The sequence below is a fragment of the Thalassophryne amazonica genome, chromosome 2, assembly GCF_902500255.1.
Source record: "Thalassophryne amazonica chromosome 2, fThaAma1.1, whole genome shotgun sequence".
NCBI classification, from domain to species: domain Eukaryota; kingdom Metazoa; phylum Chordata; class Actinopteri; order Batrachoidiformes; family Batrachoididae; genus Thalassophryne; species Thalassophryne amazonica.
This window is the reverse complement of record NC_047104.1, coordinates 133712820-133784743: the sequence shown is the minus strand read 5'-3', so window position 1 is coordinate 133784743 and position 71924 is coordinate 133712820. Positions and strand designations below refer to the sequence as shown.

The window sequence follows — 71924 nt, the reverse complement described above, 5'->3', positions numbered from 1 at the left end:
CACCTTTGCAAAGATAATCCATCTATCTAACAGGTATACACACATATCATAATGCCGATTAAAGGACATGGTTGTTGCACAGATGTACCCTACAGTGGTCACAGTGAAAGGCCACTTTAAAATGTATGAATCTTCTGAATGGTTTCCAACACGGAGGTGTTTTTTTTGTTGCGCTCCATGAACGGCTCCGTGCCGACGCGCGAAATCCTCCGCACGTCTTTCATTACAAAATCTCCTGTAACAGTGGAATGTGCCGCAAAAGTGCTATGTCCAGCTCTCTTGCCATTTCTGTGGTAGTCACACGATGTTCCGGATCAACACAGCGTTCAGTTTAGAAATGATCTGGTCGTTCCAGCCTGTCGATGGCCGCTCGGTGCGCCGCGCGCCCTCTGCCGCTGTGGGCCATCTTTAAAAAGGTTTTAACACTCCTTAATCCGTGTGACGCCGACAGAATCTTCACTGAAATCCATCTGAATCTTTCGAATGGTTTCCAACTGGCTGTCTCTAACAGTTTCTGAAAAAAATTTCACGGAGCAAAGCGGCAGTCTCTCAGCCATTTCACTGACAATAAAAATCCGACGAGGGGGGTGGACCAGTGCTCACTCAAAGCCTGCCCACAGGCAAATGACACAACCGACAGGCGTGAAAAAACTCACGCATGCGCATGAAGGTTCAAGCTTGGCTGATGCAATCACACGTGATTCAAATCCATATAGTTTTTGAAAAAAATAAAAAGGTCCATTACTTTTTGGACAGACCTCGTACATATCTTTATTAGGTGAAAGCTGGATGTGGTGATGCTGGTCTGGTGTGATTACATGTGGTCAAATTGCACATTTCACAGTGGCCTTTTACTGTTACCAATCCAAAGCAAATGTGGGTCATCACCTTCTCTGTCTTTATATTTTTCCATTCCTAAATAAAGTACAGCCTCTGGCAAGCTGTCACACTGCCAGATGCAACCATTTCCCATTGCAACCATCAGCTCATACGGACAAGAACTCTACAAAATTAGAAAAGATGTTTTTTGAATTTTATCATTAGCAGATATTTTAATCTGCCCAACCTGTTTTTCTTTTTTTACTTATACTGTGAAGTATACTTATGCCTTTAAATATTGTATTGACCTGGTAGTACTTATGATATGACTGCTCAGCATTAATAGTAAAAGTTTATCTGTGATTCTTACTGCTTTGCATGGAAACAGCCTGGCATTGGTGTGTGAATGGGTGAATGCGAAGCATCTTTATAAAAGCATTTGGAGCATCTGCATCAGATGGAACGCGTTATAGAATGCAATTCATTTACCAGCTATTGTTTATAGTTCTCTCTCTCTCTCTCTCTCTCTCTTAGCCTGACATATGTGATGAATAACACTCAGACCTTTGGTGTGATATTAATTAGTCGGCAATTCATTTATATTTCTTTGGAAGTGACGAGGGGATGGACACGATTAGCAGTGAAGATATCATAAGGACAGCACAGGTAGAACTGTATGGAGACAAAGGCAGATGGGTGAGACTGGTTTGGACATGTGCAGAGGAGGGAACCAGGTTATATAGGGAGAAGGATGCTGAGGATGGAGCCACCAGGCAGGAGGGGGAGAGGGGGGACAAACAGGAGGTTTATAAATGTGCTGAGGGAGAACATGCAGGTATTTGGTGTGACAGAAGAAGATGAAGAGGACAGGGTGAGATTGCGATGGATGATCCTTTGTGACAACCCCTAAGAGGAGCAGCCAAAAGAAGAAAAAGAATCGAGCAGCTGTTGCACACAGATACAAGCATTAAACTCTTTAAACTAAACAGGGAACATCTGAAAATATATGCTGCTTTGTCAGTGGATCAGGATAGGGCGGTTTAGGTGAGCTGGTATCTATTTCCAGTGTGGCTACACAGAGAGGGATACCTCAACCAATCATTGAAACTGTGGTCCTATACAGGACCAAAGTCTCCATCTTCAATCAATCATCATGATGTCTCAATCACCTGACAATCTATCATCTGTATCAAGTGAGGAGCATTATTTCCCATTGTTTATAGTTCAGAATGTTTTCCCCACTACTAATACAAAATTAAATTGTATAAATAGGCTGACAAAAGCCAAACTATCTGAGCAGCATTCTGAACACAGTGGAGATATAGTTCACTGATCCTGTTTTGCATCAAAAGCTCGCCTGCAGCATTTGATTGGGTCAACATACGAAGCTCTGTAATTGTGCTTATTCAATTGTTGTGAAAATATATGTCAGTGTCCTGACCACAGCTTTATGGAAATGGTTGTTCTCATTCTGGTATGGCTTCAGTACCTATGCCCTAATGGAAATGATGCACTGGTAGCTACCGAGTCAAACTAAAAACAAACAAAAAATTACAAATTGTACTTTTGGGAAGGAACAGTGGTACAACCCCTGGCAATAATTATGGAATCACCGGCCTCGGAGGATGTTCATTCAGTTGTTTAATTTTGTAGAAAAAAAGCAGATCACAGACATGACACAAAACTAAAGTAATTTCAAATGGCAACTTTCTGGCTTTAAGAAACACTATAAGAAATCAGGAAAAATAATTGTGGCAGTCAGTAATGGTTACTTTTTTAGACCAAGCAGAGGGAAAAAAAATATGGACTCACTCAATTCTGAGGAATAAATTATGGAATCACCCTGTAAATTTTCTTCCCCAAAACTTACACCTGCATCAAATCAGATCTGCTCGTTAGTCTGCATCTAAAAAGGAGTGATCACACCTTGGAGAGCTGTTGCACCAAGTGGACTGACATGATTCATGGCTCCAACACGAGAGATGTCAATTGAAACAAAGGAGAGGATTATCAAACTCTTAAAAGAGGGTAAATCATCACGCAATGTTGCAAAAGAGGTTGGTTGTTCACAGTCAGCTGTGTCTAAACTTTGGACCAAATACAAACAACATGGGAAGGTTGTTAAAGGCAAACATACTGGTAAACCAAGGAAGACATCAAAGCGTCAAGACAGAAAACTTAAAGCAATATGTCTCAAAAATCGAAAATGCACAACAAAACAAATGAGGAACGAATGGGAGGAAACTGCAGTCAACGTCTGCGACCGAACTGTAAGAAACCGCCTAAAGGAAATGGGATTTACATACAGAAAAGCTAAACGAAAGCCATCATTAACACCTAAACAGAAAAAAACAAGGTTACAATGGGCTAAGGAAAAGCAATCGTGGACTGTGGATGACTGGATGAAAGTCATATTCAGTGATGTTTCTGTGTAGGCTCTCAGTTGTCCAGGTGGTTTCCATAGTAGAGAAGATTGAATCTTCGACTGGACTGGGTTGCTTGACGCGAGGACGTTTCGCTTCAAATCGCAGAAACTTCCTCAGCTAAAATTCTTGCTCTGTTGGTCTGACTTCTGTCTTGACTCTTGTGGAGAAGAATAATCAAGAAGTCACAAAAGCTGGAGTTTTAAACCTAACCAGACCCCTCCTACCGAGAGGCAGACTGCTATAGGCTAGTGACTAAACAATAGCTCTAATTAGCACCTATTGTGCTCTAGTTAGCACCCTCCTAATGACAGGGCAGCTGTCCCTCTCCTGATGGCTCCCTTGACGACTCTGCTGATGACGTGAATGACTCATTACCATGAACAAAAGACTGAAACTGCTTTGACCTGAGTACCCCATTGTAAACAGGAGGATAAAGCGTGTCTCAGACCCCCTCCCCGGTTAAGGCTGGGTTTCAAACGTTTCACAAAGAATGCCTCCTTGACCACTCAATCAAACCATTTCTTCTCTCTGGCTAATATTTTAACTTCCTTGTCCTCAAACGTGTGGTTAGTGTCTTTAAGGTGGAGATGATCTGCAGACTGAGGTCCACTGGCACCCTCTCTGCAGTGCTGGTATAGCCTTGTTCATGGTAATGAGTCATTCACGTCATCAGCAGAGTCGGCAAGGGAGCCATCAGGAGAGGGACAGCTGCCCTATCATTAGGAGGGTGCTAACTAGAGCACAATAGGTGCTAATTAGAGCTATTGTTTAGTCACTAGCCTACAGCAGTCTGCCTCTCGGTAGTAGGGGTCTGGTTAGGTTTAAAACTCCAGCTTTTGTAACTTCTTGATTATTCTTCTCGACAAGAGTCAAGACAGACGTCAGACCACCAGAGCAAGAATTTTAGCTGAGGAAGCTTCTGCGATTTGAAGCGAAACATCCTTGCGTCAAGCAACCCAGTCCAGTCAAAGATTCAAGCTTCTCTACTATATTCAGTGATGAATCTCGAATCTGCATTGGGCAAGGTGATGATGCTGGAACTTTTGTTTGGTGCCGTTCCAATCAGATTTATAAAGATGACTGCCTGAAGAGAACATGTAAATTTCCACAGTCATTGATGATATGGGGCTGCATGTCAGGTAAAGGCACTGGGAGATGGCTGTCATTACATCATCAATAAATGCACACGTTTACATTGATATTTTGGACACTTGTCTTATCCCATCAATTGAAAGGATGTTTGGGGATGATGAAATCATTTTTCAAGATGATAATGCATCTTGCCATAGAGCAAAAACTGTGAAAACATTCCTTGCAAAAAGACACATAGGGTCAATGTCATGGCCTACAAATAGTCCGGATCTTAATCCAATTGAAAATCTTTGGTGGAAGTTGAAGAAAATGGTCCATGACAAGGCTCCAACCTGCAAAGCTGATCTGGCAACAGCAATCAGAGAAAGTTGGAGCCAGATTGATGAAGAGTACTGTTTGTCACTCATTAAGTCCATGCCTCAGAGACTGCAAACTGTTATAAAAGCCAGAGGTGGTACAACAAAATACTAGTGATGTGTTGGAGCGTTCTTTTGTTTTTCATGATTCCATCATTTTTTCCTCAGAATTGAGTGATTTCATATTTTTTTCCCTCTGCTTGGTCTAAAAAAGTAACCGTTACTGACTGTCACATTTTTTTTTTCCTGATTTCTTACAGTGTTTCTTAAAGCCAGAAAGTTGCCATTTGAAATGACTTTGGTTTTGTGTCATGTCTGTGATCTGCTTTTTTTCTACAAAATTAAACAACTGAATGAACATCCTCCGAGGCCGGTGATTCCATAATTTTTGCCAGGGGTTGTACTAGTGCTGGGACATATTGATATGTACAATACCTACCTAGTTGTATTGCTCACTATAAAAATGCTCATTCACTTACTCACTCACTCACATACTCCGATTAAAGGTCACGGGGTGCTGGAGCTTATCCCAGCAGTCATAGAGCTGGGGGGTCACCCTGGACAAGATGCCAATCTGTCACAGGGCCACTGCTTATTGTATTGCAAAAAAGTGATTTTAAATTAATTGATCAATGTTTGATAAGATTTTTGTTTTAAATGTATGTTGTTGATTTGAAGCCTTTACATTTCAGCAAAATAACTCTGAGCAGAAGTGAAGCACAGATTGTCTCGTCATGAAGATCCAACAAAATTGACTGCAGGAAGGCTTAAACTGAATGACGTTTAAACCATCACTGCCTGTTGTTACAGTACAGTATGTATGTTTGGTTACTGACTGTGCCTAATGTTTGCTATACTCCACGTTTTATGTGGAAACCTTACTAATAAAGTGTTTCATCTTTTTGCATGTCCTGGTGTCCTTTTGTGGCAATTTGATCCAATTCATGGAGGTTGTGGTTGTTTATTATTAAATTGCGTGGTTTTCTCACATTTTGCACAAAGAATGCAGAAACCTGACCCTAGATTTCTTTTCAGAGTTTTATCTAATGACAACGTAAAATAAATTAATTTAAAAATCCTATTTCTTTGTTTTCATTTTGGAAGTCATGGTATCCAGAATATTTCTTTCTTTATTTTTGGTAGAAAGGCTAACTATATATAGTATACAAATAATGAATGTTTACAAGTTCAGTGGTACGAATATTTCATGAGGTGAAAGCTGGAACATACCATTCAATGAGGCGAAGCAGAGTTGAATGGTACATTCCAGCTTTCACTGAACTGAAAGCTGGAATGAAAGAATTGAAAGAATGAAAAAACATTTATTTGTTTTATATAATGGCTAAAATAGATCCTTGTCATTTGATATTTTATTAAAGGACATGTCGCACCAAAATCACAACAATTTAGATTTAGGCTTTTAGTGATCATCCAATGATCCATCAGGATTACTTTGTGCACTTCCGTAACCGGTTCCAAAGAATACGGCATTCACAGCAAACAGCTACAGAGACTTCTACAAAGTACTTATGAATACTTGTGTGTTTCCGACAGATGACGTAGCTACTAGAAGCGCCCCAGCATGTCCTTCAATGGAATGTAGCTGTTAACGTTAAGAACTGAGGCACAGATTAATTCCACAGTTGACATAAGTGTGATGTTGTTTTATGATGACTCGTTTTTTAAGTGATAACTGTTCATTCTGATGCAGTCACAGTAAAAGCTGCAACTCTTAGAAGATTCACTGCACCTACAGCCATGAGTCATAAATGCAGCCTGTCAATAACAATCTCTGCTGGAGGCACAGCTTTGAGCACGATTAATTATGTGTTGCTATCAATAAAATCTAAAAAAAAAAAAAATACATCTGCCGCTGGGGAAAAACGTTGTGGAGACTTTCATATTCAAAGCAGGAGCCTCTCATCAGCTGCACAGTGTGCACGCACACACACACACTCCAGCTCCATATTCACACTCCAATTTAAAAAAAAAAGCTTGCCACAAAACACAAAAGGGGGTAAAATACTGAACATGCAAGACTCACCCAGAGGTAGATTTATTTCCAAATGTAAACTCCACATGATCAAAGCCCCCACGCATGCACGTTTGATCGCTGGCTGCAGCTCTGCCTTTAGTTTTCTCATGATTGTGGCACATTAAAGAATGTCCTTTAACTCCTGGAAATAATGTGAGCTAACTTTTTCCAAAGTAACAAATCCCTCTCCGTATCAGGAAGTCTGTTAAGAACAGCATCATTCCAAAATCCGACACTCTGAAAAAGTTAAGAGTTTGAGCTTGAGAGTTGAGTTATGTCGTTTCCTGTCTGTAAATCTGAGCCATCACTTTCAAACGGCAGCTCAGAAACTTTGTTTTCGGACAGAGCAGGTTTGTTTCCCTCTGTCTGTCAGTCATCGGGATGTTTCTGCTCATTCTAAAGTGTGTGTCACACACCGAGAATAGTCAAGTGAGACGTTTTCCGGGAATGCACCTCCTCACGCTCAGATTGAGAGGAATAAAATACATCAGCGATCACTAATTGTTAGCACATGTGTGCGGAGAGACTTACAATCATGAGTACTTTTATGGTGTCTTGCTAACTGGGATGCAAAAAAAATTACGACGATGTAGTCCGTAATGCCATGCACTGACTTTGTGTACTTCCAAAAACAAAGACTGTCATTCCTCAGCCCCCCCCCCCAAAAAAAATCAAGTCAGAAATTTGTCCAGCTTTTCATCCTAACAGCTCTTCATGCCTACAGACAATTTACAGCAGAGTAGATTTTTTTAAATTTGTGTTAGAATTGGCAGCGTCAATTAGCTCCTTCCAATCGTCTTCCGTCAGCAAAACAAACTCCGCTATGTTTAGCTAAACGCCGCCCCCGGTAGTATGAGCATGAGCATGCACGTGCGGTGATTTTGGCATGCAATAGCACATTTCATATAGCTCCAAAATTGCACACTAAAAAAACTATTGCACGGTCAGTGAAACACAACAGCAAATGATACGAATAATCCATGTCACGTGACATACAAGCCACCAATCAAGCGACAAGGATCCACCTTTATATAATATAAATTATGTTTAAATATCTCTTTAGTCAGAGCATAAATATTTGCAAAACCTGCTTTTGGTTCAGCCATTGGGCTGCTGTATCAATTGATGCTGTAGCCCAAAGGGGAACTATAATCTGTACAACCTGATAGCCTCCATGAGATGGTGTGCTCCCATGGAGATATGTGTTCCGTTTCTGTTAAGAAATACCCCTAAATCCTATAAATTGGAGCTTTAAGAAAGACGATTAACCGTTTATCAACTGTAAAAATAAAACCATATACAACTGAACAGGACACTACTTTAATTAAGAAGGTCGGTAATTCTGGAAAATGAGGGCAGACTGAGAAGACTCAAAATGAATATCCAGTGTATTTGGTTGACATACCTAATAAATTGTCACTGAGTGTGCTGCATGTCCAATGGTTAAGTACATTATGAACACAACTCTCTGCCATGATTGTGGTTTCATCTTAAGGCATGCTGAGTGCTACAGCTTCCTATCATCACCTTCCTATCATCCCTTTTATGAGTAGTTTTCACACAAAGCTAATTTCTGTTTTAAAACAGACTGCTCTGCTGTATCTGACTTATTCAAACCATCCCGTCTGGCACGAACAATCATTCCATGATCGTCATTACCTCAATCACATTTTTCTAATGTCTGATCTGAACACCAGGTGAACCTTTTGAGCACATCTGCATGGTGTGATGTACTAAGCTGCCGAGACATAATTAGCTGTCATCACTGCATTGAACATCAGAGGCTGATGAAAGCATTACAGACTTTCTGTATTTATTATGAACTGATTGGGATATGTCCTTCCAGCAGCAGTCATCAAACAAAAAACTAACTCCAGCAAATGACAGCAGCTGTGACCAAAGTCAAACACAATGCTTTAAGATGTCCATAAGTTTTCCATATGCTCTTTACCATACCCTCCTTTCACCCATGATGGTGTCCCTGTTTATGGCTACAATGCCATAATCAATTTCAAAGATGATACTGTAGTGGTGGGTCTGGTTAGAGGGAAGGCTGAGACACAGGGATGAGGTTCAGCACTTGGCTGCATGATGCAAAGACAATAACCTGGCACTCAACATCCAGAAGACCAAGGAGATCATTCTGGACTTCAGGTGAGCCTAAATACTGCAGCATGGGATTACCTTTCATTGCTATGCTGATGATGCCCAGTTGTACATACTAATAACTGCTGATAATGTTGCACACATAAAATCCTTAGAAGATTGCCTTGCATCAGTAAAAAGCTGGATGTCCAACAATTTCTTACTTTAAACTCAGAGAAGACAGAAATGATGGTTCTTAGTCAAGCAAAACATTGACATGTTTGACCAGCTAACACTTAACCCTAGGCTCATGTGTCATACATCACACTGACAAAGTGAGGAACCTTGGAGTAATTTTTGATCCTACGAGGTCTGTCAAAATTTTTTCAAAAACTATATGGATTTCATTCATATGTTTTTACGTCAGACATGCTTGAACCCTCATGCGCATGAGTGAGTTTTTCCACGCCTGTCGGTGACGTCATTCGCCTGTGAGCACGCCTTGGGAAGGAGTGGTCCCGCCCCCTCGTCGGATTTTCATTGTCTGGAAATGGTGGAATGAAAAGGACTTTTTTTCCAATCAGAATTTTTTCAGAAGCTGTTACAGACAGGCACCTGGAAACCATTCGAAAAATTTATCTGGCTTTCGGTGAAAATTTTACGGGCTTCACAGATACTACAGCTTTAAGGACCCCTTTAAGGACGCTCAGCGCACCGCGCTCCGAGCTGCGACGACGCGGCACAAGCCACCGGATCATTTCTAAACGGATGGCTCTGTGGATACGAGACCGTCGTGTGCTCTTTCTCTGGTTATCACAAGAGCTGGACATCAGCCATTTTCCGGCAGATTTCACTTTTAACAAGAGATTTTGTCATGGAAAGCCGCGCGGAGGCTTCGCGCGTAAAGACCGATTTGCTTTGGAAGCGAGACAAAGGAACACCTCCGTTTCGGTGTGTCAGAGGACAAGTTTGGACATGTCCAGCTCTCCACAATTTCTCTGATACTTACTGGACTGGTAAGCATTGAAAGCCGAGATAGGCATGTCCAAACTTGTCCTCTGGCACTCCGAAACGGAGGTGTTCCTTTGTCTCGCTTCCTCACTTCATCTAAATTCTAGCCTTTATTGTCATTGTGCATATATACATACATACCATACCAGCTTTATTTAAAAAGCACCTAAAAACAGCCAGCACTGACACAAGGTGCTATACACTACAAACATAATGCAAAATTAAAAGACAATAAAATAATAAAAAGAACCACTAAAATGCAATTAATACATACAACAAAATTTGTCCTCTGTATTTAACCCATCCTAATTAGTCAGACACAATCAAACCACTAGGAGCAGTGGGCAGCCACAGTCCGGCGCCCGGGGACCAACCCCAGATGTAGAGACGATGTCTTGGTCAGTTTCCATCTCACCCTGTCCTCTGTATCTTCCTCTGTCACACCAACCACCTGCATGTCCTCTCTCAGCACATCCATGAACCTCCTCTTTGGTCTCCCTCTTCTCCTCCTGCCTGGTGGCTCCATCCTCAGCATCCTTCTCCCTATATACCCTGGGTCCCTCCTCTGCACATGTCCAAACCATCTCAATCTCGCCTCTCTGACTTTGTCTCCAAACCGTCCCACCTTGTCTCCAAACCGTCCCACCTGAGCTGTCCCTCTGATATGTTCATTCCTAATCTTGTCCATTCTTGTCACTCCCAAAGAGAATCTCAACATCTTCAGCTCTGCCACCTCCAGCTCTGCCTCCTGTCTTTTTGTTAGTGCCACTGTCTCTAAACCATACAACATAGCTGGTCTCACTACTGTTTTATAAACTTTCCCCTTCACTCTTGCTGATATTCTTCGGTCACAAATCACTCCTGCCACCTTTCTCCACCCACTCCACCCTGCCTGCACTCTCTTCTTCACCTCTCTACCACACTCTCCATTACTTTGAACAGTTGACCCCAAATATTTAAACTCATCTACTTTCACCACTTCTACTCCTTGTAACTGCACTATTCCACTGGGCTCCCTCTCATTCACACACATGTACTCAGTCTTGCTTCTACTTTCATTCCCCTTCTCTCCAAAGCATATCTCCACTTCTCCAGACTAGACTCAACTTGCTCTCTACTCTCACTACAGATCACGATGTCATCTGCAAACATCATAGTCCATGGGGACTCCTGTCTGATCTCATCTGTCAACCTGTCCATCACCACTGCAAACAAGAAAGGACTCAGAGCTGATCCTTGGTGTAATCCCACCTCCACCTTAAATGAGCCTGTCATTCCGACTGCGCATCTCACCGCTGTCACACTATTCTTGTACATGTCCTGCACTACCCTAACGTACTTCTCTGCCACTCCAGACTTCCTCATACAATGCCACAACTCTTCTCTTGGCACCCTATCATAAGCTTTTTCTAAGTCCACAAACACACAATGTAACTCTTTCTGTCCTTCTCTGTACTTTTCGAACAGTATTCTCAGAGCAAACATTGCATCTGTAGTGCTCTTTCTCGGCATGAAACCATATTGCTGCTCACAGATCTTCACCTGTTTTCTAAGCCTAGCTTCTACTACTCTTTCCCATAACTTCATGCTGTGGCTGATCAGCTTTATGCCTCTGTAGTTACTGCAGCTCTGCACATCACCCTTGTTCTTGAAAATAGGAACCAGCACACTTCGTCTCCACTCCTCAGGCATCCTCTCACTTTCCAAGATTTTATTAAACAATCTGGTTAGAAACTCTACTGCCATCTCTCCTAGACATTTCCATGCCTCCATTGGAATGTCATCTGGACCAACTGCCTTTCCACTCTTCATCCTCTTCATAGCAGCCCTCACTTCATCCTTGCTAATCTCTTTTACTTCCTGATTTACTCTCACCACATCATCCAGCCTTTTCTCTCGCTCATTTTCTTTATTCATCAACTCTTCGAAATATTCCCTCCACCTTCTCAGCACACACTCCTCACTTGTCAGCACATTACCATGTGCATCTTTTGCCACCCTAACCTGCTGCACATCCTTTCCAGCTCTGTCCCTTTGTCTGGCCAATCGGTACAAGTCCTTTTCTCTTTCCTTACTATTCAACTTCTTGTACAGCTCGCAATATGCCTTTTCCTTTGCTTTTGCCACTTCTCTTCTCGCCTTATGCCGCATCTCCTTGTACTCCTGTCTACTTTCTTCATCTCTCTGACTATCCCTAAACGTTTTCGCCAACCTCTTTCTCCTTATGCTTTCCTGGACCTCTTCATTCCAACACCAAGTCTCCTTGTCTTCCTTCCACTGTCCAGATGTCATACCCAGTACTGCCCTAGCTGTCTCCCTCACCACATCTGCAGTACTTTTCCAGTTGTCCAAAATTGCTTCCTCTCCAACTAGTGCTTCTCTCACCTGCTCGCTAAATTTCACACAACAGTCTTCCTCCTTCAGCTTCCACCATCTGATCCTTTGTTGAGCTCTCACTCTCTTCTTCTTCTTTACCTCTAAAGTCATCCTACAAACAACCATCCTATGCTGTCTAGTGACACTCTCTCCTGCTACCACCTTACAGTCTGTGATTTCTTTTAGCTTGCATCTCCTATAAGGAATGTAGTCCACCTGTGTGCACCTTCCTCCACTCTTATATGTTACCCTGTGCTCTTCCCTTTTCTTAAAGTAGGTATTTACCACAGCCATTTCCATCCTTTTTGCAAAATCAACTACCATCTGTCCTTACCCATTCCTATCCTTGATACCATATCTACCCATTACTTCCTCATCACCTCTGTTCCCTTCACCAACTCTTTCATGCTTGGGCACACTCTCCACCACCTCATCTAACACACTCCAGAAATCTTCTTTCTCCTTCATCTCACAACCTACCTGTGGGGCATATGCACTGATGATATTCATCATCACCCCTTCAATTTCCAACTTCACACTCATCACCCTGTCAGACACTCGCTTAACCTCCAACACACTTTTAACATACTCTTCCTTTAAAATGACCCCAACACCATTTCTCTTCCTGTCCTCACCATGGTACAACAACTTGTACCCACCGCCGATGCTCCTGCTCTTACTTCCCTTCCACTTGGTCTCTTGCACACACAATATGTCTACCTTTCTCCTCTCCATCATATCAGCCAGCTCTCTCCCTTTACCAGTCATACTACCAACATTCAAAGTCCCCATTCTCATTTCCACCCTTCTAGTTTTCTTCTTCTCCCGCTGTTCATGGCAACGTTTTCCTCCTCTTCTTCGTCGTCTTCGCCCAGCAGTAGCCCAATTTCCACCGGCACCCTGTTGGGCAATAGCACCGGTGGCGGACGTTGTTAACCCGTTGTTTTACGCCGGATACCCTTCCTGACGCAACCCTCCTCATTTATCCGGGCTTGGGACCGGCACTCAGAATGTACTGGCTGCACACCCCATGTGGCTGAGTTAAAGCAGAGCCTCCCATCTGATTTATTTTTTTCCCTTTGGTGAATAAATAGTGGCATGTGTGCTGTTCCTGAAAACAACAGGGAAAAAAAAAATCTACACACTTACCCAATATACTTGAATTTTTATTTCAACTCAGAAACATAATTAAATGTTGGAATTTCATATTTCAGTTTGATTCTAATGAAAATTTACATATTTTTCTCTTTAGGATTACACAAATCATGTGATTAAACCCTGTATCTGAAGTGCTTTGGATCTTGACAGACGTATGACCTATCATGAAAGAACCATCTCTTTTATTATGAAATTTAAAACAATTAAACTTCAAGATTATTCAGTTAATTTCTAACAGAGAAACTTTTTTTTTTCTTCACAGCTGAGAGAATAACTGAATGAGCACTCTGTCCCATGAAGAACATCTTCTTCTGGTGGTTAAAACCACATTTGACTTTGAGGCAAAAGTATTACTTTATTAATCATCAGAAGTTCAAGCATCTGCAGCGGCTGTGCTGGATCCACATCACTGCTTTTTCAAGACTTGGACTGTACTAAGCGACTAGTACCAGATCTCAGGCTGTACTACATATTGTTGTACCACAGGAACCACAGAACAAATTCTGATTTATCAGTTACTATTTCAGACAGTATTCCTGGGGCAGTACTTTCTTCTGGCCAGGGTACAATACAGTGGAGCATGCAGCTTTAAGTGGCAGCGATTAATCATAAGTTACACATGAAATGAGGACTTTTTAAATTGCTGTTATGCCACAATTAGTTTTCATCAACAAATTGCAACATTAATTTAAATTACAGAAAAAGGCGCATAAACCAACCTGTTGAAGTGCCACAATGAAGTGTAGCACTACTGAGAATCTACTGTTACCTTGGGACTCTCCACCAGTGATTTGTGAAAAAACTCGAGGGCCAACCATGGGTGCAACTGAAATTTTTTTGACTGAACATTTTGTGTGAGTGACCACTCATCCGCTTCATGCTACGGTGTGTGTGGTGCCTCGGGGCCTGTACAGGATTTACATTCAGGTCTGTAAGTATTTGGACAGTGACAATTTCTTTGTAATTTTGCCTCTGTACACCACAATGGAGATACAATTAATCAAGATGTAACTGTAGTGTCCACTGCTAGATTAAATTCAAAAGATTTCAAAAACATTGTATTAAGCATTTAGGAATTACATCCCCTCTTTTTTTTATCCCCCTGATATGAAATAGCAGAGGGATAAAATATCTGGGGAATAAAGCAATCAGCATGTCTGGCCGTCTATCAGTTTTTGTTTGTTAGCATGAGATCTCAAGAACCAGTTGACCAATTACATTCATATTTAGCATAAATGTGTACTTGGGTGATCCCCTGACACCAGTCAATTACAGTGATCTTGAGGTCAATTTCATGGTCACAGCAAGATATTCAATATATTGCCATTGCCATCCTTGTTAGTGCGATATTTCAACAACCAGTTGACCAATTTCATTCATATTTAGCATAAATGTGTACTTGGGTGTTCCCAGACACCAGATGATTAGAGTGGCCTTTGGGTCAATTTCAAGGTCACAGCGTGATATTCAAGATATTGTCATTGTCACCCTCATTAGTACGATATCTCAAGAACCAGTTGACCAATTTCATTCATATTTAGTATAAGAGCGCTCTTGGGTGATCCCCCGACACTTTTTATTACTGATTTGCTGAGGCCGGGGGAAATATGTCATCTCCTGATGACTCTTGTTTATGTAGTGGCTTCATATTCAGACCCCAGAAGTAATTGGACAAACTAAACATGAGGATTGTTTTTTCCATACAAATGATCACAGGCAGTTTCCTATTAAAAAAAAAAAAAAAAAAACATAGGGTACTTGAACATTTCCAAGTTTCAGAATATGTCTTGGACTTCTTTTCCATCAATCATTTATAAATATAAAGAGTCTGGTACTGTATGGTCAATCGGTTTGAAAAAGGTAGTTGTCAATAAATGACAAGGGAATAAACAAATAAATAAATAAATTTACATGGTTAAAAAGAAAAAACACCAACCTTAAGATGGGCTTTTTAACAATTAGAAAGAAGCTGACCCCTTCTGCATATGTAACTCATGCACACAAATTGCTATATTGTGAGCATGAGATACAATGTGTGTGCACGTTTAGATTCATATGCTCTTTAATATTTCACAGACACAAGCTACAAGTCAAACCCAAGTCTTTTTGATTCATTTGTTCTAACACTTCCCATGTTTTGAAACAATAAAAAGACACCACAGTTGGTTTACATGAAATACAGAACAATGAGGTCAAGTGAGCCAACAACAGCAATAAGGTCCCTGTTAAAATAGCCACTGTGTGAAGGAGGCCAAAACTAAAATGACTTAAATTTCATTGGACAAATTGTAAATAAAAGCAGATTCTCAATTAGGAACCACTACAATTGATTTATTATTCCATTATGATGTTTATAATCATGTTTCACAATCACAATGTTTCATAAATTGTTCACTCAAGAGTCTTGATAATTCTTCGTCATTTTCAACACCGTACCATAAGCGCATGATGAAAATGGTAAATGGACTGCATTTAAATAGCGCTTTTCCATCTGCATCAGACACTCAAAGCGCTTTACAATTATGCCTCACATTCACCCCGATGTCAGGGTGCTGCCATACAAGGTACTCACTACACACCGGGAGCAATAGGGGATTAAGGACCTTGCCCAAGGGCCCTTAGTGATTTTCCAGTCAGGTGGGGATTTGAACCGAGGATCTTCTGGTCTACAAGCCCAACACCTTAACCACTAGACCATCACCTCCCCTAGTAGAGAAAAAGGCGCATAAACCAACCTGTTTATGCGCCAAAACATAAACAAAAACAAAAACATATTATTGTCTTGCGAAAAGCACAAAACAATAATAACAGCCGCCAGTTTGACAGGGACTTCACACTAACAACACACTCTGTAGTGCAGGTCTTTTTCCCCAAAGCACAAAGCTCACTGCATCTGCCCCCAGCTACAAAACCTAACAAAAATGTACCTATCCACAACTATCACCAAATAAAAGCATTTTAAGCAGGGGCAGCTGAAATCTAGAGCTCCGAAGTGATGACATCACAGGCCCTTGACAACCACTCAGCTGGTTCTCCACAAACACTTGCTAAGGGACAAATGGATGCCATCACAAAAGCCTTGTTTGCTTTCTCCTTTTCTGAGCTAAAACCACTACAAATCTGATCATGTGGAAAGCTGAAATTATTTTCCAGGTGACTATGAGGAATTGTGAGAATTAGCATGAAAGAAAGACGTTACAACACTGTGGTAAGTGTTACTGTCCTCTGTTGTGTTCTGCAGTTGCGGGCGATGTAGTCCTCCCTGATCATGTCTGATCATGTCTGCGCTGCTCTGAGTTTCATGCTAAATGCTGAGACAAGCGGTAGAAAACCTCGACTTCAGTCAGTAAAAGTCCTACCGTGTTGCTTCTATTTGTGCAACTAAAACAGGTGATACAGCTGATTAGCTCATCTATCTGCCTGAAGAGTTGAACTAATTGCGATCAACTGGTTTAGTGGGCAGATCAAAGAAATATGTAGTAGGACTTTTACTCACAGAAGCTGGTGTTTTCCACTTCTGGCTGAGATGGATACAACTAGAAACACGTGAATGTCTTTGGTCTTTGGCTGATCACATCGTATCACTTTTCACAGTGTTATTGACTTAAATATTTCTATATGTTGGCGGGTCAGCTGAAACGTTCTGCCTTGAAATGCGTTTATTTCAATAACAAGCAAGATAAAGTAAAAGTGGTATGAGAATAATCCTCTACTTATTGACTGTTGCTACACGAAACAGTTTTCATGTGCAATTTCAGGCATGTCATACCTTTGATGAATACCCTGCTATTACACAAGATATGTACATACAGAGCCTGCACTGACTGTATCCTTTAAATATGAAAATCAAAACTTTGCATTCACTCATGTTTTAATATGTTTGAACACTAGAGGGGGCAAACAAACTGGAACATTTAGAATTATTTGACACACTGAGGCCTCATTCAGCACAGCAACTTATTTTTTATACAGACTACACCAATATACTCACATAGCATACTGGATAGTAGGAAAAAGTAGTAGATCACAATCCGTAGGGTGACTCAGGAAGCATTTAGTGGTAGCTGAATGGTACCTGGTTGATCTCCTGCCTCCATTGTGTGCAAATAGACTACACTACACAATCCCATGATGTAGCTAGAGCCTGGTAATCGGAAGCAATTCCTGGGGGGAAAAAAAAGACAGCGGACATACATAAAAAAATGGTAGCAGCATCCAAGGTGCTGTGGCACTGCACAATTATATATCAGGAATAGTGAAATTTTCATGGCTTGTGTGTTGTGTAAATATCCAAGTCAAAGGACAGGTAAAATGGCGGCGGGATAGTACGCACAAATTGTGCCATTAGTACATACTAAGTATTCAAATGCAGAGATGGATGGAAGGAATGTCCGAAGGAGGTTCCGAAATATTGCAGTGTTTCTAGTTAGGTAGCTGTAACAATGAAAGGTTTAAACCAATCCCCATTTATACAGTAGTGTTCAGAATAATTATTGTTACATGGGAAACAAGGTACCAGTAGATTCAGTAGATTCTCACAAATCCAACAAGACCAAGCATTCATGATATGCACACTCTTAAGGCTATGAAATTGGGCTATTAGCAAAAAAAGTAGAAAAGGGGGTGTTCACAATAATAGTAGCATCTGCTGTTGATGCTACAAACTCAAAATTATGTTCAAACTGCTTTTTTTTAGCAATCCTGTGAATCACTAAACTAGTATTTAGTTGTATAGCCACAGTTTTTCATGATTTCTTCACATCTGCAAGGCATTAATTTTGTTGATTTGGAACCAAGATTTTGCTCGTTTACCGTTTACTAGTGTGCTTGGGGTCATTGTCTTGTTGAAACACCCATTTCAAGGGCATGTCCTCTTCAGCATAAGGCAACATGACCTCTTCAAGTATTTTGACATATCCAAACTGATCCATGATACCTGGTATGCGAGATAGGCCCAACACCATAGTAGGAGAAACATGCCCATATCATGATGCTTGCACCACCATGCTTCACTGTCTTCACTGTGAACTGTGGCTTGAATTCAGAGTTTAGGGGTCATCTCACAAACTGTCTACGGCCCTTGGACCCAAAAAGAACAATTTTACTCTCATCAGTCCACAAAATATTCCTCCATTTCTCTTTAGGCCAGTTGATGTGCTCTTTGGCAAATTGTAACCTCTTCTGCACATGTCTTTTATTTAACAGAGGGACTTTGTGGGGGATTCTTGTAAATAAATTAGCTTCACACAGGCGTCTTTCTAACTGTCACAGCATTTACAGGTAACTCCAGACTGTCTTTGATCATCCTGGAGCAGATCAATGGGTGAGCCTTTGCCATTCTGGTTATTCTTCTATCCATTTTGATGGTTGTTTTCCATTATCTTCCATGCATCTCTGGTTTTTTTGTCCATTTTAAAGCATTGGAGACCACTCTAGATGAACAGCCTATAATTTTTTGCACCTGTGTATAAGTTTTCCCCTTTCCAATCAACTTTTTAAATCAAACTACGTTGTTCTTCTGAACAATGTCTTGAACGTCCCATTTTCCTCAGGCTTTCAAAGAGAAAAGCATGTTCAACAGGTGCTGACTTCATCCTTAAATAGGGGACACCTGATTCACACCTGTTTGTTCCACAAAACTGACGAACTCACTGACTGAATGCCACACTACTATTATTGTGAACACCCCCTTTTCTATTTTTTTTTTCTAATAGCCCAATTTCATAGCTTTAAGAGTGTGCATATCATGAATGCATGGTCTTGTCGGATTTGTGAGAATCTACTGAATCTACTGGTACTGTTGTGTGGGCCGCTGAAGAGGAGGTACTGCTGGCCCACCACCACCAGAGGGCGCCCCGCCTGGAGTGCGGGCTGAAGAGGAGCAGCCCAGGTGACAGCCGTCACCCATCACCTGAAACAGCTGACAGTCATCAGCCGAGGGGTATATCAGCTGGACGGCATCTCCATCTCACTGCCGAGATATCGTTCTACCAAGAAGGTAACGCACTCAGCCAGTCATCATATTTCTGAAGACTAACCTGTTTTTGCTTGTGCTTGAGACAGTTGAAGACTGAACTTGATCCATATCGGATAAGTACCCTTCACTGCAATATTGTTTGTGACTAGAGGTGGAGGTGGTGTTTCCACCCTACGTGTTGCTGGGTGCAGCCGCACCCACATCTGACTGTTTCTGTTCCTCGCCAGCAGTACCGGATCCGACGAGCGGAGGCAGTGGCCACCTGGGAGTTCGGGACTTGGCGGCTCCAGTATTCCCGGGGTTCGGTGGCAGAGGAAATCGGGTGGTTCCGGTTCGACTCGGACGGACGTCTCCTATCGTCGAGCCTGCCCACACGTCACCAGTAGAATTGGTTTATTCTTACAATTGTGATCTGTTGTGTTTGTTGTGCGAATTCACAACAGTAAAACCTTGTTATTTGACTTCTTCATTGTCCGTTCATTTGCGCCCCCTGTTGTGGGTCCGTGTTCCTCACTTTCCCCAACAGGATATCTCGGCCAACGTCATGGATCCCGAGGGGCGTCAACCGGCTGTTGAACGGCCAATGGAAGAACAGGACGCGCAGGTGTCCGCAGGAGGGGTAATCGGTGAGTTGCAGCGGATCCTCACCGCTTTCACGACTCGGTTAGATTTGATGACCGAGCAGAACGTCCTCCTTAAGCGCAGGGTGGAGGCTCTCGCCGCGCAGGTAGAAGCGGCTCTCCCTCCCGTAGACCCTGTGCGTAACATTGACGTTCCACTGGTCGTTCAACGACCCCTCCCACCTTCCCCGGAAGCATACATAAGCCCCCCAGAGCCGTATGGAGGCTGTGTGGAGACGTGCGCGGATTTCCTCATGCAGTGTTCGCTCGTCTTCGCACAGCGTCCAGTTATGTACGCGACCGATGCTAGCAAGGTAGCTTATGTAATAAACCTGCTTCGCGGCGAGGCACGCGCTTGGGCTACAGCGCTCTGGGAGCAGAATTCACGGCTCCTTCAGACATATGATGGGTTTGTGAGGGAGTTCAGAACCGTGTTCGATCACCCTAATAGAGGAGAAACCGCTTCAGCTGTGCTACTGTCAATGAGACAGGGGCGTCGGAGCGCAGCTGCCTATTGCAGTCGACTTCCGCATCGCGGCTGCGAGGTCCGGCTGGAATAGCACTGCCCTTCGCGCCGCCTTTGTAAACGGACTGTCATTGGTTCTTAAGGAGCACCTGGTGGCTAAGGACGAACCGCGGGATTTAGATGGGCTCATCGATCTTGTCATACGACTAGACAACCGGTTAGAAGAACGTCGGCGGGAACGAGACGAAGGGCGTGGCCGGGCACGCGCCGTCCCTCTCCCTTCCGGTTCCGACCGCGCTCCGCCTTCCCCACGCTCCACGGCCCCTGCGCTCCGTGGGCCACAGCTCCCCCTGCTGACGAAGCTATGGACACGAGTAGGGCAACATTTAGGGCACCAGGTGCACAGAGGAGGCAGGCCCACGGAGCTTGTTTTGTTTGTGGCTCGATAGCGCACCACGTAAGAGACTGCCCCGAGCGGTTAAACACCAACGCCCGCCCCTAGAGACTGGGCTAGGGGTGGGCCAAGACATTCACGTGGGACACACCCACATCGCCACACGACTCCCAGTTACGATCCTTTATGAGGACTCAACCCTGAAGGCCCCAGCACTGGTGGACACAGGCTCGGAGGGGAATCTGTTGGACAGCAGATGGGCTAGGGAGGTAGGGCCCCCTCTGGTGGCGCTCACCTCGCCTGTGCAGGTGCGGGCGCTAGATGGCTCCCTACTCCCTCCAATCACGCATAAGACACCACCTGTAACTCTGGTGGTGTCAGGAAATCACCGGGAGGAAATTGAGTTTTTTGTGACTCCTGCTACCTCCCGTGTGGTTTTGGGGTTTCCTTGGATGTTAAAGCACAATCCCCGGATCGATTGGCCGTCCGGGGTAGTGGTGCAGTGGAGCGAGACCTGCCATCGGGTATGTTTAGGTTCCTCGGTTCCTCCCGGCTCCCAGGCTAAGGAGGAGGTCAGAGTCCCGCCCAATCTGGGGGCGGTGCCGATGGAGTACCATGACCTGGTTGACGTGTTCAGCAAGGATCTGGTGCTCACCCTTCCACCCCACCGTCCTTATGATTGCGCCATTGATTTGGTTCCGGGCAGTGAGTTCCCGTCCAGCAGGCTGTACAACCTCTCACGGCCTGAGCGCGAATCAATGGAGACCTACATCCGGGACTCGTTAGCCGCCGGGTTGATCCGGAATTCCATGTTGTGTGGGCCGCTGAAGAGGAGGTACTGCTGGCTCACCACCACCGGATGGCGCCCTGCTTGGAGTGCGGGCTTCAAGCACAAGAGGGCGCCAGAACCACTGGGAGTGACAGCCGTCAATCATCCTCAACACCAGCTGTCACTCATCATCTCATCATCACCATCACCATAAAGGCCGGGTGGCGACTCCACCTCCTCGCCGAGAAATCTCCTACGATACAAGGTAATCTCTCTGCTGACTTATACGTCAAATAATAACCTGATCTGTTTTGCAGCTGTTTTTTCCTGGTGGTATTTCCTTGACTGGATTTTCGGAGCTGCACGTGTGTATGATTGGAGGTGGAGGCTCTCCCTCCACAAGAATCAATAATCAAGGTTGCTGGGTGTGAGGATTCACACTCACTACCTTCTGTTTTTTCTGCCAGCAGTACCAGGGCCGACAACGGAGGACAGAGACCACCTGGGGACTCGGGGCTTGGCGGCTTCGGTGTTCTTCAGGCCGTTGGTGGTAGAAGCGGTGTGGGTCCCGGCTCTTCGTTCATCTGAGGTCTCCTATCTTCGAGCCTGCCCGCAATCCTCTTGTGTGTGATTGGCAGTACCTTTGTTTATTTTACGTTGTGTTCTTGTGCAACATTAAATTGTTACTCCTTCCCTTATCCATTGTCCGTTCATTAGCGCCCCCTGTTGTGGGTCCGTGTTACGACACCTTCCCAACATTCCACCTCCCCGATGGGCGCAGGTTTCTTTTTTGTGGGTAAGAAAGACGGCGGACTTCGCCCATGCATTGATTATAGGGGGCTGAACGAGATCACGGTTCGCAATCGATACCCGTTGCCCCTGTTGGATTCAGTGTTCACGCCCCTGCATGGAGCCCGAATATTCACGAAGCTCGATCTTAGAAATGCGTATCACCTGGTTCGGATCCGGAAGGGAGACGAGTGGAAGACGGCATTTAACACCCCGTTAGGTCACTTTGAGTACCTGGTCATGCCGTTCGGTCTCACCAACGCTCCCGCGACTTTCCAAGCGTTGGTTAATGATGTCTTGCGGGATTTCCTGCACCGGTTCGTCTTCGTATACCTAGACGATATACTCATCTTTTCTCCGGACCCTGAGACCCATGTTAGGCATGTACGTCAGGTCCTTCAGCGGTTGTTGGAGAACCGACTGTTTGTGAAGGGCGAGAAGTGCGAGTTCCACCGCACGTCTTTGTCCTTCCTGGGGTTCATCATCTCCTCCAACTCCGTCGCTCCTGATCCGGCCAAGGTTGCGGCGGTGAGAGACTGGCCCCAACCCACAAGCCGTAGGAAGCTGCAACAGTTCCTCGGTTTTGCTAATTTCTATAGGAGGTTCATCAAGGGCTACAGTCAGGTAGTTAGCCCCCTGACAGCCCTGACCTCTCCAAAAGTTCCCTTCACCTGGTCGGATCGTTGCGATGCCGCGTTCAAGGAGTTGAAACGTCGGTTCTCGTCTGCACCCGTTCTGGTGCAGCCCGATCCTAGTCGCCAGTTAGTGGTTGAAGTGGACGCCTCGGACTCAGGGATAGGAGCCGTGCTGTCCCAGAGCGGGAAGACCGATAAGGTCCTTCACCCGTGTGCCTATTTTTCCCGCAGGTTGACCCCGGCCGAACGGAACTATGACGTCGGCAATCGAGAGCTCCTTGCGGTGAAAGAGGCTCTTGAGGAGTGGAGACATCTGTTGGAGGGAACGTCCGTGCCATTCACGGTTTTCACTGACCACCGGAACCTGGAGTATATCAGGACCGCCAAGCGGCTGAATCCCAGGCAAGCCCGCTGGTCACTGTTCTTCGGCCGTTTTGACTTCCGGATCACCTACCGTCCCGGGACCAAGAACCAGAGGTCGGATGCCTTGTCCCGGGTACATGAAGAAGAGGTCAAAACGGAGCCGTCGGATCCCCCGGATCCCATCATCCCGGAGTCCACTATCGTGGCCACCCTCACCTGGGACGTGGAGAAGACCGTCCGGGAGGCCCTGGCACGAAGCCCGGACCCCGGAACCGGGCCGAAGAACAGGCTCTACGTCCCACCAGAAGCTAGGGCTGCGGTCCTGGACTTCTGTCACAGTTCGAAGCTCTCCTGTCATCCTGGGGTGCGTAGAACCGTGGCAGTCGTCCGGCAGCGCTTCTGGTGGGCATCCCTGGAGACCGACGTCCGGGACTATATCCAGGCCTGTACCACCTGCGCCAGGGGCAAAGCCGACCACCGCATGTCCTCGGGTTTGCTACAGCCGCTGCCCGTACCTCATCGCCCCTGGTCTCACATCGGCCTGGATTTTGTCACGGGCCTCCCGCCGTCCCAGGGAAACACCGTCATCCTCACGATAGTGGACCGTTTCTCCAAGGCGGCCCACTTCGTGGCCCTCCCGAAGCTCCCAACGGCCCAGGAGACAGCGGACCTCCTGGTCCACCACGTCGTCCGGCTGCATGGGATACCTTCAGACATCGTCTCCGATCGCGGTCCCCAGTTCTCCTCGCACGTCTGGAGGAGTTTCTGCCGGGAACTGGGGGCCACGGTCAGTCTCTCGTCCGGGTATCACCCCCAAACCAACGGGCAAGCAGAACAGGCCAACCAGGAGATGGAGCAGACACTACGCTGTGTGACAGCCGCGCACCCGGCGGCCTGGAGTACTCATCTGGCCTGGATCGAGTACGCCCACAACAGTCAAGTGTCGTCAGCCACCGGCCTCTCTCCTTTTGAGGTGTGTTTGGGGTATCAGCCCCCATTGTTCCCAATGGTTGAGGGAGAGGTCGGCGTGCCCTCGGTCCAGGCCCACCTACGGAAGTGCCGTCGGGTGTGGCGTGCCGCCCGTTCTGCTTTGTTGAGGGCCTGGGCGAGGGCTAAGGCCCATGCAGACCGGCGGCGGGCCCCGGCCCCTACGTATCGCCCCGGGCAGGAAGTGTGGCTATCCACCAAGGACATACCACTGCAAGCAGCCTCCCCGAAACTCAAAGACCGATACATAGGACCATATAAAATCCTCCGGATCGTCAATCCCGCCGCAGTGAGGCTTCAGCTTCCGGCCTCACTGCGGATCCATCCTGTATTCCATGTGTCCAGGATCAAGCCACATCACACTTCACCCCTCTGTACTCCCGGTCCGGCGCCACCTCCTGCCCGGATCATCGATGGCGAGCCGGCTTGGACCGTGCGCCGGCTTCTGGATGTCCGACGGATGGGCCGGGGTTTTCAATACCTGGTGGACTGGGAGGGGTACGGCCCCGAAGAACGCTCCTGGGTGAAGAGGAGCTTCATCCTGGACCCGGCCCTCCTGGCCGACTTCTACCGCCGCCACCCGGACAAGCCCGGTCGGGCGCCAGGAGGCGCCCGTTGAGGGGGAGGTCCTGTTGTGTGGGCCGCTGAAGAGGAGGTACTGCTGGCCCACCACCACCAGAGGGCGCCCCGCCTGGAGTGCGGGCTCCAGGCACCGGAGGGCGCTGCCGCTGAAGAGGAGCAGCCCAGGTGACAGCCGTCACCCATCACCTGAAACAGCTGACAGTCATCAGCCGAGGGGTATATCAGCTGGACGGCATCTCCATCTCACTGCCGAGATATCGTTCTACCAAGAAGGTAACGCACTCAGCCAGTCATCATATTTCTGAAGACTAACCTGTTTTTGCTTGTGCTTGAGACAGTTGAAGACTGAACTTGATCCATATCGGATAAGTACCCTTCACTGCAATATTGTTTGTGACTAGAGGTGGAGGTGGTGTTTCCACCCTACGTGTTGCTGGGTGCAGCCGCACCCACATCTGACTGTTTCTGTTCCTCGCCAGCAGTACCGGATCCGACGAGCGGAGGCAGTGGCCACCTGGGAGTTCGGGACTTGGCGGCTCCAGTATTCCCGGGGTTCGGTGGCAGAGGAAATCGGGTGGTTCCGGTTCGACTCGGACGGACGTCTCCTATCGTCGAGCCTGCCCACACGTCACCAGTAGAATTGGTTTATTCTTACGATTGTGATCTGTTGTGTTTGTTGTGCGAATTCACAACAGTAAAACCTTGTTATTTGACTTCTTCATTGTCCGTTCATTTGCGCCCCCTGTTGTGGGTCCGTGTTCCTCACTTTCCCCAACAGGTACCTTGTTTCCCATGTAACAATAAGAAATATACTCAAAACCTGGATTAATCGTTTTAGTCACATAGCACTACTATTATTCTGAACACTACTGTATGTTCTGTGGTTTTGATGAATTATGGTGGGCATGTTTCTCCCTGCAATTGCAACTTTGTTAGCTGGGTGGAGTAGAACATCGAGCAAACGTTATAGCCAGTGTTCAGGAGGCAAACAACATTTTGGTTTCAACCACAACTGTTTGTAATTTTTAATAACTTATCCAGCACCCACTAACCTTCAATAACTTAATGCACGCATGAAGGTGAATGAATGCATATATACAACCCCAATTCCAATGAAGTTGGGACGTTCTGTAAAATGTAAATAAAAACAGAATACAATGATTTGCAAATCCTCTTCAACCTATCTTCACTTGAATACACCACAAAGACAAGATATTTAATGTTCAAACTGATAAAATTTTTTGTTTTTGTGCAAATAGTTGCTCATTTTGAAATGGATGCCTGCAACACGTTTCAACAAAGCTGGGACAGTGGTATGTTTACCACTGTGTTACATCACCTTTCCTTCTAACAACACTCAATAAGTGTTTGGGAACTGAGGACACTAATAGTTGAAGCTTTGTAGGTGGAATTCTTTCCCATTCTTGCTCCATGTACGACTTCAGTTATTCAACAGTCTGGGGTCTCCGTTGTCATATTTTGCACTTCGTAATGCGCCACACATTTTTAATGGGCAACAGGTCTGGACTGCAGGCAGGCCAGTCTAGTACCTGCACTCTTTTACTACAAAGCCACACTGTTGTAACACGTGCAGAATGTGGCTTGGTATTGTCTTGCTGAAATAAGCAAGGACGTCCTTGAAAAAGACGTTGCTTGGATGGCAGCATGTGTTGCTCCAAAACCTGGATGTAACTTTCAGCACTGATGGCGCCATCACGGATGTGTAAGTTGCCCATGCCATGGGCACTAACACACCCTCATACCATCACAGATGCTGGCTTTTGAACTTTGCGCTGGTAACAATCTGGATGGTCTTTTTCCTCTTTTGTCTGGAGGAAAAAGATTCAAATGGAACTAGTCCATGAATTTACTTACTTTTCTCCATGTTATCAGGTTGTCCCAACAATTCTTCAGGTAGTCCAAAACATGGTCATACATATAATTGGCAGCACTTCCAAGAGATCATATTTCTCCTGTGTCAGTGTTTGTACTCCTGCTCAGTGCAAAGGATTTAAAATCCTACTTCTCACATACTGTACAGACATCTCATTTCCTTATGGTTCCAAGAGTTTCCTAAAGTACTGCAGAATCAGGGTTAATGCCTTTCAGCTGACACTACTCTCCTGTTTTATAATCTTCTGCTTTGTGTTTGAGAAGCAGAAATTCTCCATCTTTAAGAGTATAGCCATGAAACATTCCTGTTTGATGTACCTTACACTTACAGCTTGTCCAGGCTTCTTCAGCTATCTATAATTTAATGCTGCTATAGGTAGGGGATGCCCTGCTAGGGGATGCCCTGTGATGCACTGAGTGTTTCTTTCTCTCCTTCTCTCTGCTCCAAACCCCTCTCATGGCTCTCTCCCTCTTTGTGAAAATTTACCATAAAATTCATGTCACTATCTCTACTTCTTCACTCTCCTGTTGTTCCCTGATTGTCCTCCTCTCATGTGCATTTCTGCAGGTATGTCCACCTCCGAAAATCCATAATCCACTTCAGTGCTTACTATCCCCCCATAGTTACACAATCGCAAATGTTGCTATTGCGGTTGTTGTTATTGTTGTTATTATTATTGTACATATGTAAAGTGCATTGAGATGTCTTATGTCTAAAAAGTCCTTTTTGCTATTGCCGTGTACACTAGACACTCAGAACCCTGGAGTCCACAACGACAATCAAAATGCACCTAACACCGAACATTAGTGAGGTAACCTTGTGTTGATACACAAAGTGTTTTTTCAAGATATCATGTACAAAATGTTTCAGAGACCCACAGTCACATTCATAATGCACCCAATGCCAAATGGGCCTGAGGTCTTCCTGAGGTGACCTTGCGTATGAAATTTCATAATGATACGCTATTTATCAAGATATCATGTACACATTGCTCTCTCTCTCTCTTGCACACACACAAACACAAGCATCTCCTTGATCTGCTCTTTATTTTTTGTGTCACAGGTAATAAAAATGTTTAAAGGGAATATCTTTGAGAAATGAAATGTCAAAAGAGCAGACTATTCAAAAATATAACGTAATGCTAAAATACTCTCGGCCGTATGAGCATAAAAATAGGAAACAGAATGTGACCTTTTGACCTCTTAAAATAGGTCAAGATTCACCATCTTTGACCTTGTCCAAGGTCTGTGTCCCCAGAGTGTTCCCTGTGAATTTGAAGACCCTGGCAGTAATAGGACTGGAGTTATGCTGAGCACAGACAGATGTACAGACGGACGGACGGACGCAAAGTCTTCGTAATACCCGATGGCCATATTGTTTGGCCTCAGGTATAAACAAAAAATTCTGAAAACATTGGTGTATTGTGTTTTATTTTTGGTGCCGTATGCCCTGAGATATTAAGCCACAAACATGGTGAATTTAGCCTGATTTCATCTGCTGCTTGAAAAGCTCAGAATTTGTTGTCTTCTGGGAATATCGATTTCTGTCACTTCACAAGGACATTCAGAGCCAGTTTGGCCTGTGTTTTGAAGTGGACAAGAAGAAAGGATTTGTTTACATTTGTAATTGGGTGTTTTAGTGTTGTTTCATGTGGAATATGTCAAAATGGTGGACAGGTGGGTTGTGGGAGGGTGCATTCTGTGATTCACAATGAGAGGGACAGACTCTGAGCCTGAAAAGTCCACTGTTTACAGCCAGCACCGAGCAGCTAGCAGAACTAGCCTGGTTAGCTCCTTACCCGTGTATAAAAGAAAAGCAAATGGACATAAGACAGCAAATGAGTATGGGACATAGACACTGGACACATAAAAGATTATGTAATGGCAAAAAAAAAAAAAAAAAAATAGAAATGTGATCATGTAGGTAAGTTCAGTCATTTAATTTTAGCGGTACTACGGATAGCGTGTCCTCAATTGTAATTATAATCTTCACATACACTTTGCAGTGTAGTGGAACCCAGAGTTGTATACTTTCAGTTTCATACACAATAATAATAAACCTTTTATATTGAAGTGTTTCACCTGGTTTGATTTCATGTTGATTGAGACGTGTCACTATCACATCAGTGTCAAAGTCAGATCCCGACATGACATTCTGATTGTGGATTTTCAGACGCACTATGGCTCATTTAATTTTTATTAGCTATATCAAAGGCTGCACAAGTTAAAGACTTGGAAGAAATGATTCATAATCTAGTATAAAAAAAAAAAGAAAACAGTGTTGACTGAAGGAAATGCACCCTTTAAATTAGCCAACTTTCAGTCAATTTACTCATTCTAATAAAGACATTATTGTTATATAGACTGGTGCTTTTTCACCACAGCAGCCATACTTTTTTTCACACATATCTTTATTTACTTGTGTGACACGCCTTGAGGAAATGTTGTTGTGATTTGGCGTTATATAAATAAAAACAAATTGAAATTGAAATTATTGTTATTCAAAGCTTCATCATGTCACATATTACAGTCTTTTTTCCTTTTCTTTTCCATTTATAACCCCCCCAACAACTTCAGAACAAATCCCACAGCACAAGCCGTACCATTTTGTGCACACCTGATCGGGTCAGATCTCAGAAGGTAACCTAACCAGAGCAGGTCCTCTTTGGTACTTGGCTGGGAGACCATTTCTGAATATCAATTCAACAAAGTGGAATTGCATCAGGAAAAGCATCCAGCACAAAACTGGTACATAAAAACACTCCGGAGCTCTACCAGATCTGCTGTGGTGACCCTGACCAACTGGGGCGACCAAAGAAAATAATATTAATTTCACTACCTTTTGAAAAAGGGTATAAATGCCTTTTCAGCCACAGCTAACCTCTTAAAACTTAATCCATCTTTGACCAAGGGGAGAAGTCAGGTAAGATTCTGGCCTGGCATATAAAACAATTACAAATTGAAAGAACCATAAATATGCTTAAAAATGATGGGGGAGACACTGGTACAGATCCTATTGCAATAAATGGAATATCTAGGGACTACTATGAAAGATTATACAGTTCTGAACCAGACAGTGGACAATTAAATCAACTTACATCTTTTTTTGATAATCTCAATATCCCCAAAATTACAGAAGAAGAAAACCTGAAGTTAGGGGCAAAACTGACCTCAGAGGAGATATCTGAGGCTATAAAGAATATGAAATCTGGAAAAGCAGCAGCACCAGACGGACTGCGCATAGAGATTACAAAAGGTTTGAATCAAAACTTAAAATACCTGTTTCAGAAATGTTTTCGGAATCCATTCAAAACAGGATACTGCCAACTATCTTGAGAGGAGCCGTGATTACTTTGCATCCGAAACACAGACAACCAAATCATAACTGTGATAATATGCGATCAATTAGCCTGTTGAACTCTGATTTAAAGATAGTGTAAAATGTTTGCAAAAAGACTAGAACACCTGTTGCCAGCAATTATAAAGGAAGATCAAAATGGGTTTATGATTGGCCATCAGGGATTCCACAATGTAAGAATGGTTTTGAATATTCTACATGACCAGAAAGGAGCACCAGATACTGCTTTCTTGGCATTAGATGCTGAGAAGGCCTTTGACAAGGTGGAATGGTCTTATTTATTTGAACTCCTAGGTCATTTTGGTTTTGGAGAGAGCTTTTGTAATTGGGTGAAACTTCGGTACAATGACCCCTATGCAGAAATAATTACTAACATAATCTCTAAGACGATAAGCATTAGAAGAGGCTGTAGACAGGCTGTAAACAGGGAGGGACCCCTTTTATTCATAATCGCTATTGAACCACTTGATATTGCTGTAAGGGAGCATACAATGATTAAAAGGTATAAAGATGGGAGGACTTGAGCATCGTATAGCTCTTTGTGCCGATGACGTGATTCTCTTTCTTAAAAATTTGGAGGAATCAATTCCGACCCTTCTGGACCAAATCCAAAATTTGGCTGTATATCTGGCTATAAAATAAATGAGTCAAAATCCTCCATAATGCTCCTTAATTCAGAGGAGAGATCTAGACCACCAACATATGCTTGCCATTTTAGAATAGTGAATACTTTTACTTACTTGGGCATCCAGATTGTTCCTAAATTGGAAGAAGGTGTGAGTTCCAATTATGGCCCAACTACAACCTCAATTCCAATGAAGTTGGGATGTTGTGCAAAATGTAAATAAAAACAGAATACAATGATTTGCAAATCCTCTTCAACCTATATTCAATTGAATAAACCACAAAGACAAGATATTTAATGTTCAAACTGATAAACATTATTGTTTTTGTGCAAATATTTGCTCATTTTGAAATGGATACCTGTAGCACATTTCAAAAACGCAGGGACAGTGGTAAACATACCACTGTCACCTTTCCTTCAAACAACACTCAATAAGTGTTTGGGAACTGAGGACACTAATAGTTGAAGCTTTGTAGGTGGATTTCTTTGTTCACAATTCACAATGTATGATTTTTTTTTAATAATTTATTTGTATGTTACTGCTGCAAATAAGTATTTGATCCCCTACCAACCAGCAAGAATTCTGGCTCACACAGACCTGTTAATTTTTCTTTAAGAAGCCCTCTTATTCTGCACTCTTTACCTGTATTAATTGCACCTGTTTGAACTTGTTACCTGTATAAAAGACACCTGTTCACACACTCAATCAATCACACTCCAACCTGTCCCCCATAGCCAAGACCAAAGAGCTGTCTAAGGACACCAGGGACAAAACTGCAGACCTGCACAAGGCTGTGATGGACTACAGGACAACAGGCAAGCAGCTTGGTAGAAGACAACTGTTATGATTATTTATTAGAAAGTGGAAGAAACACAAAATGACTGTCAATCTCCCTCTGTCTGGGATTCCATGCAAGATCTCACTTTGTAGGGTAAGGATGATTCTGAGAAAGCTCAGAACTACACAGGAGGACCTGGTCAATGACCTGAAGAGAGCTGGGACCACAGTCAAAGATTACATTAGTAACACATGATGCTGTCATGGTTTAAAATCCTGCAGGGCAGCAATGTCCCCCCACTCAAGCCAGCACATGTCCAGGCCTGTTTGAAGTTCAGCAGTGACCATCTAGATGATCCAGATGAGGCATGGGAGAAGGTCATGTGGTCAGATGAGACCAGAATAGAGACCAGAATAAAACTCCACTTACCATGTTTAGAGGATGAGAACAACCCCAAGAAAAGCATCCCAACCGTGAAGCATGGGGGTGGAAACATCATACTCTGGGGGTGCTCTTCTGCAAAGGGGACAGGACAACTGCACCATATTGAAGGGAGGATGGATGGGGTCATGTATTGCGAGATTTTGGCAAACAACCTCCTTCCCTCAGTAAGAGCACTGAAGATGGGTCATGACTGGGTCTTCCAGCATGACAATGACCCCAAACACACAGCCAGGGCAACTAAGGAGGGGCTCCGTAACAAGCATTTCAAGGTCCTGGAGTGGCCTGGCCAGTCTCCAGACCTGAACTCAATAGAAAATCTTTGGAGGGAGCTGAAACTCCAAACCTGAAAGATTTGGAGAAGACCTATATGGAGGAATGGGCCAAAATCCCTGCTGCAGTGTGTGCAAACCTGGTGAAAATCTACAGGAAACATTTGGCCTCTGTAATTGCAAACAAAGGCTACTGTACCAAATACTAACATTGGTTTCACAGGTGTTGAAATACTTATTTGCAGCAGTAACATACAAATAAATTATTAAAAAAATCATACATTGTGATTTCCAGATTTTTTTTTTTTTAAGATTATGTCTCTCACAATGGACATGCACCTAAGATGAAAATTTCAGACCCCTCCATGATTTCTCAGTGGGAGAACTTGCAAAATCGCAGGGTGTTCAAATACTTATTTTCCTCACTGTACCTTTCAGCATTGATGGTGCCATCACAGATGTGTAAGTTGCCCATGCCATGGGCACTAACACACAGCGTTCACAGATGTGGCTTTGAACTTTGCGCTGGTAACAATCTGGATGGTCTTTGTCCTCTTTTGTCCTTAGACACAACGTCCATGATTTCCAAAAACAATTTGAAATGTGGACTCATTAGACCACAGCACACTTTTCCACTTTGCGTCTGTCCATTTCAAGTGAGCTCGGGCCCAGAGAAGGCGGCAGCGTTTCTCGATGTTGTTGATGTATGGCTTTCGCTTTGCATGGTAGAGTTTTAACTTGCACTTGTAGATGTAGTGACGAACTGTGTTAACTGACAATGGTTTTCTGAAGTGTTCCTGAGCCCACGTGGTAAGATCCTTTACACAATGATGTTAGTTTTTAATGCAGTGCCGCCTGAGGGATCGACGGTCACAGGCATTCAATGTTGGTTTTCGGCCTTGCGGCATACGTGCAGAAAGTTCTCCAGAGTCTCTAAATCTTCTGATTATATTATGGACTGTAGATGATGAAATCCCCAAATTCCTTGCAATTGAATGTTGAGAAACATTGTTCTTAAACTGTTGGACTATTTTTTCATGCAGTTGTTCACAAAGTGGTGATCCTTCCCCCATCTTTGCTTGTGAACAGCTGTGCCTTTTGGGGATGCTCCTTTTATACCCAATCATGACACCTGCCTGTTTCCAATTAACATGTTCACCTGAGGAATGTGGAATGTTCCAAACATGTGTTCTTTGAGCATTCATCAACTTTTCCAGTCTTTGTTGCCCCTGTCCCAGCTTTTTTGAAACGTGTTGTAGGCATCCATTTCAAAATGAGCAAACGTGCACAAAAACAAAAAAGTCTATCAGTTTGAACATTAAATATCTTGTCTTTGTGGTGTACTCAATTGAATATAGGTTGAAGAGGATTTGCAAATCATTGTACTCTGATTCTATTTATATTTCACACAACGTCCCAACTTCATTGGAATCCATTGCTAAAACAGTTGAGAGATGGTCAGGACTTTCAGTATCTCTAGTTGGCAGAATTAACATGCTTAAAATGAATATTCTTCCCAGGCTACTATATTTATTCCAGAATATCTGCTTGCCACCTCCTCCAGACTTCTTTGCAAAAGTAAAGAAATTGTTTTATATTTTTTGTGGAACAACAGATGTCCCAGGCTCCATTTGTCTTTACTATTCCTACCCTACAACGGGGGAGGGCTACGGTGCCCTAACATGGTGTGGTATTATTGGGCAGCTCAATTAAGAACACCGTCATTTTACTTCACCATTGATGAAGCTCCAACATGGAGGGCTATTGAGTCATTCCCTCAAGAACTTCCACTTCCTGCTTATCTTTATTCAGATAAACCCAAAACCCTCAAAAAGATAACATCTAATTCCATAGTTAACAACATGATTGGAATATGGTATGAAGAAAAAACATCTGAAAGAAACATCTTCCCTCTCTTGCCTTAGCCCAGTTTGGGGTAATAAACACTTTGTGCCAGGTAAAGCAGATGCTGGGTTTAAGATCTGGGCAGATAAAGGGGTAAGTCAGATAAAAGATATTTTTGCTAATAATGGGAACCTATTATCATTTGAGGAGCTAATTTTTAGACACAATATTCCCCGCAAACACTTTTTAAAAATATTTACAACTCAGAAACTTTATTGGGACTAACCAGGGGCAATCTGCAAGAGCTCTTCCATTGACTCCATTGGAGAAAATTTTAACCAAAAATCCTCTCAGAAAAATAATTTATTGATAGCATCTTCCCCAGAATCCTCTGCTTCTAAACTTAATGCATGGAAAGCTGATTTAAGGGAGGAAATAACAATGGAACAATGGAGTAGCGCATGTAAAGCAGCCCAAACTCGGACGGGAAATACACAGCTCAGACTTCTACAATACAACTGGTTAATAAGGTATATATCACTACAGAAAAACTCAGCAAATTATTAGTAAAATCCCCGATTTGTGTAATAGATGCTGGGAAGATAAGGGTACACTATTTCACTGCTTGTGGATGTGTCCGAGAATAAAAGAGTTTTGGGAAGAGGTCAGAGTGGTAGTGCAAGAGGTCTTATTGACCAGATTTGAGCTAGAACCAAAGCTTTTTTGCTTGGTTTATACCCAAAAGGACATAATATAAATCACCATAAACAAATCTTTATAAACATCTCTTTACTACAAGCCAAAAGAGTGACTACCTTAATGTGGAAAGGGATGGGTAAACCAAGTATCACATAATGGTTTAAAGAACTGTCTGTATGTTTGCCTTTGGAAAGAATTACATATGCTCTCAAAGGTAAACAAGAGTTATTTGGAAAAGTGTGGGGAAACTATATACAATATATGAAGAACAATCACTTGTCTCATCTACCGAAGGAAGCTTGAGGTGGGCAGCTACACCCTCTATTTAATGGTAGTCACCTAACCCACGACTTTGTAAGACTGCTGTATATCACGTGGATGGACTCATGAAATTTTACATAGGATGACCTCTGAACCATCATGTTTTTGCCTTGGTTTGTTTCTGCTGTATTTATGTTACTTGTGTTATACTTGTGTCGCAACTTTATTTCTGTGTAAAAGTTGAAACTCAATAAATATATTGGTAAAAAAAAAAATGCCTTTTCAATTTAGCAGAAGGGTTTAAATTTCTTTGGCAACAGCATTTAACATTTAAAAAACCTTCAACAATATTGTGAAACCTGGGGTCATAGTCATCGTCAGCATAAAAGCTTTCATAATGTTATCATTTTTAAGGTCTTTGATTTTGCCATCAACAACTAAATTAGTGTCCTCAACTTCTGCCCAAGTGGTAGCAAAGAGATGATTGAAGTCATTGTATTCCGTCTGAACCTTTGTACAATTGGCTTTTTCTAACATCCTGCTGAGGTGACAGACATCAAATTTGCTGATTATTCGTCACCACTGCTGGTGCTGAAGTGTGTCATTGGTGGATCAATTGTGACACCTGTCTGAAAAGCCAAATTTCCATTCACTGTAGGAAAAGTCAAACCATGGTTCTTCATTGCGCTGTGGAGTCATGTGCTGTGATGCTGTCACATTCTGAGCATTTTGTAAAGGTTATGCTATTGGTCACCAATATGACTGTGGATAATGTCACTCAGATACTTGGTGAATTAATTTTTTTCATCCTCTTGATGGAGCAATTAACTCCACCACTAATTACAGACAACAGCTATCATTCATTTTCTTCTATAGAATCATTCAACTTTGTCTTTAGCTTCCCCTTTTACCTTCAAAATGTGAATAATGTCAAGCCTCCAGTATCATGGACTGAAATACCATCACTCTTCTGTCTTTGAAGCATCCTGCAGATGAAGTGAATTAAAAATGGTAAATGGACTGCATTTTATATAGCGCTTTTCCATCTCCATCAGACGCTCAAAGCCTCTGATGTAATAACATACATTTACATGGCTTACTTCAAAACCTGTTTAACTTTCTACTTGCAAAACAAAAGTACCATGCCATGATGTAGACATAGAGAACAAACAGTCCATGGAGTTTCTGGTTGAGAAGCACAAGAACAGACGTATGGACCATGCACTCACTTTCTCAGCTGCCATGAGATCATCCAGCTCCTGAGTCCAGTCAAGGGCATCGACTAGGGCTCTCACACCGCTGACCACGTCACCCAACTGCACAACATCATGAGGTCTCCTTCCCCAGGCGAACGGCCCCACTAAGTCCCTGTTGATAAGAAGACGGGGAACAGAGCTGCGCACTGCTCCGGCAATACTGGCAAATGGCTCCACCTGCATGACAAAATGTGAACAACAGAGTGAATGTGAGGCATTATTTGTAAAGCACTTTGTGCGTGTGATGCAGATGGAAAAGCGCTATATAAATGCAGTCCTGAACAGCAGTTTAAACTTTCAGAAACCTAAAATAAATAAAACTCAGTCTACTCAGTCTACAGCTGATTTTCTGTCTGGTGTCTTACATTTCTTGATTGACAAAACGCTCAGCCAAATACATAAAAATGAAACAGAAACTGCTGGGGGTTCGTATAGTGTCTGTCACACTATAACAGATTGAGGAAACGTATGAGTATCATATACAAAATTTTGATATCCTTTGATATCGTGTTAGTTTTTGTTCTATACAAGTCCTTTTCTCATTTGTAAATTGATTTGCTTCTCAGCTGATGTCCGATGAGTCCCAGTGGTTGCACATTTGTAATAGTAAATAATAATAATGACTTGGATTTATAAAGCGCTTTTCAAGACACCCAAAGTGCTTTACAAGTTGCATTATTCATTCACTCTCACATTCACACATTGGTGGTGGTAAGCTACTAGTGTAGCCACAGATGCCCTGGGGCGAACTAATGGAAGCGTGGCTGCCATTCTGCACCTACAGCCCCTCTGTCCACCAGCTCATTCATGTGTTTACCATTTTGCCCTGAACTTGTTTGGTACTTCTACAATACTCCTGTGTTCATATCCTGTGGTTGTCCGACGTTTCAGACTGGGCTTCTGATTGGCCAAAGCTCCGGGACAAGGTGTGAATTCAGCACCAGGGGAGAGAAGACAGTTCTGCCTGCAGCAACATGCAGTGCGGCTGGCCACTCTACCATACAGGTCTGATTGGTGTATTGCTGCAGAGATGGTTGTCCTTCTCAAAGGTTCTCCTCTCTCCACAAAGGAATGCTGGAACTCTGACAGAGTGACCATCGGGTTCTTGGTCACCTCACTGACTAAGGCTCTTCACCCCAATTGCTCAGTTTAGATGGGCAGTCAGCTCTAGGAAGAGTCCTGGTAGATCTGAACTTCTTCCATTTATGATGATGGAAGCCACTGTGCTCATTGGGACCTTCAAAGCAGCAGAGATATTTCTGTATCCTTCCCCAGATTTGTGCCTCGAGACAATCCTTTCTTGGAGGTCTACAGATAATTTCTTTAACTTCATACTTAGTTTGTGCTCTGCCATGCACTGTCAAATGTGGGATCATATATGTAGACAGGTGTGTGCCTTTTGAATTCATGTCCATGACAATGATCCCAAACACACAGCCAAGGAAACTCTCAATTGGTTTCAGAAAATAAAAATAAAGCTGTGAGAATGGCCCAGCCAATCACCTGACTTGAATCCAATACAAAATCTATTGAAAGAACTAAAGATCAGAGCTCATAGAAGAGGTCCACGAATCCTTCAAGATTTGAAGACCGTTTGTGTGGAAGAATGGGCCAAAATTACAGCAGGAGGCTGTCATAACCAACACAGGATTTTGTATGAATTATTAAATAAATTTCAATGTGTGTTCAATACTTTTTTCCTTTGTCATTCCATTTTATTACACTTAATTTCTGTACTTATTTGTTTTGGTTTCTTTGCATGTGCTGATTACTTTGGTTGTTACTGAGATCTGGTGAATATTTCATGTCAGTAGCACCTTTAGAAATACGTATATATATTGGCTACTAAGAAAAATGGTGACATGTTAAATCCTTATTTTACCCACCATATACTGATGGTCATTTTAAAAAAATGTATTTTAGGTCTTTTAAAAAAATCATCTAGAGAAGAGAAACACTGGGGAAATTCTAAGGGGTCTGCAATTTGTAAATTGTTTGGTTTTGTTATCTTGCATTGAAGTCATTAGGCATTAAAACATTTAGGCTTTAAATGGATGTGAAGCTCATGCATTTTCCTCAGTTTTAGATTGTTACCAGGGTATGCATCTATAATTGAGTCTCTCAACGTCAACAGCTGTAAAGTGTCGTAATTCTGAATAAACATTAGAAATTTGAGAAGTGGTTTATTTTCAGATATCTTGTAGTGACAAAACAAGCATATTCCAGCCCACCTGATACTGAAACACCCTCATTCCAATTCTTCCTTACAACTGGACAATGTCAAATAAAAGAGGGAGAGATTAGGTAATATAGGTGGTCTAGTTTTAATGGTGGTGGAGCTCACCTCCAGAGAAGTCCCCATGATGATCAGGAGGTCTGCCAAGGGGATGTCTGAGAGGTATTGCATGAAATGCATTGGTAGCGCCTCACCAAAAAACACAATGTCTGGCTTCACCACTCCTTTACAGGTAGGACACTTTGGGACCATCCCACTCATCACATCGGTCTAAGAAGATAAATAATAGAAATGTCCAATCATTGTCACACTTTTGTTCTGAACTCCCAGGTGTGTATGATCATAAAGTTCTTACTGAATTCACATGTTCAAACTAAAGTCTGCATTGGTGGCAGATTTAACAGTAGCACCTGACAGTACTTTCAGAAGTGATACATTTTTACTACCTGCTACAGCAACACACAAAAAATGGATGTTTAATGTGGAGAAAAGATACAGCAACGCAGTCATCTAGTTTTAAAAGTCTGAACCAAACGATGTATGTGTGAAAGCACCCTAAAAAATGTCCTGAAAGTCCTTATCTTACTCTTGCTACTAATACAATTTTGTGCAAATATTTTAAGCACCCCAAAATTTACAAAAAAAAAATTAATTCATTAATTTTCTATGCCCACTTTTTCCAATTATGGGTGAGGGAGAGCAGGAGCCTATTCCAGCAGTCACTGGGCAAGTGGCGTAGTACACTCTGGACAGGCCACCAGTCTATTGGAGGGCTCATCAAATACAGTACAACTCTATTTTCTTAGAAACTGCAGGAGACCAGCAAAAAAGAAAACATGTAATTTTGTCACATAAAATGCATACCTACATCTGTATGACTGAAAGGTAGCCTACTGTACATCTGCATGCCAGCACAGCCCCATTCCACTATATTTATTTGACAATAAATGTAGTTTTGCCCATTTGTCTATTTGACTCCTTTACTTCTTAGAGAAGTATTTTTCCTTTTCTTTTATTGTTGTTTATGCACTAATTATTTCATACAGAAGTATTCTTTTTGTCTTTTTCCTTTTCTTTTATTGTTTATGACCAATGACACCAGATCAAATTCCTTGTATGTGAGAATTTACGTGCCAATAAATTTGATTCCGAAAAGAAATTGTGGTTTTAAAGGTGAAAAGCTGTCACACATTTAACTTTTTTCCCCCAGGTTTTTCCACACACTGTTGCAACCCAAATCTTTGCACAGCACTGTATATCATTTATGATCAAACTTAATGACGTTTATGGTAGATTGAGTACTTTTGTAAGCAACTTGTGACCATTATCATTTGTACAAGGCAGTATCAATAACAAGACTAACCCTATCTGAATTTATAATGAATGGTAAGTCATGTGACTTACTTATGCATTTCTGAAAGAGGCTTTTCTTATTTAAAGGATGTATGTGGAACAGTTTTGTGGAAATTTACACAATGAATACACAATTACTCCACTCTATTTCACACAGGGGTACAGCATATTTGATGAGACCTCTATTATTAATTTGATGCACTAGTATGAAATCAGCAATCATTGTTACCCGATATATAGACTGCATCCACCAAATTTAGCATTGAGAGGGTAAAAACAAATAGTGTAGACCAAAATTAAACATAAAAATAACATCAAAACCTTTGCAGCAAATGCAAGTTCTAGAAGAAAATCTGTAAATATAGCTTGATATAACTCACTCGAAGGTCCTTTCCTTCATATTTCCTCCGGCAAACAGTACAGGTAGCAGTGGCAAAAGTACCGTGTGCCTCCACCAACATCTTAGCAGGAATCCCTGCCACTTCGCAACAGGAAACAAACATTTTGTTCTTGTGATGATAGCTAAAACACAAGCACATTAATACATATGTCAATAAGTCTACAGCAATTCCATAAAGAGATCAACTCACATCTTTCCAACCCATCGATGTTCTGTGTGTACATTCTGAGAAGCTGACCCTTCTTGTGAAGCAGGAGTACAAAATAGTGCGTCAGATTGGGTTTGTAATTCCCTGGATACAGTTCCTTGGCCAGAGCGAAGAAAGGATTAGGGTTATGATGGAAAAAGTCTATCTCAAATATGGCCTCGGCATATGGCAGGTCATATTGTTGTAGGTTGTCATAGAGACCACTGCCTGGAGACCTGTAAGGGAATAAACACATCTACAGATAAAGTCTGTAGAACACACCTGGTTTTACAGGACTGTTATCTAACCATCGTTACCTAGACATACACACAAGAACAAACTTATTTATTTTTTACCTAAAATCTGGGATACCACTGGGAGTGCTAATACCAGCTCCAGCCATTACCACAATTCTCTTGTGCTTTTGATCCTTGATGTTCTTAGCAATGTCCTCCAGGCTCTGCTGGTTGACGGTTGTACCACCACTATGGGAAAAGAGGCCTCTAGTTCCATTACAAATAAGAGAGTTGGTTTGTCTGGAAAACAAACAAACAAGTTCAAATTTCTCAAACATGGAGCTATGCTGCTTTATTGTTTTATTAGAAATGTAAATTGGCTATCTTTGATTCATAGATTGTTAACAATCCATAGCTTAAATAATGGCTTGATTAATCAGTAATGAATATCATCATTCCTTGCAAACCTATAAAAATAGTTTAACTTGTAGTAGTGCTTTATCAAGCTCCATCAAAATTACTGATTCAATACTTCAAATTCCTTTTTTAATAAATAGCTGCAATATTAAATTAATCACTGAGGCATGTTGTTTGATATATACAATGGGGACATGGGTGGGTCTGGAATCAGCACCAGTGTAGAACAATGTAATGCTAACAGAGAATGACTGCTATAGAGGAAAACCAAGGTTTTGCTGGATAGATACAGGCAAGACACACAACTGCAACAATACAATTCTGCTGTGTCAGCTGTCAGTACTAATGTTACTTACAATTACAGCATTTTTACTTGGTTTCCCAAACTGAGTCAACAGGAAGATTAATATTTTCTCGTAATTTTTGTTAAAGGACTTTGTCCTAGTTTTAAGTTGGAAATTCCAAATTCCCATTGAATTCACCGTGAAGTTTGAACTTTGCACAGGCGCTTCATCCATCATGTCGTCTATTAAAAAAAATAAATAAATCACTGAGCAAGCTCACTGTATACAGAAGAGGACAAAATTATTACCCCCACCCATCTTATGAAATGTAGCATTTTCTTCAAAATGTTGGTGACCTATGAAGATACCGTACTTCCTCAGTAAAGACAAGCGTGAGAATCCCAAGTCATAATTGAAAATCAGCCAATTTGTAACCACAGACACTGCACTGTGATCGCACACCACTTCTATGCACACACAAAGTCTGGATTTTCACTTGAGGTGTTTCTGGTTGAATGAAACTCCTCCAGGGAGGCGGAATGCGGGGCACTCAGACTGGCATGTGCCCAGCTGGGAATGAGTCCCTCTTTGTCCCTTAGTGGTCGATGGCGCTGTGTGAGTGAAAGCTGGAAGTCTGGAGGGGAACGAGACATGTCTCATTTTGGTGAGACGCCCCGTGTTCCTCCCTGGACATTCACCCAGCAGCACCTTAGGGGAAAATCCACACTTTGTGTTTGATTACAGTGTGTTTTCATCGGCTAACACAAGCCCGCTTCTTTACTGAGGGACTGGAAGTATGGAAGCTATATATAAAATAAAACAAATTTAATCAAAAGTCAGTGATGAAGTGATGAGTCTCACATGAGATCTCATCAAAGTGATGTACAAAATAAATAAATAAATAAATGTTTGTTGTGGAAAATCATCGAGACTATGAACAGCAATAAAAGCACTGGACAGAACACATAATTACAAGATCTCGTAATTATGAGATCTTTTCTCGTCTAATTTTTATTTTTATTTATTCATTTTTTTTAATCCAGTGAATGTAATACGCTTCCGTAGTTCAGCATCATTGCCTACAAAACATCTTCTGGACAAAATAGTTATGGTATCTTTAATGACTTGTAAAGGTCACCTGAGGTCGAAAGGAAAAGGAAATGCTTCCGTGACCCTTAACTGGAGTCAGTGGGCACCCTACTCAGAGTGCTGCTCTCATTGGACAGAGATCTCTGTTATTTTGGAATTGTGGGATAGCTTGCGCCCACAGATTGAGCTCGCCGGACTACTTTCGCCACACTGCTCAGTGTGCCGCTCTCGTTGGAGCAATAACACACAGAATCTCTTCCCAGATAGATCTCTTTCAGTGCAGCTTCTTGTTCTGACTTTAACACGAAGTTAACACCCAAGTCTTTCATTGCCAACTGTAAATATAATCAAACCACTCCAATCGTATCTTTCTGAACTCTTCCGCATCAAACTCCATCATGTCAATGTTTACAATGCTCATAAACAAAGTTTCTTCAATATTCATTACAGACCACTCTTAAAACTTCAGTTATCTGCATAATTTTATTACTGGTAAATTTTAGAATTAATTTAGATGAGATATACTCATTATGTCACAGGAATATATCACAATTATCTGGGAACTACTTTTTGCGCAGGAATTCATCGAGCACGTCGGCTGCGGGCGCGTACTAACACAGAATACCCATAAACTGGAAAGTTATGCGGCCATAATGACAGGATCCACTTTTAGCTTGTCATAAGCTAAGGTAGTGGCGCTCGTGAGAGTGTGGTCAGTAGAGGTGGGCAGATCGATCCTAATATCGATACCAACGCTGGTATTTATATTGAACGATCCTCGTGTAAAAAGATCGATACTCAAGAGAAGTGCTATGAAGGGAAGAAATTCCTTATTTTTTGTATATTTTATTGTATTGTTCGACTTGAAAAACAGAATAAGTTTGAAACTGTTTACAGTATTTGTTGTGGTGTGTTAATTTTGTTGTATTGTAGTTTATCGTACCTCAGGAGATTTTGTTTTAAGTTGTGTTGAGTGATTTTTTTTAAACAAAAATGTTGATTGTGATAATAAAATATTTTGTTGTCACGGACAATGTTTGGTGAAAATCTATCCTAGGACTTTTGGATCCTTTGGATCTATGACGCTTAAATCTGAAAAAATATTGGTATCGATATCGGCGATACTGGGCCTGTATTTACTTGGTATCAGATCAATACCAAAATTCCGGGTATCGCCCACCTCTAGTGGTTAGTGGGTGTAGATGTCTGGGTGGATGTGGATGTGTTGGTGGAAGAGAGGAGGACGGCATCTGTCAGAAGTACCTGTACACAGCTGATGGGACATGAGGTGGACAGAGACTCCTTTTACCAAAGCCTGTAAAAACAAGCCGCGTTATACACACACCATCAGAAACACTTCATTCAAACATTAGTTCTGGTCTCCGTACTAACCGCTTGTCCTGGCTGCTGTTACCCACAAACGACATGAACTAAGTCTGTGACTGACATGTGACATCAAAGAGCAGACTGCAAAATAAGCCATAATACCGCGGCACAACTAACACATTAATAAATCTCACACAGGAGAGGACCTGTCTCGTTATGAAAAGTACCACAAAAATCTTCGCCACACAAATGTTTTGTAGTTTACGACAGTTTGCTCACTAAAACGTAAGCTAGCACAACAGGAAGTAGTTGATAGGAGTTACGCCTCCATTTCCCGAAATTCTTTGCGTTCACTGCAGCAAAATACAACACAGCGTTAGCTCAACATTAAAGTAAAATTAGATTTTTGTTTGTCGCCGCCATGAAAGATGTTACGGGATATCTCAAACAACAGCAGAGCATCAGCTCGACGCCAGAGATGGCGTCAGAATGGCACACACTTGAGGATTTATACAACAAAAGGTACGAAATGTATCGAAAATCCGTTAGCTAATGTTAAGCGTGCTAAGCTAATGTTAGCTAGCTCATTCATTGGAACTGGACGCTGAGTCACGCACGTTAGTTGGTTGCATGTTTAGTCCTTGGCGTCACAGTGGACACTGGTTAACAACATTGAGTCGTGTTGTCTCGTATTTTTCATGCTGAACGCTATCAGTTAACACCAGAAAGTGAGGTCAGTGAATGAGAAATTTTCACAAGTTTTTCTAACTCTTCGGTAGTGCCAGAATTTGTGGAAGACCAACTGATTCATAAATCTAACAGCGTCGTTAGTACATGCCAAACTATTACTTTTTGTCATAAATTATATTGTCAGCTTTTGAGAAAATGAATAGTTTTCACAACGCCTTAGGCCATGTTTTAGGAAGCCTTGTTTATAAACGGTCCCAATCCTCTCAAGCTCTTGTAGCACTGACAAGTGGTGACAGTCTGTGACATCTGTGGCAACAAAGTGAACCATCTTGAAATTGGGTGCCATCTTTGGGAAACAAAAGTTATCATCAGTGTCGTTTTTGCTTTCCCTGAGACAAACAGAATAGCTCCATGATAGGATACACATCACAATATATAATTACATCACTGTTCCCACTAATTGCTTGTTGCCATGCTTGCTGTTATGTTTGTCTGTTTTAGAAATCATTTATAGTTCTTCTGCAAGAAGTCATTATTCGCATTAGTTCATTATTATTAGGGAGGTGGTGGCGTAATGGCTTGCACATTGTATTGGGGCGCCAGCAATTCGAGTTCCCTTCCCGATTGCAACCACGCTCCCTACTGGCACTCTTGACAACAGTGCTGGGGAGAAGTGAGAGACACATGCCGTGGGCCCTTCTGGAAATATGAGACTTTCGTTATTTACCCACGTGAAATAAGAGAACCTCAACCTCCTCCTCCAGGCAGTAGACTTTTCGTGTTATCAGGAATAGCTATAGGATAGCGATAGTCTCATTTGAACCCCTGCATGGTATTGCGGGATTTGACCACTTCCGGGGACAGCTTGCCTTTAAGCAACATAAACACAGCATCACTGCAATCACCGAAGCAGTTGCAAAAAGTGCAGGTTTTTTTTTTTTTGGTTTTTTTTTTTGGTTCCCAGTGGAGAAGACAAGACAAATGGGAAAGGTTATGTCAATAAGTTTTAGCCTACACACCTAGCCAGAGTAGCTGTATTTTATCGCTAGGGCTGTCACAATTAGGAATTTCTGGAGACGATTAATTGTCAGACAAATAATTGCGATTGACGAATATATTGTCTATTTTTTCTTTTTTTTCTTCTTCTTCTTTATATTCTACTATCGTAGTATAATTAGCTTTAATGATACACATTCTGTGCTGTACTGTACACTTTAATGAATAAGAGCAATTTAATTATGTTTTGAACATCAAGAAATAGACAAAGACATAGTATCTTCTCCATTACTTAAGAGGATTTATTGTGATCAATCTGCTGCAACAGGGCAAGCATTGAAGCAAACTCACATTTGTCAAGAGCAAGTTGACAGGATGTAGAGCATGACACGGGAGTGGATTTTCACTCCCGTCCCATCCCGCTCCCAGAAAAAAAATCCCATCCCGTCCCAATCCTGGACCGGAGTAAAAAAATAAATCCCATCCCGTCCCAATCTTGTAAAGATGATTCCCAATCCCATCCCGCTCCCACTCAAAATCAGTCCCACTCCCATCCCACTCCCGTTTGTCTTGTTTTTCCCCCCTTGTGATGAGATTGAAACTTGAAAGTACTCACTTCGGTGCAGACATTAAAGGGATATACTGTTCAAGCCTACGTACCTTTTTGAGCGCCTCCACAACGATGGCCTTCACTTTTTCGTATTCAGCGTCTACGTGTCTGGAGACAGTCCTCGCTGAGGGCAGGAGGTCTTCTGCTAAGATGGCGCCTCCGTGTGTAGATCCAATGTCAAGTAACTCCTGAGCCACCGACAGAAACCCTCGCCCATCCACAATGGCAAAGGGGTGCAGGTCTTGGCTGCACATACGAGCTATTTTTTCAGTGATTCGGACCTTCACACCGGCAGGCAATTTTTTTTAACAAATGAAACCATTTTGGGTTGGGTGCATTCCTTTATATTACAGGTGTGTCTTTGAAGCCCACTTGTTCCCGACTCCGTGGAGTACTTAACACAGATCAGGCAGGTTCTGCACGCTGCATACACGGTTTCATTTCCGTCAGCTTCGACATGATAAAATTTTTGCAGTACAGCTGACATACCCCTTAGGTCTACGAGTCTTACAGCACTGTCTTTGTTTGTAACTTTCCGTTGTATGTTTTCTTTTTCTCCTTTCTCCATAATCTCGTCTGTGTGTAGCTGTGTTAGCTTGGTTTTCACAGAAAGAATTTGGGCTTGCGGGTGCTCTGTATTTAAGTTCCGGCCCGGAAATACGGGAGCTGCTGGCGCGGAGCGTAAGTCAAAGCACTGTTGGATATGTAGTTCTTTACTGAAAAATGACTGTAACAATGGACGGGTGTAATTTTGGTTCTTTTAAATAGATGAAAATCATCTATTTTTGGCATTCCCGCTCCTGCCCGCTCCCGTTCATTTTTATTCCCGTCCCATCCCAATCACGGGATTGATAAAATTTTGACTCCCATCCCGTGGGAATCCCGCGGGAATCACGTGACCACGGGAATTCCCAAAAAATGTCATCCTCTAACAGGATGCACCAGCTGCTGTTGGACCGGCTGGCGATTGTGCTGGTGTGGTCTTTCCAAGTTTGGCGTATTGCTGTGGGTGGTGGGTCTGTATCTGTAGATGTTGTTTCAAATTTGTTGTGTTAGCGCTTTTGACCAGCACTTTTTACGCCAAAGTTTACATATTGCTTCCTCCTCGTTACTGGGCTCTCCCTTATCGTTAGGCTTAAAACCAAAATGCATCCACAGCGGTGACGTGGTATGTGGCTTTTGAACCAGAAGCTCCTCACCCTTCATGTTATTATCCTAGCCTCACTAACCATCCGACCAAGACGAGAGGGAAACAGTGAGTGAGGCTGCGACGCTGCGTGCGGCTGCTGCTGGCGCAGCACGATGACGTCAGATTCTGAATCGTTTTATGCAACTTTGTGGATAAAATAAATAATTCACGGTAATCACGAATATGAAAAATATTCACGAATATGAAAAAATAATCATGATTGGCAAATATTGTAATAATTGTGACTGCCCTATTTATCGCCTACACAACCGCCTCAACATGTTTGAGCTCTGGGTCATAAAGAAACCGCAACACATGTCCACTTTCCACTGTATCATCACTTTTTCTTTGCATTTTCACTTTGCTTGCTGTGTAATTTGCCCAAAAAGTCAGAGAAACTGCCATACGAGGTCTGTCAATAAAGTATAGGTCCTTTTTATTTTTTTCAAAACTATATGGATTTCATTCATATGTTTTTACGTCAGACATGCTTGAACCCTCGTGCGCATGCGTGAGTTTTTCCACGCCTGTCGATGACGTCATTCGCCTGTGAGCACTCCTTGTGGGAGGAGTCGTCCAGCCCCTCGTCGGAATTCCTTTGTCTGAGAAGTTGCTGAGAGACTGGCGCTTTGTTTGATCAAAATTTTTTCTAAACCTGTGAGGCACATCGAAGTGGACACGGTTCGAAAAAATAAGCTGGTTTTCGGTGAAAATTTTTTTGTCCTTAAAGCGACAGTGTCACCTCAAAATCTCTCATCAGCCATTAAAATTTTCACCGAAAACCAGCTTAATTTTTCGAACCATGTCCACTTCGATGTGCCTTACAGGTTTAGAAAAAATTTTGATCAAACAAAGCGCCAGTCTCTCAGCAACTTCTCAGACAAAGGAATTCCGACGAGGGGCTGGACGACTCCTCCCACAAGGAGTGCTCACAGGCGAATGACGTCACCGACAGGCGTGGAAAAACTCACGCATGCGCACGAGGGTTCAAGCATGTCTGACGTAAAAACATATGAATGAAATCCATATAGTTTTTAAAAAAAATTAAAAGGACCTATACTTTATTGACAGACCTCGTATTTCTGATATGGACATACAAGATTTAGCATTAGCCTATTGTGTCCTATGGACTATATGAAGTATTGGACCAATTAAGTATACCAGGTATACCATGATCAGCAGTCCAGTTATTAGTAACTGTGACCGGGTTTCAAGTTTTACTAAAAAAAAGTGAATTGGCATCATAAAGGTTGGCAACAGATGGATACATAAATTGCTCTAAAACCTTTGAGCAGATGATTGTGGTCCACATACAGAAAGGGTAAACTCATTACAGAACAAACTTCCTGTTTTTCATGCATGTGCAGATAGCGAATATACGAATCTGGTATGGGAGTAATCTCAGTCCGTGATGTTGAGAGAACATGCAAACTCCATATGGAAAGGACCAGGGAGGAAGCAGTTCCAGGACCTTCTAGGTGTGAGGCACCAGTGCTAACACCATGCCAACCCACACTTGAAATGAAATCCTGCAGTATTTTGAGATTTGTGTGTGTGTGTGTGTGTGGTGGTGGACATAGTTTTTAAAATACAAAAGGATATGCATGAAACATTTTAGTTTGTATGTAATGAGTCTTGAATAAAAAATAATTTCATTTTCTGAAATATCTGACAAAAAATTGATAACTTTTATATACCAGTACCAGCTGTCGGCTGTGCAATAGACTGGCAGCCTGTCCAGCATCTACCCAGCCTCTCACCCAGCGACCACTGGTCTGGTCTCCAACCCAATCTTCTGTGCTTTGTTTTATGACACTGGTAACCAGTGATTCCGTTTGTGTAATAAATGATTCTGTTTTAAAATGTTTGCTTTTCCTGACAGATTGTGGCATCAGTTGACACTGAATCTGACAGAGTTTGTTAAAGATCCTTTCTTCAGAACAGGAGATGGACTTATTCAGGTAACTTTAGTAGCTTTGCATTATTATGAATTAGAAAGTGTAAACATAAAGCCTTAAGTCATGTCTGAACTTTGAGGATGTGGTAATGTGTCTGCAATATATTACTGGACATAAAGCTATTGAATTATTTATTTAATTCCCACACACGTCTGTGGCCAGTTTGTCCTCAGTAAATGGTGCAGGACTGCCCCTTTGTGGTGCAGTATGAAAACAGCTGTTCTGTTTTCTTTTTTCTTCGTTGTCATGATAAAAGTTCATTTTGAGTCATCCATTTGAGTGAAAAGTAAAGCTGGAAAGCCCCCAAGTCCAGCATTGATTTAACGGTTGTTTTCTTCTTGCAGCTCTATGAAAATTTCCTCAGTGACTTTGAACACAGGTGTAGTAAAAATGATTGGGGCCATTCAGCCCATGTAATCAACCAGTTTAGTATTATCTGATTTCTTGCTCTGATGCAAAATTTTTTCCTTGCTCCTCCCCTTCATAGAATCAATCCATTGTCACTCGTGGAAATTATACTCCATGTTACCAGACAGATGTCAGGTAAGAAGAAGAGCAACTACACGTATTTCTCACAAAAACACACACTAATTTATTGACGTTAAGCATGTTTCTCCCCCCTAAGATCCCAACGTTGCCATCACTTTTCTTGAGAAGACAAAGGAAAAAGTAAACTCCTCAATACAGTTTCTTCAAGTTTACATATCCACATTACAAAGTGTGTTTCTTGAAAAACTTGAAGGTTTCTTGTTTTATTTCAGGTGAAGAGCAGTGAAGAGGCAGTCATTCTCTGCAAGACATCCATTGGCAGTCTTAAACTTGAGATTAATGATCTTCCAGCAACAAAGGTAAAAACTCATATTTTATCTGCTTAGGCTCCTTGCAAGAAAATGACAGATTAAAATTTTTGTCATATTTCACATTTCCCAATATCAGTATATTGAGCCCATGCCTGTTTGTTAGGGCATTTCAAAAGTTGAGTAACTTGACTCAGTGACATACTGTAAATGTGAGTCAAGAGTTATACTGCAAATTGAGAATTTGTGTGTCACATTTTTGACTGGTTGGACATAGGGTGGGGGGATTGAATCAGGTATGCAGTGAAAAGGGGTCCATAAGAGTGAGAAACATGAACTCAGAGATCCACAAATCATGAAACTCAGATGACATAGTCACACCTTTACTCAGTCCTGCAGAAAGTTCAGTTAAGCTGTGGAAGAATAAGAGAGTGGGGGACAAGATGTGCAAAAAATGGGGTCCGTACGGAAGACAAAATCAGAGAAATGACTTTTTGTTTAATAGTGCATATGTTTTAAACATAAATAGAGTGTCAAAGTGTGACATCACGTATCCGGAACAGCATTCAAACTGGTTCTACATGGTCTTAACACATCAGTCATCAGTGTGGTGACAGAATATTCTCTCCCCACCCCCCACCCCCCGGCTGCATATATAGTAATGGTAAGTGCCACACTGGCAGAACCATTTATGAACATTAATACCCATATATGCAATTTATTCTTGCAAGACAGAAGGTATGTAGTGCATGAGTGAATGTGGTCTGTGTGTGACCCCCATCTGCCCTTCCCGATCAGCCTACAACATCCTACTCAAAGCCAACCGACAACTTCTATCAGGAAGGGCCGACCACCAAAACAACACAAAGACAGACAAGAAGGAGCAACAAGTGGTGAAGACAATAAGTGTGTGAGACACCGAGGAGACGGGGCCCCAACCATACGACATACCATGACAAACAAGCACACATGAACAAACAGTGACAGCAACAGTCTGTTGTCTGATTATTGAGCATCCATACCCTAATCCAGAACACCGTAGTGTTAATCCTCTTAAGAGCACCCAAAAACCAAATTGTGGTGACGGCCACAAACACGCGACCATCCACACACAGAGACCCAGATCACAGCAAAATATCCGATCACTACTGTGGCTGGTGTATTGGGCCAAGACAAGAGTACAGAACCTTACCATCTGACATGGACCACTCCAGCACGTCAGAAGCCACGTAGCCGGCCTCGAGCGAAGACGGAAGTGGACTCCTGGCTCCCCAGGACGCAGGGCCCCTGGGGAGCCAGGAGAAAATGGACAGCGGAAGGGCACGGGGGCCAGGAAGGGCAGCCACCGGGCAGGGCAGCACAGCAAACCAACAGGGGAGCGGCCCAGTGTAGTAACGGAATATTAACTTAATTTGCGACAAGAGCACTTGCAGATGCCACTGCTATACATAAAGCTTCTTATATAGGAGTTATGTTGGACTTGTGTACGAGAAGGATACTGGTTTTATGGCAGGCCGGCCTCTTTTTACCACCTGATCACTTTGCTCGCTTTTACAGATCATAAATCTTCAGCTGCTCTCGTTAGGGGTCGCCACAGCAGATCACTCGTTTCCATCTCACCCTGTCCTCTGTATCTTTCTCTGTCACACCAACCACCTCCATGTCCTCCTTCAGCACATCTATAAAACTCCTCTTTGGCCTCTCTCTTCTCCTCCTGCCTGGAGGCTCCATCCTCAGCATCCTAAATACACACATAAATAAACACAAATCTATCAAAACCTGTCTTTGAATTTGCTTCAAACTGTCTACATATAAACTTGATGTTTGTTTACTTATGTTTCATCTAGCATGCAAAATATGCATGTTATGGCTGATTCTGTTACATGGTCATGATGAAATATTCATGTGTTTAAAAAAATAAGCTAAATATTTAACACTCTTGTAGAAATAAAATACGTATTAATATGAAAAACATTTGTGTCATTTTGCACTACGCGTAAATTCTAAGTTGCCCAAAAATGCTGTGTTGTTACCTTTCCCATTCATAGAAGTGAATAAAAATAAAATTATAAGCCAGGTCAGTGAGGAGATGAGTGAGAAAAGCCACTAAGACACCCAGACAACCCTGAAGGAATGACAGGCGTCTGTGGCTGTGATTAGAGAAACTGCGCACAGAGTAACCTTTAACTGTTGCATCACCTGTTATACAGCTTCATGGTGGCACAGAGGAGTTTCTTAAAAAGATGTGAGATTTTAGCTACAGTTTGCCAGAAGCTACATGAGAGATGCAAACCTAGATTTGATCAGTTTTGTTGTATGAAAATGCTTCTCTGCTCTGTTTCATTATGAGGCTGTGAGTGATGGTGCAACAGACCAAAATTGCATGATGCATAATTTCTCCAATCACAGCCACAGAAGCCTGTCACTTCTTCAGAGTTGTCTTGGGTGTTTTGGCAGTTTCCCTCACTAGTCTACTTCTCGTTCTTAAAGTCCAGTGACTTGTAAATGTTCATGTATCTATCCCCTGACTTGTCTAAAGTAAACTGGTTGTAAAAGTGATGACTTAGTGTAACTTCATCAAAGGGTGCCAGTAATCGTGTCCAGCATACATTTTACGTTGGTATTTCTTTTTTTCTTTTTTCTTTTTTTTCTAAGCATTTTGTTTTTTTTCTTGCTGCCAAGTAATTTTGGACATTTGGTTAAACAAAATTGCTTTGTTTGTATTATATTTGCATTTATGTTAAAACGTGTACCTAAAATATAGGGGTATCAACAATTTTGTCCACATATGTATGACTAAAGTGAGACCTGCAGCACAAAATAAATGATCATAAAGAGCTACAAAAGAAGCATCATGTAAAATGCTTCAGGTCAATCTAAGCCCTCTGTGAAGGTACTTGTGAAATTCTAAACTATTTATTAACTGCAGCAACACACTATTTGGTGTTTAGTTTGTTATATCTTCTTGTCTTTCATTAACCTCTCATTATCTTTGAAATTTTACTTCCAGAAAATCATTGAAGAAGTTGAGGAAATGTTGAATAACCTGCCTGGTGTGACGTCTGTTCACGGTCGCTTTTATGACCTCTCTAGCAAATATTATCGCATCATTGGGAACCATGCTGCCTATTACAAGGACGCGCTGCATTACCTCGGCTGTGTCGATATCAAAGACCTTCCAGGTGAGCAAAGGCGTGATGAGGGTCCACCGTTTGAGAGGGTATGACATTTATGTAATGACCAAATGAAGGTGTCGTCTCCACAGAGACTGAGAAACAGGAGAGGGCATTCACTTTGGGTCTGGCTGGACTCTTGGGAGAAGGAGTTTACAATTTTGGAGAGCTGGTGGGATTTTCCATGAATATTTTTCTACATGTGTTGTGTATCACCCAGGGTGAGTTTTTCAGCTAAAATGTGCCATGGTTGTTTTGTCTTTGCAGCTGATGCATCCTGTGCTGGAGTCTTTGAGGAACACAGACAAGCAGTGGCTCATTGATACACTATATGCCTTCAATGGAGGCAACGTGGAAAAATTCCAGAGTTTTAAATCTGCTTGGGGCCAGCAGGTGACTAAGCATTGCACAACCAGTCAACATATTGAAGCAACCAGACTCTCTGTGTGTGTGTGTGTGTGTGTGTGTGTGTGTGTGTGTGTGTGTGTGTGTGTGTGTGTGTGTGTGTGTGTGTGTGTGTGTGTGTGTGTGTGTGTGTGTGTGTGTGTGTGTGTGTACTCATCTTCAACCACTTACTCCAATTGAGGGTCGCAGGGGGCTGGAGTGACAGGGTGCAAGGTGGGGTACACACTGGACAGTATCGTGTCAGATCAGTGACAAAACCCCGCTCGTATAAAAAATGCTTTCACGCGTAGATATTAATTCAGAGCGCGAAAATTATCTCTGCACGCGCGCAAAGGTGCTGCGTGCAAGGACCAGTGCTTCCCCCGCCTGCTTGAACTTGATTTTAAAACCTCTTAAATCACGTGCAAATCACGACACCACCACCTCCCTGAAGGAGACAACGGCGTCTCCTTAAAAGAAATAAAAATAAAATTATTTATTTATGAATCAAATCCAAACAAAAAAAGGTCCTGTACAAAATCCTGAAATAGCTGCATACTTGAAAATATGAATACAAGAACATAAGGGGCTTATTGAATATTATTTACAAATAGTAAAAGAAAATATAGGACAACCAAACATTTACAAGTTAAATTTGTCTATAATCAAATCAATTTTATTTATATAGCGCCAAATCACAACAAACAGTCGCCCCAAGGCGCTTTATATTGTAAGGCAAAAGCCATACAATAATTACAGAAAAACCCCAATGGTCAAAACGACCCCCTATGAGCAAGCACTTGGCGACAGTGGGAAGGAAAACTCCCTTTTAACAGGAAGAAACCTCCAGCAGAACCAGGCGCAGGGAGGGGCAGTCTTCTGCTGGGACTGGTTGGGGCTGAAGGGAGAGAGTCAGGAAAAAGACATGCTGTGGAGGGGAGCAGAGATCGATCACTAATGATTAAATGCAGAGTGGTGCATACAGAGCAAAAAGAGGTGAATAAAAAGAAACACTCAGTGCATCATGGGAAACCCCCAGCAGTCTAAGTCTATGGCAGCATAACTAAGGGATGGTTCAGGGTCACCTGGTCCAACCATAACTATAAGCTTTAAAAGAAACTAGTTTTAAAATATTTAATTCAATTAGTGAAAGACTTATAATTAAGTTTGAACTAATTTTTCCAATGAGTAATGTTTGGTTTTGTCTTGGGGGAAAAAAAAATTAAATTTGTGTATAAGGTTTGCTTAGTAAAATTATATTGATGAATTATGTTGATGTTTTCTGCTGCTCGGGGACACTGTCTGTTAAATTATTTTCATACAAAAGTAACTTGGTTTAATAACTATCAAAGATACAGCTCAAATTTGGGAGGTTTTTGCGTGAAATTACATTTTGTGGTGAAACACTCATTAAGCTTTAATGATCGTTAATTAAACAGCATCACACAGCTTTTTCAGGTTTATAACAGTGTAAAAATGCTTGATTCATGATGCATGTTTTTTTTTGTCTGGGTTTTAATGTTCAATGGAGATATTTGAAAATGAGATGGTCTTTTATTCAATATCAAAGTAAATAGCAGGGGTCATACTTTGCCAGATCACTTTTCATCTGTCTTTTACATTTTCATGTAAAAATTCTGAGTGTTTGCCAATATTATGATTTAAGCACAATCTATGCCTGACACAGCTTGTTTAACACATTCGTAACATGTGTAACAGAAATAACTTGCCCTCCCTCAAATACTCAAATTTTACTTCAGATTGTTAAAAGTCCCCCCCCCCCCCCCCACACACACACACACACACTTTCTTAATAACCCAGGATTACAGCTGGATTCCAAAATCACAAAAAAACACTGATCTATAAAGTGAAAACACACAACACCATCACCTTAAGTGAGGTGATCATTTTAGAATTTAGAATACGCCTTGCAGTGCAGTGGATTTATAGGTAGGTGTGTGTGTGTGTGTGTGTGTGTGTGTGTGTGTGTGTGTGTGTGTGTGTGTGTGTGTGTGTGTGTGTGTGTGTGTGTGTGTGTGTGTGTGTCCATCCATCCATCCACCATAATAAGTCTCTTGAGTCCACAGTGCTTGAGTCGAGTGTCCATGAAGCATTCTGTTTTGGTCGGTCCAAACAGGCCTAGGTGTGCTTAGTTATGTTAGTTGCTATAAAAGCTGCCACCATTTACAGATATTGTTTTGGTGTCTGTTGATGCCCTTATTCTATTCAGTAGCATATAGTTAATCAGATTTTGACAGTTCAGTTGAACTAACACAATGTGTCCACGCCATTCAATAATGCAATTCAACAAATTTGTCTTAATTTTTCCCTAAATTTCTCCATGGCACAATAAACGTTTGTTGTCCAGGGTTATTGGTGATGATATTAAATAACCAAGTTGGAGTTTAGTTATTAGTTGAATGGAAGTAATAAGCTCAAACCAGTGATGACAGTTTGCAAACAAGCCAAAAAAAAAATACAAAGAAAGGAGGGGGGGGCTTTAACTCCAAACCCTTGCGACATAGCCAGTAACCTTTGGTAATATCGATCACAATTATCACTGTAAAATTAATTAATTACTGAAAAACTGCAAAGCGTGTCTTTTTAAGATCCAAACATTGCCTAATGCTGCATTGACACATAACGACTGCAAGTCACGAATGCCACAAAGTATACATTGTTGGCCGCTGATCACGAAGGTAATGATTTGAGGCGGTGGTGTCAGGTGTCCTCAGGAACTGCTGCAACCTGTTACCACGCATTACGATTAATCGCACGTGTTGCTGGAGAATTATCAGGAACCATTACGCACGGTCAAGAATAATGTTACGCACAATCGCTCGTAACACCGCATCGTTCTGTCACGTTGTGAATGAGGTAAATTGTCTCCACACACACACCTCCATATTCATTATACCGTCAGTTGCTGAACAGTTCAGATCGCTCCAATTTGCTACTCAAAATCCACAGCAGAAGAACTTTGAGACTGCATACTTACTTGGGCTCTGTGCCATGTAGTGGCGCAGAAAGGAGGAGACTGAGAGAGCCAGATGTTTGGCTCCACGCGGCTCTCGTCTTGCTCGTTTTCCCAAACATCAGGCACATGCAGCAGATGGAACACCTGCAGGAGCACGTTGATGAGTATTGGATCGAAACTTTTAACTGACTTGACGTCACTGTCCTTCAGCATACCGCATCAATGAAACTGAATGCGGTGCAGCAGGGTTTAATTGTGCGCACCTCAGAGAAGAATGCTGTCACGTTCTATTAAGGATCACCACTAATCAAGATGGATCAATACGCTCAGTTACGACTTGCACGACATGAGGCGAAATGAGGGTGGTGCGTGACATTCGTGGAAGATTTTTTTGACGGCCAAAAACACGCTCCACGAAAATCACAAATATCACGCGGCGACAAGCACTATTAAAAAAAAAAACCTATTCAGATGCATTAAGTCACATTAAGAATGTCAGGAATGTGCCAAGAATGATGCAAATATGACATTTGTAACCTGTCCTGTCCATTTAAACTAAGGCTGTGAAAACTCTGCGGATCCGAGGAATTCCGCTGATTTCATCATTTGCGGGTGGGGTGTTAGTGTTGTACTCTGTAATGGTGATCATCACTGATTTTTTAAAATGCCTATCGCAATGCGTTTTTTTTTTTTTTTTTTTAACGACATGATGTGTTACAGATACAAATCTGTCCTCGATCCACGGAGGAAAAATGCCACTCAACGCATAGCTGTTGCGACAGTTGTTGGAAAGCGGGACTGGTTGGTTGCTGCGGTGACGCTGTGTGGCTCCTGCAACACGCTGAAGCTAAACATAGCATGTGGACATCACAAAATTTTAGAGCTCTCAAGTTTTTAAAGGAAGAATTTTGCAGCATGTCTGTGTCACGGAGCGACATCAGACAGAACAACGATGGTGAGAAAGACGGTTTGAAAAAGTTTGACAAGGACAGGAATCCGTGGAATTGTTGCTCGCTGGCTTCATGAACACATCTGAAAGATAAATTGGAAAAGTGTACTGTGCCCTCAGGAATCACTATTTTATTATTAATCTCGACTTTCTTTCATCGAGAAAAAAAGACATTGTGGCTTTGAATGGATTTACATGAATTTACACAAGAATGTAAATGAGTTTTTATTAATGTAGACTTTTTGTTCATGCGAAAAATGCACTGTGGATTTACAGTAATTTACACAACAGTATGTGAGTTTTTTACTAATTAGGTATGTTGTTGATATTTTACCCTGATTTTCAAAGTATTCTCCAAGCTTTAGCTGTGGTTTTGAAATGCTTTAACAGTCTTTTCAGTCTTCATGAATTTCATGTAGTTTAATTGTTCTGAGTTAATGCATAATTTGGTTTAGAATTAAAAGGAAAATCATTCCAGGTCCTACTTCCATGTCATATTCTGTTATTTCAGTATGATCTTTGACAGTTCAAATGAAAGACTGAATCTAGGATCATTTAAATATGCACTTCTTTTGAGATTTTTTTTTTTCTTCCAGGAGATACTGAAAATGTATCATTAGATAGAAAATTAATTTGGTTTCTGGGGCCCCACAGGCCCTAGACCTCGACTCGACCCCTTGCAAATTTTCCTCAGATTTCACAATTTTCATTTCACAGCCCTGCTAAATGCAACATAAGGCCAGATAGAATGATGTTCACTGGCACGTAAGCATGTTTATTGAAATTAGTCTAATGGGTTTTTCTCTTTATGTTAGCCTGACCTTGCAGTGCATGAAGCAAAGCTAATGCAGAAGATCCAGCTGCTCTGTGTGATGGAGGTAAGTTATCCCATCAAACCCATCAACTTACAAACACTAGAACACAAATCTGATTTCAGGTTGACCTTGAAACATTCCACAGAAGTGGATTTTGTAACTTTCACAAGCAACTTGTGCCATAAGATAGGAGCAGAAAAAACTCTATCGCCTGCTGATGTCTTAACAATGGGAACACAAAGCAAGCCTGTGTCCTGAGAGCACCGGCGCGGCTGCCTTCACACAGTGACACTCTCACACAATATGAGTTATTTGAAACTTTGGTGAAACTAAGCTGCCCTTGAATTGAATGGCCTAAAGCCCTCTGCCTTGCACTTTAAACGTCTTATACATAGGCGCAACAGCTGTAAAACTTTGAACTTTCTGAAACTAGATTCATGTTGCAACCAATCAAAACACTGATATCGTGTTAACATCAAACTGCTGTTGAAGTATCAGTTTAACTTTACAGTAGATCACTACAATCATACAGTGAACATTAACAATGAAGTTTTTATGACAGCTGTTTCTAAAATAATTGTCAGACAGCAGCTTCAGACTGATGTCACAAGGTGGCATCAGTGAGCTATACATTCTTTTTTTTTTTTTTTTTTTTTTTTTTCTGCGAGTCAAAGGTAGATTGCACTCCCTGGAGGGTCATTTGATGTGCATCATTGTACCCTGTGAAGTGATGCTTTGGTGTCTCTTTTTGAAGGGTCAGTCCTTCACCCACAGTTGTTTAGCCTTTTTTCTCTCTCTCTCTCTCTCTCTCTCTCCAACATCTCATTAAACATTCATGTACTGACAGCTCTCTTCCTATTCTCTGTGCAAGTCATTATTCAACTAGTGCCACAAGAAAAAGTGATACAGATCATCTGAAAATTATGTTATCCAGCGGGAAAATTATACAATGAAATACAAAATAATGTGAGGTTAGAAATCTTGTTACAGTGACAATCCAATTTGATATAATCTTGTGAGAACAGGATACAGTAGATGGGGGAAAAAAAAGACCAGCGGGAAAATTATACAATGAAATACAAAATAATGTGAGGTTAGAAATCTTGTTACAGTGACAATTCCAATTTGATATAATCTTGTGAGAACAGGATACAGTAGATGGGAAAAAAATGACCAATCTAGCTTACTAACTGAAACATGCTTGAGATTTGGTTTTTGCTTTGTGTAGCTGTCAGGTTGCACGAACTGTAATTTCCATGCAACTTGTAACGTACAAAAATTTGCACAAAAGTTTCAGTAGTAGAGAAGCTTGAATCTTCGACTGGACTGGGTTGCTTGACGCGAGGACGTTTCACTTCAAATCGCAGAAGCTTCCTCAGCTAAAATTCTTGCTCTGGAAGTCTGACTTCTGTCTGACTCTTGTAGAGAAGAATAAAACAGAAGCCAACAAAAGCTGGAGTTTTAAACCTAACCAGACCCCTCCTACTGAGAGGCAGACTGCTATAGGCTAGTGACTAAAACAATAGCTCTAATTAGCAACTATTGTGCTGTAGTTAGCACACCTAATGGCAGGACAGCTGTCCCTCTAATGATGGGATGGATGCCTTTCTGATGGCTCCCTTGATGACGTGAATGACTTACCATGAACAAAAGACTGAAACTCCTTTGACCTGAGTACCCCATTATAAACAGGGGATAAAGTGTGTCTCAGACCCCCTCCCCGGTTAAGGCTGGAAGAAAGTTTCAGTGTGTACAATCAGCTTCAATCTTAAGTTCCTTAAAGTAAGAAGGTGCGTAAGCATTGAGAATTTTGTAGATCAGCAGCAAAACCTTAAAAATCAATGTTTTTGTCCACCAGAAGCTAAATCAATGTTTTTGTCCACCAGAAGCTAACAAAAGGAGTCGAGACAAACACTGGTGTGATATGATCAAATGTGTGCATTTTAATTAAAGCTATAGCAGCCATGTTTTGGATCATCTCTAGACATCTCACATTCTTCTTGTGTGTTTAACCAGAAATTAATGTTAAAATAATCACACACTTCTGGAGAACACAAAAACATCCAATCCACCTTTATTTATATAGCACATTTTAAGAAACAACAAGGTTACCAAAGTGCTGCACAACAGATAAAATTTAAAAAATAAAATGAAGCTAAAATACAGTAGATTTAAAAACATAAAAACAAAAGGAAGATATCATATAAGATAAAACAGTAGAAGATAAAAGCACAAATCAGTGATGAGGATAGGTCTCGTCGTTGAAAATTAAGCATGTGACAAGTCTTTGCCACTTCTATAATATGCATGTCAAAGGACAATTTTTGGGTCACAAGCCATACCAAGATTTATAATGGTCTCGGAATCACCTAGTGACTGTGTTTTTGATCGTTGGCCTTGTTCACACTGGCTGTGAAAATCTAATGTATGTGCATGTTGGTTTCGAATCTGATTCCGTGTTGCAATTCTGAACAATCAAAAGTTGCTTGAAATCTGTCTTTTTCATTTCAAGCCTCATGCAGAGGTGGTTTGAAATTCAGTTCTAATCAAGTTTTTGCAAACCCATCCTGGTCTGAATGCTCAGATCAGATTCCAGGTATATTTGTTATATCTCATGTTAAAGCTGGGGGGGGTTTACATGGTGAGAGCTACAACAGCTGTTCAGCTAAAAACAAAAAGATATGTCTCACAGGACCAATTGACAGTCATCTCGGACTTTCCTAAGTTCACAAGTAGAAAATTAGAAGACATTCAGCTTCTCACTGAACACAGATGTGCTTCCAGTTTTGTAATATTACAGACATTACCTACATATACAGGCAGGCTGAGACATAACCACACAAACTGAATCATTCAAAAAGTGACGCTTTTCAGTCATGGGTATCAAAGTTGACTACGAAATTATTAGTTAGTTTTACTTGAGCTATTCATGTATTTGTGATGGTTTAAAATGGTATAAAATCTTTCTCTTTACAGATGACTTTCACTCGTCCAGCAAACCACAGGCAGCTGACTTTCAGTGAGATTGCTCAGAGTGCCAAGATCCCTGTGAATGAGGTCAGTTGGATGCTGGCTGTGTTGAACCAATTTCATCAATAGATGCTACAACTTTGGACAGAAAGCTTGTTAACCTTTGTTCATCGGAATCAATCTTATTTCTTTACATTATAGAATGCTGCAATTTTGCCCATGTACTGTATTTATATACTTGAATAGTATTTGCATTTATTTGTCAAACTGGTTCAGGTAAGTGTAGAAACATTTATTTTACTCCCTGCAAACAAAAATTTGGGGCAAGGTACAGTGAGGCAGATAAGTATTTGATCTACTGTCAGTTTTGCAAGATTGACAGTCATCTTGTGTTTCTTCCATTTTCCAATTATGGGGCCAACAGTTGATGCCTTCTCACCTGATGTCCTGTAACCCATCCCAGCCTTGTGCAGGTCTACAGTTGTGTCTTTAGACAGCTCTTTGTTCTTGCCCATGGTGGATAGGTTGGAGTGTGATTGATTGAGTGTGTGGACAGTTGTCTTTTATACACATAACGAGTTCAAACAGATGTAATTAATACAGGTAAAGAGTGCAGATTAGGAGGGCTTCTTAAAGAAAAACTAACAGGTCTGTGAGAGCCAGAATTCTTGTTGGATGGTAGGGGTTCAAATACTTATTTCATGCAATAAAATGCAAATTATTTAAAAATCATAGTGTGATTTTTTTTTTTTTTTTTTTTTTCTGTCTCTCACAGTTGAAGTGTACCTATGATAAAAATTACAGACCTATCCATTCTTTGTAGGTGGTAAAACAAGCAAAATCGACAGTGTATCAAACACTTATTTGCCTCACTGAATTTAGGAATCACTCTGTCCCTCTGAATCTTGTAACTCCTAAACTGCTGGATTTCAGTCTTAAGTTAAAGCTATACGACCTTCCAAATTTCACAAAACTGAGAAAATATAGTTTCTACTGAAATCCAAGTGTTGGTTTATTTTTGTAACATGTTGCAAAATTACAGCTCCTTTTAATGAAGAGGACATATTTATCTGGCGGGAAATTCCACAGTGAATATTGTCGTTTCCTTCATTGCCGTCATACAGACTAACGGCAGGAGCAAACGCATGTGGGATGTTTTGCGATCACCTGTGACCCTTCTTATGTTAACATCCATAAGATTTCTTGTACAATGATGGAAGTTTTCCGGAAATTCCAAGAAATCCGGGTTTTTACTTAACGTAGTTAACGTTTGCGGGTGATTTTTGATAGCATACATCAGAATCCACGTATACTCCATACCCAGACAGTTGGTGGCGTAATGCCCCGTATTGGTTTGCAAACCACTAATAAACTTGACAGAAGAAAAGGGTTATTTTAGTTTTCCTGGCCCGCGTCGGATTTAGTCTGTGGTCTATCTTTCATGATGTTTGTATTTGTAAAATTGTTTGAAATCATCTCTGATGAGACATCACAGTGGATATTAAGTCTCACATTTTCATGTCCTGATCCCAGACTGAAAGATAAATGTTTTGCGGCACCGCTCGTCCACACAGCAGCCAATGAGAGACGCCGTTACAGATTTTAAAATGAACTTTGTGTCAAAAGTTCATCAGGTGTAATAAATTCAAATGGGGCTGATTTGAGAAGGACCAAAACACTGGCCTGGCCTTTTTTAGTCATCATTTATATGGTAAAGCTAACACTCCCAGTAAGTCTTTGATCTTATTATATCATGTTTTTGACAGAATTCATTGTCAGTTGTTATTCAAGTTATTTTGCACAAATCAAAAACTATCCTTGAGACAAATTTACTTCAAACTGTCCCCATGCAAATGTGATGTTAGCCTGCTAAATCTGCATTTTATGGTTTCTTCTGGTACATGGGAGTGAAATATTCATGTGAAAGAAACCATGATAAATATAAACACACTCGTGGAAGTCAGATATTGATGTGAAAAACGTTTGTGCGTCATTTAGCACAACACTTAAGTTGTGAGTGTCCCAGAAATGCTGACATCAGCACTGAATGGAAAAATCTGTTATTGTTATAGAGTGAATAAGAATCAAATTTAAACCCAAATCAGTGTACCTGAGAACCAAACGTTATATTGGTGCCTTAATGAACAGTAGATGCAGTTTTACTTGTATAAAAATTTTAGTTTATTTTAAGACACTATCAGTTGTTATAATAGCACAAATTGCTGAAGTCAGCTGTTTAGGTAAATGTAAAGAGAGAACAGTAACAGTCCAATGCAAATACGTGGTTTTACAAATAATAACACTGTATACTAATTCATGTGACAGATTGTGTATGATAGTTTTGTCATCTTGCTGATATGGATCTTGCTAAAATAGTCTTTTTACACAACTTGTATCTTGCCAAAACAAGTTGTGTGAAGACATGTCTTTAGGGTGGAAAAATTGATCTGACCCCAAAATAAAAAATTTAGGAGATTTTCTTATGGCTAAATAGACCTGAAAATGCACCAGAATGCATCTGAGATCCATTCTGGTGCATTTTTATTGTGCTGTACCCCGTTGTGCTTTACCTGTATTAATTTTTTAACCCTTGCCAAAAAGTTTGGGGTTTTGTTTCTCCGTGGCCCACTTTCATCAGTGCTTGTAAATCATTTCTAAATCTACCAAATATTGGTCATAGCATCTGACCTCTTGAATTTCTCCCCCTCAGTGGTTGAAATTCTAAATTGTTTCCAGGCGGCATGAATTTTGATCATATTGGCAATATCATATTATAAATCCCTTACATAAATGCTAAAGAATAAAATTATAGTGGTGCCACAGAAAAGCCTTTTTATGACTTAAATCTTTATAAACAACCCAGTGGCACTATACCTTTAACACAATGGTAGCACACCATACAAAGGTATTTCTGTTCCGACATCAACGGCAGGTTTTTGGGTTTACCTTGGTTTTAAAATGCATCGTGTCTGTTAATTACCTACACAGATGTTGACCAGTTTAATTCAGGCATTTCATTACTAAACATTGATTATATAATGTGTACAAGCATTTTTCTTGGTGAGAGATTTACAGATTGGAGGAAAGTTCATTTCACTTAATTTATATAGTGACAAACAAAGGTGCTTAACACAGGTAAGGTGTAAACTTACCAACCAACGAATAGGGATGCATCAGCACTCAGCCACAACTGGGGATTTAACCCACAGATGATTAGTGGTTGATGGATACCTGCTGTTTACAAACTACAAGAATGCGTTATAAGAAACCTGTGAAATGTATTGGCTTCGGCCTTGGTGGCTCTGTTTGCCAGATTTCAAGAGATATCAGGTATTGTTACAGAAATCTTCCTGTATTTGTATGTAGATGTTACTTTAATTTAGAAATGCTACTGTGGGTGTGGTGCGCAACATCAGCTCTCTTTATATTCACGACCGTCACATTGTGCATACTGTTATTACGTTATGTTGCGACAGATTGTTCTCTTAAAATACCACAGTCCCTTGTTACATTTGTTTGTGTCACTGTGAGTAACCTCTTACCAGTCACCACCCTCCAGAGACAGGACACTTGGTGCTCTCCAGTGATTTTTATTTTTATTTTCCAGGGATAAGGACGCAAACTACTTTCTCCCAACCCCTTCATAACCCATGCCGTCCTCCAGTGGGTCCCACAAGACAGGCCTCTGCTCTGTGTCCCAGATGTAATCTGGCTAGACTTGCAGAGCAGATTGTTTTTCAGGCATTTGCACACCATCTGGGGTATTTCATGTAAACATGGTTAGAACAAAGAGCCTACATGAAATGTGGGAGTTTTTTAGGACAAAACACTGAGAAAGTTGCCAGGTATTACATTGGTGTCAACGGTGTTCACAGCAGGAGGAGGTGTTTAATCTCAGAGGGCACTCTGAATATCATCCAGACGAGTTATTGTGTGCGCTGGCAATGTTGGTCTATATAGGGAGCTGCGAAAGTGGGTTGTGATGGTACTGAGGGCAGACTGATACTTTTGTTAGAGAAATTTGTGAGCATGTGACATGCCACCTGGTCTAGTGTAGGGTTCCTGCTGATTCTTAAAAAGTCTTAAAAGGCATTGAAATTGTTAATCGAAAACATAAGGCCTTAAATGGTAGTAAAATTAGACATGTATGCACATCATTGATGCTGCGTTTACACATAGGCAAGACGTGTTACGAATGTCATATTTGCATCATTCGTGGCACATTCCTGACATTCTTAATGTTTAGATTATTGTAACGCTCTTTTTACTTGTTTTAACAAATCTGCAGTCACTCGTCTCCAGTTGGTGCAGAATGCTGCAGCAAGACTTTGACCGGAGCTAACAGAAGGGCACACGTCACACCGGTTTATCTTCCTTACTTACATTGGCTACCTGTGAAGTTCAGAATTGATTTTAAAATTTTAGTCTTGACTTTTAGAGCTTTTAATGGACAGGCCCCTCAATACATCTAGACCTGTTCCCCCATCTCCCTAGTCTTCTAACTGCTCTCTTCGGTCCCCAGGCGAGAACCTTCTGAAGGTCCCTAAAACTCGGTTTTAAACTCGGGGGGAACTGTTATTTCAAGCAGTAGCCCCCAGGCTGTGGATCACCCTGCCTGCTCTCCGTGTGGCCAACTCTGTTGATTCCTTTAAATGGTAAATGGACTGCATTTATATAGTGCTTTTCCATCTGCATCAGATGCTCAAAGCACTTTACAAATAATGCCTCACATTCACCCCGACACTGCACACCGGGAGCAATAGGGGATTAAAAGGGGATTAAAGACCTTGTCCAAGGGCCCTTAGTGATTTTCCAGTCAGGCTGGGATTTGAACCGAGGGTCTTCTGGTCAGCGGCCAAGAATGTGTACTTCATGGCATTCGTGACTTTTTTTTTTTTCCAAAGGAGACCTGGCCAAGACAGGCAGCAACATAAAATAAGCACGATTGTAGACATAACATAAAAAGAATAACATCACAAGAACATATACAGTAAAAAGGGTATCGTTAACAAATTTAAAAAGTGCACGAACTCAATTCATTGCACTGCGTAAACGCAGCATTAGGAGAGGATAACTCAACTGTTGTCGACTAATATGACCCCATTGAACAACTTGGGAAATGTGCCAAAATCTCTATCCAGGATGAACAACCTGAAAATGACCACGGCCTTTTTCGTCCCGAGTGTTACTTCAAATACACCTGTATTTTCTGAATTGCAGCAGCTATAGGTTTTCCAAGATATTCAAAATGTTCAGAGTGACCATTATGTGTTTGGGGGGGGGGTGTCATGGAAAAGTGTAAAATTTCAATTTTGATATCTTAAGAGAAAATGGCTAAAATAAGTGGGTCAACTTATTACCGTATATTGAAAGAAAGCAAACATTTGCCAAATACAATGAAATTTTATTTTCAGTCATACTGTTGTCAATGGAATATTGATTTAAAGTTAAAAATACAAATTAAAACTTTCTTTAGGAGACAGCAGTATGCAGAGATCGTAAATGTTTTAAAAATTATCAGGGAAATTTCCCAACAGGCAATAGCCCAGAAAGTTTAAGTTACTAAATATGTGGTGATTCTGAGCTGTATGTACGTTGTTTGAATTCATGTTTTCTAACGGTTTTCCCTTAAAATATCAAAATGTCTATCTTTCAAATGACTTCAAAATGCCAATATATGGGAAGTAAGATTTATTCATGTTCTCATTTAATTTTGCAATTAGCTGAACCAACAAATCTCTTTTGTTTCTTCCAGGAACAAATAGAGCAGATACTTTCAGATAGCTGGATTAGCTTACATGATGAAATGGGGAAGTACATTTAAAAGTGTACCACCTCTGTGTTTTTTAAGACTTAAGACATAAAAAGAATTTTCTTTGGCATAACTGTAATTTAATTCCTTAGTATTTAAATAAGGGATTCATAATATGAGATTGCCAATATGATCTAAATTTGCACCATCTGTAAAAAAAAAAAAAAAAAAAAAAAAAAAATGTATAACTGCTGCCCCTGAAGGGGAGAATTTCAAGTGATCAGACAGCCATACATCTGGTAACGACGTTAGATCACATGGAGTTTCCCTCGACATGCACGAGGGATGCTGGGAATCACACGGCAACAGCCAGTCAGAGAAAAGAAAGGCAGCGTGACATCACCTGGCTGCTCACTCGAACAAAGTAAACCAAGATGATGGGAAACCCTCTGAAATAGCTCATTCATGTATAGATCTGTTGTGTTTCTCATACATTTTGTAAAAGATAGAGCAAAATAAACATTTCTAAATTTAAAAACACTTTTTGAACCAGATAACACCTCTGAAGTCTTACAGATGTTGGCGTCCACACCCCAGGCAAAGGTATCACACAAGTGAATCAGGGCAAGGGTGAACTCAAAATCTCACGCATGTGCACACGAGGTTCCTCCTGTAGATGGCGTAAGACTGAAAAAATACTCGCTATGGATTTCTCCCCAGGTAGATATCTCCTCTCTTCATTAACATGAGCTGTAGTTTTGCAACATATCATGAAAATAAACCTTCCTTATAATGCTTAGATTTTGATAGAAACTAAATTTTGTCACTTTTTTTGAAATTTGAAAGGTCATCCAGCTTTAGTGTAAATTGGCGCTCCAGGGAAGATTTTGCAGCATGGCTTAAACTAGTAACGATGTTCTATGTTACAGTAAATATTGGGGCATATTTCTGTCTAGCCCTCAGCCATTTTTATTCTCTCCCCCCCTCCCCCACCACTTCTTAGTCTTAAATTTATCTTGCTTTAAGTTGTACGAACCCTGGTCTAGTGACACTTGACGTGTTTACAGAGAAAATACTGTGTTCCTCCAAACCTACAGCTTATGCCTCAACACTTGTGGCAGGTGACTGCAGTCCTAGCAGATCATTGATATGCTGTCCCATTGGGCCGACCATTAAGTGCTATATAGGCCAGGAAGCCTGTTGGTGCTCATGCTTATTTCTGTATCATCAAGCGGATGAGAGTCTAAGACGCCTCCTGGACGGAATGCTGATCCAACCCTGGTTACTACCCCAGTCAAAGCCGGTGCCTATTTTCAGCTGGGTGGACTGAGATGATGCAATTTAAGTGTCTTATCCAAGGACACAGACAGGTAGCATAAGCAGGCTTCAAACTCAGGTCTACATATTTGTAGGCCAGATTCTTATCCACTCAGTTACCTGTTCTACAATCCATTGATTTTAGTGGATGCCCTGATTGCAGCACTTGGAAAGTTGGGTGAGGGGTGTGTCTGTATTTGCAATTGTCCTGTATTGGGACTAAGATCCAGGCTTTCAGTGACTTATTGGACTCTGCCATTAGAAGAGTATCTTTATATGGGGAAACTTGAGAGGTTGGCGTATCTCTGTAATGACAATAAAGTCTCTGGGAGCTGAGCCAGTGAGGTTGAGATGTCTTGTAAGAAGATCGAAGTGTCTGGCAGTGTGATACAATTTTGGGAGAACAAAGGTCCAGAAACTCAAAAAGGCCATGGGAGTCCCCACATCTCAACTGGCTGTGGTAGATGGAGGCTGACTTTTGGGAGGTGGTGATCAATCAGCCATTGGCCTGTCGGGGTGGTTGTCAGTCAGGGTGGATGCCGTAACATGCAGCGCCAGTGCAGGCCTTAATTGTGACATTTCTGTGCAGGTGGAGCTCCTGGTGATGAAAGCTCTGTCTGTGGGCCTTATCAAAGGCAACATTGATGAGGTGGACCAGAAGGTGCAGATGACCTGGGTGCAGCCCCGAGTGCTGGATTTGCAGCAGGTTAGTTGTCACATACTGTCAGAGAAACGGCAGTAAAAATTATGAAATGAAAAAGAAGTATTCAAAAAAAAAAGTCCATTTAACACAGTGGGGGAGTAGAGGTGTTGAATGGGAAAGTGAGTGCGCACACACACACACACATATATATATATATATATACACACACACACACACACACGAGGTCTGTTAGAAAATTATCCGACCATTTTATTTTTTGCAAAAACCTGATAGATTTGAATCACGTGTGCTTGTATGAGCCAACCTTGAACCTTCGTGCGCATGTGTGAATTTTTTCACGCCTGTCGATAGCATCATTTGCTGGTAAGCAGCCTTTGTGTGAGGACGAGTTGAGTCTGTCGTCGGATTTTCTTTGCAAGGAAAATGGCGGAACGACTGGAGCAGCGCGACTGCATCAAATTTTGCCAGAAACTGGGCGACAGCCAGGTGGAAACCATTTGGATTATTCAGACGACTTTCAGTGACGATCCCATGGGCATCACACAGATTAAGCGGTACAACCGGTTTAAAGACGTCCGCACAACGGTGGAGAGCGCGACGCGCTCCGGTCGGCCATCGACATGCTGAAATGACCAGATCATTTCCAAAGTGAGCGCTGTGGTGATGTGGGACTGTTGTGTGACTATCCAAGAAATTGCGGAAGAGGTGGACCTCAGCACTTTTTTGGCACATTCCACTGTGACAGAAGATTTGGCCATGAAAAGAGCTGCAGCAGAATTCATGCCGATGGCTTCGGCACGAAGCTGCTGACGGAGCAAAAGCACCTCTGTGTTGAAGTCTCACAGGACATGTTGTGACATGCCCACCTCTTCCACCATTTCTCGGATAGTCACACGACTGAAAAGCCACGAAAGCCATCTGAATCTTCCGAATGGTGGAAGAGGTGAGCATCATTTATCGGAGTCCAGCATGTCCTGTGAGACTTCAACACGGAGGTGCTTTTGCTCCATCAGCAGCTTCGTGACGAAGCCATCGGCATGAATTTCGGTGCAACTCTTTTCATGGCCAAATCTTCTGTCACAGTGGAATGTGCTGAAAAAGTGCTGATGTCCACCTCTTCCGCAATTTCTCGGATAGTCACACGACAATCCCACATCACCACAGCATTCACTTTGGAAATGATCTGGTCATTTCAGCATGTCGATGGCCGCCCGGAGCGCGGCGTGCTCTCCACTGTTGTGCGGACGTCTTTAAACCGGTTGTACCGCTCCTTAATCTGTATGATGCCCATGGGATCGTCACTGAAAGCCGTCTGAATAATCCGAATGGTTTCCACCTGGCTCTCGCCCAGTTTCTGGCAAAATTTGATGCAGTCGTGCTGCTCCAGTCGTTCCATTTTCCTTGCAAAGAAAATCCGACGAGAGACTCCACCCATCCTCACACAAAGGCTGCTTACCAGCAAATGACGCAATTGACAGGCGTGAAAAAATTCACGCATGCACACGAAGGTTCAAGGTTGGCTCATGCAAGCACACGTGATTCAAATCCGTCAGGTTTTTGCAAAAAATAAAAAGGTCGGATACTTTTCTAACAGACCTCGTATATACACACACACTACTCATACCGTACACATCTGAACCTCTTTCCTGTTTCATTTGTTGGTGCGATATTTCAATAACCAGTTGACCAATTTCATTCATATTTAGTATAAGCGTGTGCTTTGGCGTTTTCCCCGACACTTATGACATATTGTTATGCAAGTTACCATGATGGCATTAGGATGTCTGTTCCCCTGCAGTGCTGCAGGGCACAGCAGACAAACGCTGTTAACTAAATGCCATGGCGACCTGGTTTACACTGGACTCGTGTTTTTAGTAAAAGCTTTTGACAAAAACTAAAAATTTTGTTTATTTTCATTTTTGTCCAGAGATCAATGATCCAGTGACCAACTTCATATTTATTTACCTCAAGACTCAATAAAATGTTGTTGACATAGAAAACCTATAAAGTCTACGTTTAGTACACAGAAAATTCACAGGTGGTATTGATAAGGGAATTGATAAGAAGTCTGCTCGATAAGCGGAATCGATAACGGCGTTGATATTGATAAAATCTTATCAATACACATCCCTAGTCCCTGAATACCCATCTGTCTGTACAGTAGCAGTTTAGCATAAATTACTGTTCCTTCAAGTGTCATTGCTTTATGGTGGCATCTCATTCTTCAGTTGCTGTTGAGTTACTGTGTAGTGTGTGTATCTGCTGGTCTAATACTCACATTTTTTGACACTTTTCAGATCAAAGGTATGAAGGAGCGGTTGGACTTCTGGTGTGGAAGTGTGAAGAACATGGCCATGTTGGTGGAGCAGCAAGCCCATGACATCCTCACTTAAACACCTTTTGTCCCTTCTTCCTGGAACACATCTTTGTTACTATTTTTTTCTATCTGATGTTAATTCTTTGCACCATTTAATTACCAAACTGTAAACTTTACAGTGTAAAAACAGTTTATCTCATTTTCCTAATGATATGGACAGAAAATGTCAAACACAAATAAAAATATCCAAGCAGGTATAATTTTGAGACTTGAGAACATGAGTGTTTTTCTTACAGTTCTGTTAAATCTTTCAAATGAAGCCCTTTTTTTTGAAATTCTTTATTTTCAATTTTTGCAGAAAGATAAACATTTTCCAAGTAACATGTAACTTAGAGGGTGTGCCGGTGATGTAAACACAAATTTGCCATAAATACAAAAAATGAAATACAAACTCTGACAAGTTAAATA

At 41.8% G+C, this 71924-nt stretch overlaps 2 protein-coding genes across 3 annotated transcripts; one reads left to right on the top strand and one right to left on the bottom strand.

The window, feature by feature from the left end:
* Positions 1 to 16020: 16020 nt before the first annotated feature.
* sirt3 (sirtuin 3) lies at positions 16021 to 44144 on the bottom strand. 2 transcript variants are annotated; one of them, XR_004566493.1, is made up of 9 exons: positions 43964 to 44144; positions 43835 to 43886; positions 40902 to 41081; positions 40549 to 40781; positions 40339 to 40439; positions 38714 to 38875; positions 36343 to 36546; positions 36025 to 36099; positions 16021 to 17522 (listed from the first exon to the last, which is right to left on the bottom strand). XR_004566493.1 is itself a non-coding variant. In XM_034193939.1 (8 exons), exons 1-8 carry the CDS (start codon positions 44052 to 44054, stop codon positions 36076 to 36078), a joined length of 1047 nt encoding a protein of 348 aa, XP_034049830.1. In that variant the 5' UTR covers positions 44055 to 44142; the 3' UTR covers positions 35977 to 36075. The 2 variants fall into 2 exon arrangements, 1 of the variants encoding a protein (XP_034049830.1); XM_034193939.1 differs by lacking the exon at positions 16021 to 17522 and having other exon boundaries at positions 35977 to 36099; positions 43964 to 44142.
* A 79-nt stretch (positions 44145 to 44223) lies between these two features.
* On the top strand, positions 44224 to 71679 carry psmd13 (proteasome 26S subunit, non-ATPase 13). Its single transcript, XM_034193926.1, has 13 exons — positions 44224 to 44419; positions 49265 to 49343; positions 49685 to 49719; positions 49828 to 49883; positions 49966 to 50009; positions 50102 to 50188; positions 53148 to 53319; positions 53403 to 53482; positions 53578 to 53703; positions 58437 to 58499; positions 61413 to 61493; positions 69065 to 69181; positions 71437 to 71679. The coding sequence occupies exons 1-13, from the start codon at positions 44319 to 44321 to the stop codon at positions 71530 to 71532; spliced, it is 1137 nt and encodes a 378-aa protein (XP_034049817.1). The 5' UTR covers positions 44224 to 44318; the 3' UTR covers positions 71533 to 71679.
* Positions 71680 to 71924: the final 245 nt, after the last annotated feature.

Coding starts and splice junctions, on each gene's coding strand:
- sirt3 (XM_034193939.1), bottom strand. CDS start 44,054: ATGGCTTATTTTGCAGTCTGCTCTTTGATGTCACATGTCAGTCACAGA. Junction 40,440..40,548: donor CATCGATGGGTTGGAAAGAT/GTGAGTTGATCT, acceptor CCTGTTGCGAAG/TGGCAGGGATTCCTGCTAAG. Junction 36,547..38,713: donor TCATGGGGACTTCTCTGGAG/GTGAGCTCCACC, acceptor TTTGTCATGCAG/GTGGAGCCATTTGCCAGTAT.
- psmd13 (XM_034193926.1), top strand. CDS start 44,319: ATGAAAGATGTTACGGGATATCTCAAACAACAGCAGAGCATCAGCTCG. Junction 53,320..53,402: donor CGATATCAAAGACCTTCCAG/GTGAGCAAAGGC, acceptor TCGTCTCCACAG/AGACTGAGAAACAGGAGAGG. Junction 53,483..53,577: donor TTTACAATTTTGGAGAGCTG/GTGGGATTTTCC, acceptor TTGTCTTTGCAG/CTGATGCATCCTGTGCTGGA.